This window comes from Bombina bombina, chromosome 5 (assembly GCF_027579735.1).
Source record: "Bombina bombina isolate aBomBom1 chromosome 5, aBomBom1.pri, whole genome shotgun sequence".
NCBI lineage: Eukaryota > Metazoa > Chordata > Amphibia > Anura > Bombinatoridae > Bombina > Bombina bombina.
In genome coordinates this window covers 727,745,869-727,817,957 of record NC_069503.1, presented here as the reverse complement: position 1 = coordinate 727,817,957, position 72,089 = coordinate 727,745,869, and the positions used below count along the sequence as shown (strand labels likewise).

General features: G+C 37.2%; 1 protein-coding gene and 1 long non-coding RNA gene across 2 annotated transcripts; both read right to left on the bottom strand.

Annotated features, from left to right (window-relative positions):
• Positions 1–2,962: 2,962 nt before the first annotated feature.
• On the bottom strand, positions 2,963–10,614 carry LOC128659493 (uncharacterized). The gene is made up of 2 exons (XR_008402406.1): positions 10,384–10,614; positions 2,963–3,355 (listed from the first exon to the last, which is right to left on the bottom strand). It is a non-coding gene; the product is annotated as an uncharacterized LOC128659493 (long non-coding RNA).
• Positions 10,615–43,006: 32,392 nt separating this feature from the next.
• Positions 43,007–59,598, bottom strand: STMND1 (stathmin domain containing 1; the record flags this gene model as incomplete). The annotated part of the gene is made up of 5 exons (XM_053715837.1): positions 43,007–44,539; positions 46,051–46,185; positions 51,240–51,379; positions 57,744–57,921; positions 59,464–59,598. Coding segments are annotated over 5 exons (873 nt in total), but the record flags the coding sequence as incomplete, so codon positions are not given.
• Positions 59,599–72,089: the final 12,491 nt, after the last annotated feature.

The following is a 72,089-nucleotide window of genomic DNA, read 5'->3' as shown; positions in this document are numbered from 1 at the left end:
CAGCCAATCGGATTGAACTTGATTCTGATTGGCTGATTCCATCAGCCAATCAGAATATTCCTACCTTAATTCCGATTGGCTGATAGAATCCTATCAGCCAATCGGAATTCGAGGGACGCCATCTTGGATGACGTCATTTAAAGGAACCGTCATTCGTCGTCTAGTCGTCGGAGAAGAAGGATGGATCCGCGATGGAGGTCTTCAAGATGGAGCCGGTCCTCATCGGATGAAGATAGAAGATGCCGCTTTGAAGAAGATGGTTGCCGGTCCGGATCTACTCTTCTTCCTGGATAGGATGAAGACTTTGGACCCTCTTCTGGACTTCTTCAGCCGTTGAATGATGGATGTCTAGCCCCCGCTTGGGCTTGGATGAAGATTTTGGAGCCAGGACGGATCGGTGATACCTGGTTAGGTGAAGATAAGGTAGGAAGATCTTCAGGGGCTTAGTGTTAGGTTTATTTAAGGGGGGTTTGGGTTAGATTAGGGGTATGTGGGTGGTGGGTTGTAATGTTGGGGGGGGGTATTGTATGTGTTTTTTTACAGGCAAAAGAGCTGAATTTCTTGGGGCATGCCCCGCAAAGGGCCCTGTTCAGGGCTGGTAAGGTAAAAGAGCTTTGAACTTTTGTAATTTAGAATAGGGTAGGGCATTTTTTTATTTTGAGGAGCTTTGTTATTTTATTAGGGGGGTTAGAGTAGGTGTAATTAGTTTAAAATTGTTTTAATATTTTTCTAATGTTTGTAGATATTTTTTTATTTTTTGTAACTTAGTTCTTTTTTATTTTTTGTACTTTAGTTAGTTTATTTAATTGTATTTATTTGTAGATATTGTATTTAATTCATTTATTGATAGTGTAGTGTTAGGTTTAATTGTAGGTAATTGTAGGTATTTTATTTAATTTATTTATTGATAGTGTAGTGTTAGGTTTAATTAGGATTTATTTTACAGGTAAGTATTTAGCTTTAAATAGGAATAATTTATTTAATAAGAGTTAATTAATTTCGTTAGATTAAAATTATATTTAACTTAGGGGGGGTGTTAGTGTTAGGGTTAGACTTAGCTTTAGGGGTTAATACATTTATTAGAATAGCGGTGAGCTCCAGTCGGCAGATTAGGGTTTAATGTTTGAAGTTAGGTGTCGGCGATGTTAGGGAGGGCAGATTAGGGGTTAATACTATTTATTATAGGGTTAGTGAGGCGGATTAGGGGTTAATAACTTTATTATAATAGCGGTGCGGTCCGCTCGGCAGATTAGGGGTTAATAAGTGTAGGCAGGTGGAGGCGACGTTGTGGGGGGCAGATTAGAGGTTAATAAATACAATATAGGGGTTGGCGGTGTTAGGGGCAGCAGATTAGGGGTACATAGGGATAATGTAAGTAGCGGCGGTTTACGGAGCGCCAGATTAGGGGTTATAAATAATATGCAGGGGTCAGCGATAGTGGGGGCGGCAGAATAGGGGTTAATAAGTGTAAGGTTAGGGGTGTTTAGACTCAGGGTACATGTTAGGGTGTTAGGTGCAGACGTAGGAAGTGTTTCCCCATAGACAACAATGGGGCTGCGTTAGGAGCTGAACGCGGCTTTTTTGCAGGTGTTAGGTTTTTTTCCAGCTCAAACAGCCCCATTGTTTTCTATGGGGGAATCGTGCACAAGCACGTTTTTGAGGCTGGCCGCGTCCGTAAGCAACTCTGGTATCGAGAGTTGAAGTTGCGTTAAATATGCTATACGCTCCTTTTTTGGAACCTAACGCAGCCATTCTGTGGACTCTCAATACCAGAGTTATTTTAAAGGTGCGGCCAGAAAAAAGCCAGCGTTAGATACGCGGGTCGTTACCGACAAAACTCTAAATCTAGCCGTCAGAAAATTGATAATAGGAGTAAATTTGAAAGTTGTTGAAAATTGCATGCTCTGTTTGAATCATGAAAGAAAAAAAATTGGTTTTAGTGTCCCTTTAAGTAAATGAGAAAAACATGTATGGAGATATGGAGCATTAAATGATATTTAATGCTCCATATCATGTAATACATTATCAATGACAGTTCTGATAGCATCACATGGGTATCACATGAATTTATTTGAATCACCATTGTTGTTAGGTGAAAAGGGTCTGGGCAAACCTGTATACTTGTACTTCTGTTTGCTAACATATAGGGTTGCCAATCAGCCTCCACAAAAATGATAGATGACAATCAGTATGTGGGGTTGTGCTCAGCTCTAAGAACAAGTCCCCTAAACCGGAAGCTCCTTCCAGCCTAAAGTCCATATTTACATGTCTCCAACTGGGATATGTGTTAGGGTTTGACTGCTTTCAATGAGCAAATGAATGGATGCGGGAGTGAGTATGATATCAACTTGATGCATACGGTATATACTTTTTTCTTTAATGGTGCAGTCTCTGTGCATTGCAAAAGAACAGCTGCGTTTAACTGTCTATCAAGTCAACAATGGTTTTGGGTATGTGTGATGCACACAGTAGCCATATTTAAAGGGTCAGAAAGCTCCTTATAATTACAAGACATTCCTGTTGTCTTGCCACAGAATAACATATTCGCTAATTCTAAACAATTTAAAAACAAATCAATATATTGTTTTCTGCAATTTCGAGAAAACAATCCAGGTTTAAGTCTGCAGAAAATGAAGCAGTTCACATTATTATGTTAGAATAATTGTTTTGCAGCTGTTATCTGCTAAATTAGAAATTAGAAACGTATATGTTGCATGGTTAGCCTTGAGACATCAGCAGTGTACATTTCCAATTCAGAGAGTTAGAAAATCCACAATTTTCAGAGCTAAATTACATTAAAAGCTAAATAATGAATAAAAGCATTTAACAAAGTTGTTTTACTATACATTACTAAATGTTATATATGTTTACTGCCCCTTTAATGGGGAAAAATGTCAATAGATACTGGTACTTTTATCCTATTTTATATTATCACACAAACAAAGAACACTCAGTGGCCATGTAGATAGCAGAACTTTAATTCCAACTCAGAACAGTACAACAATATTCGGAAGTGTCCATGGCACGTGTAGGTGCATTGCATAGCAAGACATTACAGCGCTCTTTTGGCAGGGATTCATGAACCTGACCTGGCAACAGAATGACTTCTCTAGGTCTTTAAAAATCTACATCTTTATTTAAACCACAATCTGAAACCTTTTCATCACAGTGGTGCCAGGTGGTGGCGTTAGTTCAGTTGTTTGTAGCAACCATTCATCCAAGTTATGCTGGCATTTCAACTGAAACCTGAGCAAGCAAGTGGCCAGATCTTAAAATCCCCAAACAGCTGCAAGAGCTTTTAGATTTGCTGGTAATCATCAGGGTAGCTGCTGGGCGGCACGAATTTCATCTTCTTCTAAACAATAAATAGATTAATGCAGTAAGTGTGGAGTAAATCATGTGGATAAATGGAAAGGTCAAAGTAACAGAAAGAAATGTATATTAATAGCAGAAAGTGTTATTATATAGATAGTAACCAGCATAAAGATTAGGCTGGAGCAAAACCATATAAGTATTAGCAATTACTGGATACATGCTGCCTAGTTTGTAATTACTATAAAGACATGTAAAGGTATCTCCGCTAACAATATGGCTTCACACTTAGCTCTACTAAATATAAAAAATGCTATGAACAACATGGTGATGCTAAATTCATTGGAACAATAAATTAAAAAGATGATAATGATTCTAAATATAATATGTGACAGGTATAAAATCTGTCATCTACAATGGTCTATATGTCATTTATTATAGTTTTAGCAATTGTTTAATGCTTTTATTAAAAATATATGTAATTCAAAGTTTTCATTTCAAATTCCAAGATCAGAAGTAAGGTTGAAGAGGTCTAAGGTTGTGGCTAAAAGGCCTCTGGTTTCACTCATAAAAACAGTGGTCATTCAATGTCCACTTTATAACCTCTTCCCCACCTCAGAGGTAGAGTCAAACCACTTTGAACTAATGATTGACAGGCATTGCTCTTACATGAGAGCAAGGGGTGGCACTGAATTAGCATTTCCTTGTGCAATGATAAATACGCGTAGCGGATGAACAGCGTACACTGCCCACTTACTGCATTGCTGCAAACATGGACAGACAGGTCCCCTTGTTGGGAACCTTGTTCATCTGTGCCTTATTAAATGTTGGCTATAATTAAGAAGCTTGTGCACAGGCACATTGCAGAGCTTGTTCTGAGGACACAGTTCTCATCTAGTATAGCCCGAAGTCACCAGCATTGTGCTTCTCAACACCGTTCCTGGTGCACAAGGTCAAAGAAACAGTAAACAATTTAATTATGTGTAGTATAGAAATTGTACAACATTATTGTTTATTTTCCCCCATTTTCTTGTAATTTGTCAAAAGCTTAACACTGCTACATATCTGTCACTAAATGGCCTCAGCAGAGATAATATGTTAAGGAACTTTTGCTAGCAAAATGTCAGTGGCTAGATATGATTATTCCAGTAAGAAGCTGAACTGTCTCCTTAAAGGGACACTGAACCCAATTTTTTTATTTTGTGATTCAGATAGAACATGCAATTTTAATCAACTTTCTAATTGACTCGTATTATCAAATTTTCTTCATTCACTTGGTATCTTTATTTGAAAAGCAAGAATGTAAGTTTAGATGCCGGCCCATTTTTGGTGAACAACCTGAATGTTGGTGGATAAATTGATCCACCAATAAACAAGTGCTGTCCAGTGTCTGAACCAAAAATTGGCTGGCTCCTTAGCTTAAACGCCTTCTTTTTCAAATACAGATAGCAAGAGAACGAAGAAAAATTGATAATAGGAGTAAATTAGAAAGTTGTTTAAAATTGCATGCTCTATCTGAATCACAAAAGAAAAAAAAAATTGGGTTCAGTGTCCCTTTAAGTGAAGTTAATGCATTACAAACATGTTCAACCCAATATTTTCACTTAATGCAAGGCTGGATAAATATCTAGTAATTACAAGGTACTTACTGTCCCTTAAACTATATGTTGGTGTGTGTTAAATACATAGCTACCATTATAAAATGTTGTAAGAATCGTCCCTTTAAATTATCCCTTTAACTAAATTGATTATATGTCTGTCTTCCATTCTTTAACATGAAAACATATTCTGTTGTTTTAACCCTTCTGAAACATGAATTGGTAGATTAATGGACGCTCACTTGGTCCACCTGTATTAATGTGACACACCCCCCCCAAAATATATGCATCACCATATAGTCACTGCATTGCACAATATTTTTTAGAATATATACATGTTTTAAAGTTATTCAAAAGAGTAAGGGCTAGATTTAGAGTGAAGTGCAATGTTGAGGTTACGCGAGCACCATATTTGTGCTACACTAAGTAATACCAGCACACGTAAATGTGCGCTGGTATTACAAGTGCGGCACAATGCGAATGCAAACTCACAAATGCATTGCCCGGAAGCCTTGCGCTCACAAGAGCTTCAATGGGAGCCTTGTTCTGCTGCCAATAGACACGGCAAATCACCTAGTGTTGGGCAGTAATAAATAATTATATAAGTATATGAATATATACATGTATGTGTTTATATGTGTATATACACATATTAACACATAAATCTATATGTATATAAGCATATACACATATTAACACATAAATCTATATGTATATAAGCATATACACATATTAACACATAAATCTATATGTATATAAGCATATACACATATTAACACATAAATATATATGTATATAAGCATATACACATATTAACACATAACTATATATGTATATAAGCATATACACATATTAACACATAAATATATATGTATATAAGCATATACACATATTAACACATAACTATATATGTATATAAGTATATACACATATTAACACATAAATATATATGTATATAAGCATATATACATATTAACACATAACTATATATGTATATAAGCATATACACATATTAACACATAACTATATATGTATATAAGCATATACACATATTAACACATAACTATATATGTATATAAGCATATACACATATTAACACATAACTAAATATGTATATAAGCATATACACATATTAACACATAAATATATATGTATATAAGCATATTTATTTATTTATTTATTTATAAAATATTTTACCAGGAAGGATACATTGAGATTTCTCTCGTTTTCAAGTATGTCCTGGGATCACAAAACATTGCATTGATACAATAGGGTACAATAAAATACAAAAACAATAATAAAAATACACATTATATGCAAACATTTAACATAGAGCAGGTATGAAATATTTATCCATGACAGGAGCATTCTGTTTTGAGATATGTATAGAGGGATCTCTTAAAGGATTTTAGGCTTGGGGAAGTTTTTAAAGTGTGAGGGAGGTCATTCCATAATTGTGGCGCTCTGTAGGAAAAGGAGGATCGAGCTGCTTTTTTTTTGTATTGAGGCAAGCTAAATAATGTGCTGTTATTGGATCGGAGGTTATAGGAGGTGGGAATAGCAGGGGAGAGCATTCTGCTCAGGTAGGGTGGGAGCTTCCCAGAAAGGCTCTTAAAGACAAGGCAGGAAAGATGGAGGGTGCGTCTGGATTCTAGCGACAGCCAGTTTAGTTCTTTTAGCATGTCACAATGGTGGGTCCTGTAGTTACATTGTAGCACAAAGTGGCAGAGCGAGTTATATAACGTATTTAGTTTATTAAGGTGAGTTTGCGGAGCAGGTGCATATACTATGTCCCCATAATCCAAGATAGGCATCAGCATTTGCTGTACAATCTTTTCCTTTACTGTAGGGCTGAGGCAAGATTTGTTTCTGTACAGGGCACCTAGTTTTGGATAAAGTTTAGAGGCAATTTTTTCTATGTGGAGTCCAAAAGATAGATTGGGGTCTAACAACATACCTAAGTATTTAAAAGAGTGGACTGCGGTCAGCGTGCAATTGGATTTTGTTTTGATGCGAAGATGGGAATTTTGTAATTTATGTATTTTAGGTCCCATTCCAAAGATCATTGTGACCGTTTTGTCAGTGTTTAGGAAGAGTTTGTTTTTCGAGATCCACTTTTCTACCTCTGTGAACTGGTCTTGGAGCACTGTTTCAAGCTGCAGCAGATCAGATTTGTTTGCATAGATTACCGTGTCGTCTGCGTACATGTGTACAGTTGAGGATTTGCAGACATTAGGCAAATCATTTATAAATAATGTGAATAGTAGGGGGCCGAGAATGGAACCTTGGGGAACACCACACGTGACTGGGAGAGGGAGGGAGTCAATGTTAGAGACAGAGACATATTGTGATCGATCCGATACATATGATTTAAACCAGGTTAACGGGTGATCAGCAATACCAGAGTTTTTTAGTTTGAGAAGTAGTAGGTCATGGTCCACTGTGTCAAAAGCCTTTGCAAAATCAAGGAAAATAGCTCCAGTTAGGTCTCCTTGTTCCATGGCAGTTTGGATGTCGTTGCAAACTTTTAGGAGGGCAGTTGTAGTGGAGTGATTCGGTCTGAAACCTGATTGATCAGGGGTCAGATAGTTAGAAAGTTGGTAATACTCGCATAATTGCGTATGGACGCATTTTTCTAGGATTTTTGACAATACAGGGAGCAGTGATATAGGACGATAGTTAGAAACCAAGGTTAACTCCCCACTTTTATGAATAGGCACTACTCTTGCAGTTTTCCAGAGTTTGGGTATGTATCCAGACACCAAGGATTCGTTAATTAGGGTTGCAACAGGCTTAGCAATTGCCGGCGCACTGAGCTTCAACAGCATTGCTGGGATTTGATCAGGTCCTGACTGGTTTTTCATTTTTAGATTATCGAGGTGTTTCTTAATGACATTGAAGGGTACAGGTCTAAAATTGAACTTTTCTATATTGGGTCTTTGCTGTTTTAGTGGGGCCTGATCCACATTTGTAGCTTCAGGATGCGTGCCATTTATTAGTTTGTCAATCAGGGTGGTGGAGCATCCTACAAAATAATTGTTAAAGGCATTTGCTACTTCTAAGGGGAGTTGCAGGTTTTGGTTATCCACATTGACAGTAGAGGGTTGGGAGTGGATTGGTGGATTTTGTAAGTTATTTATGAGTTTCCAAAACTTTCTAGGGTTACATATATTATTGTTCAGATTTTCACAGAAATATTGCGCCTTAGCCAATTTTGTTTGTTTAGTACATATATTTCGCCATTTTCTATATACACAGTGATCATTCATAGAGCCAGTATGCTTGAACTTTGACCACAATGAATCCCGAAATTGGTACATTTGAATGAGGTCAGCTGTGATCCAATTCAAGTGTGCTCCTTTTACTCTCACCTTACGCAGCGGTGCATGTAAATTCCAAACTTGTAGGAGTTCAGACTGAAAGAATTCAACTGCAGAGTCTAGATCTGGGATTAGGTTTAATCTGTGCCAGGGGAGGTTCTTGATGTCATTTAGAAATGATTGAAGATTAAATTTTTTGAAGGACCTGGTGATTGTAACCTTGGGAGAGGATTTAGTTGCCTTTATTTTGCGCACGCAGTACACTAAGCAGTGGTCACTGAAATTGTTAGGGAGAACACCTGCCTCCTGGATTCGGTCGGGAGAAGTGGAGAGAATCCAGTCGAGCAGGGTATGATTATGGCTTTTGATGTTTATGCGAGTTGGGGAGGAGATTAATTGCGTTAGATGCAAAGATTTAAACAGCGAGCGACAACTGTTATTTTTTGGATTCAGCCAATCGATGTTAAAATCTCCAAAAACCAAAATTTCACTTTTTGGGTTTTGAGTTATGGATTCACTAAGGAGCTGTGCTATGTCCGAAATGGAATGCACAGGGGAGCTTGGTGGGCGGTAGATTCCTGCAACAATGATTGATTTACTGCACGGGATCTCAATTTTGCCAGAAAGGAAATCAAAGGTGGCAGGAGAGCTAGATTTTTGTAAGGGGGTGAACTTTGTGGAATTGTCAACATAAATTACAATGCCACCTCCTCTCTTTGCTCTATCATTTCTATGGCATGAATATCCATGTATTGCAATGGCAGAGTCAGGTATTTTGCGGGTTAGCCACGATTCAGAGATCACAATGATATACACATATTAACACATAACTATATATGTATATAAGCATATACACATATTAACACATAAATATATATGTATATAAGCATATACACATATTAACACATAACTATATATGTATATAAGCATATACACATATTAACACATAAATATGTATGTATATAAGCATATACACATATTAACACATAACTATATATGTATATAAGCATATACACATATTAACACATAACTATATATGTATACTGTATAAGCATATACACATATTAACACATAACTATATATGTATATAAGTATATACATATATATTTATAATGAAAACACAGTCCCCCATTGACCTCCATGTATAGCCTACATCCACTCGCTTTAACTCCTTATAACTGCTTTGTGCAGTTTAAAACACAAAAAATAAAGATAAAGATGCTCATGTTTATTTGATGATACTGTACTGTCCTCTTTATTTTGGGGGCAATTGGGGCAACTTTTTTTCATTAACCAGAGATCTGGTTAATGATTTCTAGAGAAAAGTGAAACCGGGAGCTCGCAGTAGCATTAACCAGCCTCTTGTAATGGCTGGTTAAGTAATGTGCGCCAGTAAACGGGCAAATTTGCGCCACTCATAATCTGCCCCTAATTTTGCTAACAATGTTTTCGTTGTTTTTCAGTCAAGTGAGCTATCCTTGAAAAGATACTGTTTATCTTATCTCAATTGCTAGGGTTAATTAAAGTTAGATATTAAGGAGCTCATTCGTATATCAAGCAATACCTGTGTAGTATGATCAGGGGCAGTGGATAAAATACAATTTTTAGTTTTAAAGGAACAGTTAACTCCAAAAATGTTATTGTTTAAAATTATAGATAATCCCTTTATTACCCATTCCCCAGTTTTGCATAAGCAACACTGTTATATTAATATACGTTTTACCTCTGTGATTACCTTGTATCTAAGCATCTTCTGGCAGCCTCCTTATCACATGACTATTATCTATTGACTTGCATTTCAGCCAATTAGTGCAGTGTCCTGCACAACTCCGGGAGTGAGCACAATGTTATCTATATGGCCCACATGAATTAGCAGTCATGAAAAGCAAATAAAAAAGCATGTGATAAGAGAGTCTCTAGTGGCTTAGAAACAGGCAGAAAATTTAGAGGTTTAAATGTTATAAAATATATTAATATAACAATGTTGGTTGTGCAAAGCTGGGGAATGGGTAGTAAAGGTATTATCTATCTTTTTTAAACATAACAATTTTGATGTTGACTGTCCCTTTACACTGCTGGAAAAAAACTGGCAAAATAAGGTTTTTTTTGTCACTATGCAGTTTACTGGGTATTCAGTTTTGAGTTGAATGTACCTCATATTTCCAGAGAGGAAAAAAGAAAGAAAACAAAATCAGCAAAATCCTCTGTCAATGGCTGTTGCTTTAGTTATTTGCAGGATGGGATGGTCAGCATTCAATAGCTGGCATTAACGCTTTCTTTGACATAATTCCTTATTTAGATCCGAACAATGCAATGCGTTTTCCTTAGAGTTCTAGCACATGTAAAAAGCTTTGCAGTAAGCCCATATATTGTGTGCTTGATGAATGACAGGCACGTGTGCAACAGGGGAAACACTCACTGTTACACTGTACTGCCATCTAGTGTTCAGTTTAATGAAGTATGCTGTTAAAGGGACAGTAAGCGCTTTGTTATGTGTAAGACAACTTTGCATTATAATTGCATTATCTAATTTGTCCCTTTTTCATGTAATTTAGCTCTGAAAATTATAGATTTTCTCATTCTCAGAGCTGGAAATGCACACTGCAGGCTAACCTTACTACATATTTTTATTATTATCATTTATTTGTAAGGTGCCAACTTCTTTCCCTAATTGGCTTTAAAGGGATAGTAAACACCAAAAATGTTATTGTTTAAAAAGATAGATAATCCCTTGATTTACCATACCCCAGTTTCGCATAACCAACCCTGTCATAGAAATATACTTTTTACCTCTGTAATTACCTTGTATCTAAGCTTCTGCTGACTGCCTCCTTATCTCAGATCTTTTGACAGACTTGCATTTCAGGCAATTAGTGCTGACTCTTAAATAACTTTATGTGCATGAGCACAATGTTATCTATATGAAACACATGAACTAACGCCCTCTAGCTGTGAAAAACTGTCAAATACAGAGGCGGCCTCCAATGGCTTAGAAATTAGCATATGAGCCTACCTAGGTTTAGCTTTAAACTAAGAATAACACGAGAACAAAGCGAAATTTGATTATAAAAGTAAATTAGAAAGTTGTTTAAAATCACATGCCCTATCTGAATCATGAACATTTAATTTGGACTTTACTATCCCTTTAACAGATAAAAACGGGAAAACAAAGCATCCTGTACTAACATAATGACTGTGGATAGTCTTGTCAGCTGTAGAGTCAATCAGACTGGTTCCTTCAAATGAGGCAACCAATGCAGAGAGTTTTGCTATTAAAAACAATTGCAGTAAACAAAATGGTCATTTGTTTTAACAATGTTTAGACCTGGTTGATATGCTATTCTATAGCGTGTCTTGTAATTACAAGGTGCTTAGTAGACTTGTGCAGTAAATAAATTTTTGGGTTCGTCCAAATGTTTGTATCGAAAATTCGGGGATATTCATTTTCCCAAATATTTGTTGGTCACACTAAAACGGATGTAAATGTTTAACTAGAATTCAGTATTTGTTTAATTTAAAAATAAACAAATACTGAATTTTATTTAAACATTTACATTACTTTCCGTTAAAAATAAAATAATTTATTCATTGCTTTATCTCAAAGTTGATATTTTAAAATATATTATAGCTTTTTTATGTTTTTGAAAAAAAATACCTTGTTTTTTTTTTGCTGCTAGGGATTTGTCCTAACCCACGATTACATTTGGGGGAGAATGGGATTAGTTGTGAACAAACATAAATTTCCTGCTAGTTTTGATCTTAGTTAACAAATGCTTAAAGGATATACAAATTAGATATTCAAAACCATGAGATATTAATTATATCTAATTTGCATATCTTACCCAGAATGTCCTGGTGCATTAGAAACAGTGTATTATATAGTGTAACAAGTATCCACACTCGCTGGTATTTCAAATCAAAATTGGGTAGAAAAATCCAATCCTGACACCCTGGAAGAAGTCAACAGTTGATGAGATTCTCTTTTAAATGACTCATATATTTTTCATCCTGTATTTTCCTATTAAGAAAGAAGTTGGAGATGGGAAATGTAGCACTAGTGGATTTTTATGCGCACTATGATTTAGGAAACAAATGTAAACAAATTCAGCATTTAACAGCAGTTTATTATTCTTCATCTTGCACAGAGAAATGTTTAATAAAGCTGCACTCTGTGTACCAAATCTACTTGACATGCCAACTGGAATCTTCTTGTTACTGAATTAATAAAGACACTTCCCTTTTTACAACAAATCTGTTTTTCTAGATTGAGCCACCCTATTCAGGCTAAAATAGCACAAGATTGAGCAGATGGAAGCAATGATAATGAATGTTTCAACAGTGTGGTGATGTTTGACAGTCCAACAAAAGGATGCTTTATTTAAAGCAGTGGAGATAAAAAAAAGTCCTGGTGTGAACTCAAACAGTGTTACTCTTTCATACTGGAATATCCTCCTGTTTGATTCACACTAGAACTTCCTATTGGGTTCACCTAAAACACAGGGCTAGATTACATTCCAGTTGTAAACTTCATGTACTTGTAGAAACAACAAATATATCCTATGGAGATTCGTGATGTTTCTACCAAATCACAAAGCTTACAATCAGAATGTAAAGTAGACCAATGTCGTCATCACCATTTACTTTCTACAGAAAGAAAATACTTTTATACATTTGTGATGACATTTGTTTTAATAATGAAAACTTTTACAAAGCACAGACATGGGGAGCATATTTAGATATGATCAGGGCACCAGCATTTTAAACAGCATGCTCTGAAAGACAGCAGTGCCTTGTATGAAATTGGTGACAACTGAATTTTCATGATACAAAGCATTTTTGTAAATAATATTGTAATGCAAAATGTTTCCATTCAATTTTGGCTGCGATATCCCTTTATTTATTAAAGACATGTTTTAAACAGAACAAAATTACATTTTAATTTTCACTTTTCATTTATATATATATATATGTGTGTGTGTGTGTGTGTGTGGAAAAATATAACAATATTTATAGTCAAAGATAGGAAGAAGCCAAATTGTATACTCGTCTGCTGCAATTTCATACTCATCTGGGACTAGTGGACTAGCACTATATATATGTGTGTATGTATACTTATTCATATGCTTATATTTATATAATAAATTGATATTCTGATAGGCTCACAGCCCATAGGTGCTAAAAAGCAGCATTTATTTCTGTCTCATAATAATATCTACACAAAGTATTTTTTCTGTTTCTTTAAAAAATGATTTTGCTAGTCATGAGCAGCAAGATTCATAATCACATTCTCAGCTATGCTTTCTGAGTTATTCATTGGTTGGACAAACTGATGTGTAGAGGCATATGGGGCAAAAAGTAAAGTTGTTATTTAGATTATTTTATTTCTCAAGCCTTTTTTCAATATTTAGAACATGCTTAGAAACATATGGAGTGTTTATTTATTAATATAAATTACTAAACCAAGAATAAATGTATGCTATGTATGAGTACATCCCTAAATCATATCCTGCTCTATATCACAAAAAGATAAAAAGGTGCAAGTAGATAGTTCAGTTTATGGTTTGAAGTCTCTAGCATCTAGGATATAACAAGATAAAGCTACACCAATAGTTATATTGTTTAAAAAATATAGATAATCCCTTTATTACCCATTTCCCAGTTTTGCATAACCAACACATTTATATTAATATACTTTTTACCTCTGTAATTACCTTGTATCTAAGCCTCTGCAGACTGCCCCCTTATTTCAGTTCTCGTGATAGACTTGCATTTTAGCCAATCAGTATTGACTCATACATAACTGCACAACTTTAAAAAAAGCAAATGGACAACATTATTGATGTATTTTGCAGCCCCCTCTTGTAAAGTTTTCACATGATGATTACAAATATTACCTGTTATGAGTTGACAGAGGTGAGGGTACTCAGTACCATAGGTTTAGCTTTCAACAAATAATACCAAGAGAACAAAGCAAATTTGATGATAAAGTTTAGTAGATTCAGGAGTAATTTGAGGAAGCACTTCTTTACAGAAAGAGTGATTGATTTATGGAATAAACTTCCTCAAGAAGTAGTAGCGACAAACACTGTGGGGGACTTTAAAAATGCATGGGACAAGCATAAGGCTATACTACAAACTAGATAAGTTTATACTGTTAGGCAATATTGGGCAGATTTGCTGGGCCTATGGCTCTTATCTGCCGTCAATATCTATGTTTCTATCTATGTTTCTATAAAAGTAAACTGGAAAATTATTTAAAATCGAATGCCCTTTCTGAATCATGAAGGTTTAATTTTGACTAGACTGTCCTTTTAACATATGAAACAAGCATTTTTTAGGGGAAATTACTGGCTACTAGATGTGTAGCAAACCTAGTATAAATGTGGTAACTCCAAATACAGATACTAAAATTAAACCCTTTATATAGCAACATCATTAAGTAGGATTAGATAACTAGTAATAAAGTGCTACCGCTAACCCCAGACATGCAGTTAAGAATTTGACTGATTTTACATAAAAACTAGACATGCATTTGTTTTCAGACAATTTCCATATGTGTTGCATTCATTTGAAACCAGTAAACTAGCAGCCCTTTAATGAAACATGAAATGAACAAATGCATGTAACAAAAAATGTAGTTCATTAATTCGTAAAAAGGTTTTCTGCAGATGGGAAACAATTTAGAAGTTCAAATTTACATTATTCAATGATGATTTAGTCCTTGTCAGTTCATTGATTCCTGTGTCATTTACACTTCACTTTAAAAAAATAAATCTTTGTGATGTTACTGGCTTGTGACAGTAGTACTAGCTACTTCTTTAACTTTAAGGTACTGTCCAGCTGCCCATCTGCTGCCCTTTTAATGTTCCCCAAATGAAAATGGATTTTTTTGTTAACAAAAAAAATCTGAATGACCCTTTAACAAATATTGGACAAAACAAATTGATGAACGATTCGTCTATACTAGTTTTTTTGTCTTTGCACAGGTCTAATGAAAAAACACTTATTGAAAAAGGTTTAGTTGGTGAGAGTTTGTACAATATTGTTCTGAACTTCTAATGATACAACTATATATCGGCTAGATTACGAGTTTTGCGTTAGAGGCTATGCGGTGCTAATGAGCAGTTTTGTCTCACCGCTCACTTACCTACATCGCTGGTATTACGTGTTTTTACAAACCCGTCATTAAAAGACAAGAAGTGAGCGTTGAGCAAAATTTTGCTCATTACCGCACTCCAATACCAGCGCTGCTTAAGTCAGCGGTGAGCTGGTCGTACGTGCTCGTACACGATTTCCCCATAGGAATCAACGGTGAGAGCCGGCTGAGAAAAAGTCTAACACCTGCAAAAAAGAAGCGTAAAACTCACCAACGCAGCCCCATTGATTCCTATTGGGAAATAAAATTTATGTCTACACCTAACACCCTAACATGAACCCCGAGTCTAAACACCCCTAATCTTACACTTATTAACCCCTAATATGCCGTCCCCGACATCGCCGACACCTGCATTATATTTATTAACCCCTAATATGCCGCTCCGGACACCGCCGCCACCTACATTATATTTATTAACCCCTAATCTGCCGCCCCCAATGTCGCCGCTACCTACCTACATTTATTAACCCCTAATCTGCCGCCCCAATGTCGCCGCCACTATACTAAATGTATTAACCCCTAAACCTAAGTCTAACCCTAACACCCGCTAACTTAAATATAATTTAAATAAATCTAAATAAAATTACTATAATTAACTACATTATTCCTATTTAAAACTAAATACTTACCTATAAAATAAACCCTAAGCTTGCTACAATATAACTAATAGTGATGTCCCGAACTGTTCGCCCGTGAACGGTTCCCTGCGAACATAGCTTGTTCGCGTTCGCCGCTGCGGGCGAACATATGCGATGTTCGATCCGCCCCCTATGTGTCATCATTGAGGAAACTTTGACCCTGTATGTCACAGCCTTCTGACACATTAGAGCCAATCAGCAGCAGACACTCCCTCACAGACCCTCCCAGCTCCTTGGCAGCAGCCATTTTAGACTCATTACAATCTTGCTTTCTTAGTGAGAGGAGCTTTAGGGCTAGATTTATTATAGCTGAGGCGTACAGGGGCGCGTATACGCGCCCCTGTACGCCTCAGCTCGTCTGTGGCTTGGCGAAATTACCCACAGGTATTTGGCATTACACACGAGCGCAATTTTGCGCTTGCGTGCAATCCCGCTCCCTGCCCGCGCACAGCCAATCACGGACTCGACCGAGGAGATTGAATTTCGCCAGTTTAGATGTGGCGAAGAGCGTTATCAGAGCGTTATCTGGTGACCGCTGCTTGATAAATCACGGCGAGCAAGTTCTTGTGAGAACTTGCTGCTGTAGGGCTGCCGTAGGGGCTTCATAAATCTAGCCCATAGTGTTGCTGCTGCTGACATAATAGGGAAATAGATAGCTAGGATAGTGTATTTAGTGTCCACTACAGTCCTGAAGGACTCATCTCATCTCTGCTGCAAGGACAGCACCCCAAAAAGCCCTTTTTAGGGCTATAACTTCAGTCATTTTTTTTTTTTCTTTGTATTTTTATTTGCATTTGCCTGGCTTTCAGCCTGTGTGTGAGGCTCACAGCATATACTGTGATTAGTGCCACCACTGATATCTGCTTAACATTAGTTTAAATTTAACCAACAAAAATGTGAAATTATTTTGCTAGTGTAATTTATTTTCATTTTCTATCAGGCCTGTGTGTTTCTGACTTACAGAGCATACTGTGGTTAATTGCTGCCCTACCTAGGCTAGCAGCCACGACTTATATGTGCTTAACCTTTTTTTAAATTAAAAAACAAAAAACTTTGAATCATTTTGCTAGTGTAATCTAATTTTATTTTCTATCAGGCCTGTGTGTTTCTGACTTACAGAGCATACTGTGGTTAATTGCTGCCCTACCTAGGCTAGCAGCCACGACTCATATGTGCTTAACCTTTTTTTAAATTAAAAAAAAAAATCTTTAAATCATTTTGCTAGTGTAATCTAATTTTATTTTCTATCAGGCCTGTGTGTTTCTGATTTACAGAGCATACTGTGGTTAGGGGGAGTAACAGGTTGTAGTAAACTGCTAAGAATAGTACTACTTAACACACCACGGGTCCCAGACTGCATGTCTTATTGTTATACTCTGTCAGGGAAATTATATATCTTTCAAATCTATCTATTTATCTATCAAATCGATCTAACTATCAAACCTATCTATCAAATGTATATTGCATCTATTGATCGATGTAATTCGTATCTATAGAATGTATATTACAACTTTTGATTGATGTAATTCATATCTATCAAATGTATATTGCATCTTTGGATCGATAACATTCGTATCTATCAAATGGATATTGCATCTATTGATCGATGTAATTCGTATCTATCAAATGTATATTGCATCTATTGATCTATGTAATTTGTATCGATCATATGTATATTGCATCGATTGAGCTATGTAATCTATGTATCTATCTATCAAATCTATCTATCTCGTGGTTGTGCAAATGGACTGTTTGCGGTTGTTTGCGGTGCGTTACACTTGGAGTTTGGTCTGTCACTGTGAAGCGGGCGTAACCCTTACACTACCTGATCGATACTACATCATAACTGATGTTTTAAAGCACGTTATTGCAAACAATTTAGGAATGTTAGGTAATTTAGGCCCTTTATGGGTTAAAAGCAGACTCTGCATCAACTATGTAATTTTCCATGGGAGTTTTTACATGGATCCCCCTCCAGCATGCCACAGTCCAGGTGTTAGTCCCCTTGAAACAACTTTTCGATCACTATTGTGGCCAGAAAGAGTCCTTGTAGGTTTTAAAGTTCGCCTGCCTATTGAAGTCAATGGCGGTTCGCCGGTTCGCGAACAATAGCGGAAGTTCGAGTCCGCCGTTCACGAACCGAAATTTTTAATTTCGCGACATCACTAATAACTAATAGTTACATTGTAGCTATCTTACGGCTAGATTTGGAGTTTTGTCGGTAACGACCCGAAAATCTAACGCCGGCTTTTTTCTGGCCGCACCATAAAAATAACTCTGGTATTGAGAGTCCACATAAAGGCTGCGTTAGGCTCCAAAAAAGGAGCGTAGAGCATATTTAACGCAGCTTCAACTCTCGATACCAGAGTTGCTTATGCAAGCGGCCAGCCTCAAAAACGTGCTCGTGCACGATTCTCCCATAGAAAACAATGGGGCTGTTTGAGCTGAAAAAAAACCTAACACCTGCAAAAAAGCCGCGTTCAGCTCCTAACGCAGCCCCATTGTTTGCTATGCGGAAACACTTCCTACGTCTGCACCAAACACTCTAACATGTACCCCGAGTCTAAACACCCCTAACCTTACACTTATTAAGCCCTAATCTGCCGCCCCCGCTATCGCTGACCCCTGCATATTATTTTTAACCCCTAATCTGCCGCTCCGTAAACCGCCGCTACTTACATTATCCCTATGTACCCCTAATCTGCTGCCCTAACATCGCCGACCCCTATATTATATTTATTAACCCCTAATCTGCCCCCCACAACGTCGCCTCCACCTGCCTACACTTATTAACCCCTAATCTGCCGAGCGGACCTGAGCGCTACTATAATAAAGTTATTAACCCCTAATCCACCTCACTAACCCTATAATAAATAGTATTAACCCCTAATCTGCCCTCCCTAACATCGCCGACACCTAACTTCAATTATTAACCCCTAATCTGCCGACTGGAGCTCACCGCTATTCTAATAAATGTATTAACCCCTAAAGCTAAGTCTAACCCTAACACTAACACCCCCCTAAGTTAAATATAATTTACATCTAACAAAATTAATTATCTCTTATTAAATAAATTATTCCTATTTAAAGCTAAATACTTACCTGTAAAATAAATCCTAATATAGCTACAATATAAATTATAATTATATTATAGCTATTTTAGGATTAATATTTATTTGACAGGCAACTTTGTAATTATTTTAACCAGGTACAATAGCTATTAAATAGTTAATAACTATTTAATAGTTACCTAGTTAAAATAATTACAAAATTACCTGTAAAATAAATCCTAACCTAAGTTACAATTAAACCTAACACTATACTATCATTAAATTAATTAAATAAAATACCTACAATTACCTACAATTAAACCTAACACTACACTATCAATAAACATCCTCTTCTCCCGACGCCTACTAGCCGAATGACGGTTCCTTTAAGGGACGTCATCCAAGATGGCGTCCCTCGAATTCCGATTGGCTGATAGGATTCTATCAGCCAATCGGAATTAAGGTAGGAATATTCTGATTGGCTGATGGAATCAGCCAATCAGAATCAAGTTCAATCCGATTGGCTGATCCAATCAGCCAATCAGATTGAGCTCGCATTCTATTGGCTGTTCCGATCAGCCATCTTGATGACGTCCCTTAAAGGAACCGTCATTCGGCTAGTAGGCGTCGGGAGAAGAGGATGTTCCGCGTCGGATGGAAGATGATGGCTCCCGAAGAAAGAAGATTGAAGATGCCGTTGATAGAAGACTTCATCCGGATCATGGACCTCTTCAGCTCCCGCTTGGATGAAGACTTCATCCGGATCATGGACCTCTTCAGCTCCCGCTTGGATGAAGACTTCAGCCGGATCATGGACCTCTTCAGCCCCCCGCTTGGGCTTGGATCAGGACATCGGAGCTCTTCAGGACGGATCGGTGAACCTGGTATGGTGAAGATAAGGTAGGAAGATCTTCAGGGGCTTCGTGTTAGGTTTATTTAAGGGGGGTTTGGGTTAGATTAGGGGTATGTGGGTGGTGGGTTGTAATGTTGGGGGGGGGGTATTGTATGTTTTTTTTTTTCAGGCAAAAGAGCTGAACTTCTTGGGGCATGCCCCGCAAAGGGCCCTGTTCAGGGCTGGTAAGGTAAAAGAGCTTTGAACTTTAGTAATTTAGAATAGGGTAGGGCATTTTTTATTTTGGGGGTCTTTGTTATTTTATTAGGGGGCTTAGAGTAGGTGTAATTAGTTTAAAATTGTTGTAATATTTTTCTTATGTTTGTAAATATTTTTTTTTTTTGTAACTTAGTTCTTTTTTATTTTTTGTACTTTAGTTAGTTTATTTCATTGTAGTTATTTGTAGGAATTGTATTTAATTTATTTATTGATAGTGTAGTGTTAGGTTTAATTGTAGGTAATTGTAGGTATTTTATTTAATTAATTTAATGATAGTATAGTGTTAGGTTTAATTGTAACTTAGGTTAGGATTTATTTTACAGGTAATTTTGTAATTATTTTAACTAGGTAACTATTAAATAGTTATTAACTATTTAATAGCTATTGTACATGGTTAAAATAATTACAAAGTTGCCTGTCAAATAAATATTAATCCTAAAATAGCTATAATATAATTATAATTTATATTGTAGCTATATTAGGATTTATTTTACAGGTAAGTATTTAGCTTTAAATAGGAATAATTTATTTAATAAGAGATAATTAATTTCGTTAGATGTAAATTATATTTAATTTAGGGGGGTGTTAGTGTTAGGGTTAGACTTAGCTTTAGGGGTTAATACATTTATTAGAATAGCGGTGAGCTCCAGTCGGCAGATTAGGGGTTAATAATTGAAGTTAGGTGTCAGCGATGTTAGGGAGGGCAGATTAGGGGTTAATACTATTTATTATAGGGTTAGTGAGGCGGATTAGGGGTTAATAACTTTATTATAGTAGCGCAGATTAGGGGTTAATAAGTGTAGGCAGGTGGAGGCGACGTTGAGGTGGGTAGATTAGGGGTTAATAAATATAATATAGGGGTCGGCGGTGTTAGGGGCAGCAGATTAGGGGTACATAAGGATAACGTAGGTGGCGGCGCTTTGCGGTCGGCAGATTAGGGGTTAATAAGTGTAGGTAGGTGGAGGCGACGTTGTTGGGGGCAGGTTAGGGGTTAATAAATATAATACAGGGGTCGGCGGTGTTAGGGGCAGCAGATTAGGGGTACATAAGTATAACGTAGGTGGTGGTCGGCAGATTAGGGGTTAAAAAATTTAATCGAGTGGCTGCGATGTGGGGGGACCTCGGTTTAGGGGTACATAGGTAGTTTATGGGTGTTAGTGTACTTTAGAGCACAGTAGTTAAGAGCTTTATAAACCGGCGTTAGCCCAGAAAGCTCTTAACTACTGACTTTTTTCCTGCGGCTGGAGTTTTGTCGTTAGATGTCTAACACTCACTTCAGAAACGACACTAAATACCGGAGTTAGAAAGATCCCATTGAAAAGATAGGATATGCAATTGACGTAAGGGGATCTGCGGTATGGAAAAGTCGCGGCTGAAAAGTGAGCGTTTTGAGTGACTCCAAATACCGGAGTTAGCCTAAAACCAGCGTTAGGAGCCTCTAACGCTGGTTTTCACGGCTAACGCCAAACTCCAAATCTAGGCCTTAGGGTTTAATTTTATTTTACAGGCAAGTTTGTATTTATTTTAACTAGGTACAATAGTTATTAAATAGTTATTAACTATTTAATAACTACCTAGCTAAAATAATACGAAAGTACCTGTAAAATAAAACCTGACCTATGTTACAATAACACCTAACACTACACTAAAATACAATAAATTTACTAAATTAAATACAATTACCTAAGTTAAATTAAATTAGCTAAAGTACAAAGAAAACCAAACACTAAATTACAGAAAGTAATAAACAAATTACAGATATTTAAATGAATTACACCTAATCTAATAGCCCTATCAAAATAAAATAAAGCCCCCTAAAAATAAAAAATAAACCCTAGCCTAAACTAAACTACCAATAGCCCTTAATAGGGCCTTTTGCGGGGCATTGCCCCAAAGTAATCAGCTCTTTTACCTGTAAAAAAAAATACAAACAACCCCCCCAACAGTAAAACCCACCACCCACACAACCAACACCCCAAATAAAATACTATCTAAAAAAACCTAAGCTCCCCATTGCCCTGAAAAGGGCATTTGGATGGGCATTGCCCTTAAAAGGGGAGTTAGCTTTTTTGCAGGCCCAAACCCTAACCTAAAAATAAAACCCACCCAATACACCTTTAAAAAAATCTAACACTAACCCCATGAAGATCGACTTACAGTTCTGAAGACCGGACATCCATCCTCAAGGAAGCGGCAGAAGTCTTCATCCAACTGGGCCGAAGTCCTCAACGAAGCTGGGAGAAGTCTTCATCCAAGCCGGGCAAAGTGGTCCTCCAGACGGGCAGAAGTCTTCATCCAGACGGCATCTTCTATCTTCATCCATCCGACGAGGAGCGGGTCCATCATCAAGACATCCGAGCGGAGCATCCTCTTCATCCGACCACTACCCGATGAATGAAGGTTCCTTTAAGTGACGTCATCCAAGATGGCGTCCCTTAGATTCCGATTGGCTGATAGAATGCATGCCCATCCAAATGCCCTTTTCAGGACAATGGGGAGCTTAGGTTTTTTTAAATAGTATTTTATTTGGGGGGTTGTTTGTGTGGGTGGTGGGTTTTACTGTTGGGGGGGTTGTTTGTAATTTTTTTTACAGGTAAAGAGCGGATTACTTTGGGGCAATGCCCCGCAAAAGGCCCTTTTAAGGGCTATTGGTAATTTAGTTTAGGATAGGGTTTTTTTTTATTTTGGGGGGGCTTTTTTTATTTTGATAGGGCTATTAGATTAGGTGTAATTAGTTTAAATATCTGTAATTTGTTTATTATTTTCTGTAATTTAGTGGGGTTTTTTTTTGTACTTTAGCTAATTTAATTTAGGTAATTGTATTTAATTTAGTAAATTTATTTAATTGTCGTGTAGTGTTAGGTGTTATTGTAACTTAGGTTAGGTTTTATTTTACAGATAAATTTGTATTTATTTTAGCTGGGTAGTTAGTAAATAGTTAATAACTATTTAGTAACTATTCTACCCAGTTAAAATAAATACAAACTTGCCTGTAAAATAAAAATAAACCCTAAGCTAGCTACAATGTAACTATTAGTTATATTGTAGCTAGCTTAGGGTTTATTTATAGCTAAGTATTTAGTTTTAAATAGGAATAATGTAGTTAATTATAGTAATTTTATTTAGATTTATTGTAATTATATTTAAGTTAGGGGGTGTTAGGGTTAGACTTAGGTTTAGGGGTTAATACATTTAGTATAGTGGCGGCGACGTTGGGGGCGGCAGATTAGGGGTTAATAAGTGTAGGTAGGTCGCGACGACATTGGGGGCGGCAGATTAGGGGTTAATAAATATAATGTAGGTGTCAGCGATGTTGGGGGCAGAAGATTAGGGGTTCATAAATATAATGTAGGTGGCGGTGGTGTCCGGAGCGGCAGATTAGGGGTTAAAAATTTTAGTTTAGTGTTTGCGATGCGGGAGGGCCTCGGTTTAGGGGTTAATAGGTAGTTTATGGGTGTTAGTGTACTTTTTAGCACTTTAGTTATGAGTTTTATGTTACAGCGTTGTACCATAAAACTCTTAACTACTGACTTTTAAATGCGTTAGGACTCTTGACAGGGTAGAGTGTACCACTCACTTTTTGGCCTCCCAGGACAGACTCGTAATACCGGCGCTATGGAAGTCCCATAGAAAAAAGACTTTACAAAGTTTACGTAAGTCTTTTTGCGGTAAGCCCAAAGAAGTGTGAAGTGCCCCTAAACCTTCAAGACTCGTAATAGCAGCGGTAGTGAAAAAGCAGCGTTAGGACCTGTTAACGCTGCTTTTTCAGCCTAACGCACAACTCGTAATCTAGTCGTAAATTACTTATGCTGCATTTGCAAAAATAATTTGCTTAAAGTTCTGCAAATGAGGGAGGGGGTCTTTTGGTAGATGCAGAAATCTATATAAGACACACAGAATATAATTTATTTTGGTATTTATGAAACAATGACATCTGCGTAGTGGTGCAATGGATTCTGTTCTCTCTTTTCAATCTATTCCATTATAATTAGATATAATTTTTTGGTTGTGACTGATTATTATAGATAACTTGCTGGATGTGAGTGAATATAGCATTATGTGCCATCCGTGCTAGTTATAAATTAAATTACAAATTGTAAACTGACTATAACAGGTTCTGCTAAACAATTTCTTTGTAAATAGTAAACTTAACTTACGGCTAGATTACGAGTTGTGCGTTAAGGTAAAAAAGCAGCGTTAACAGGTCCTAACGCTGCTTTTTTACGCCCACTGCTATTACGAGTCTTGCAGGTATAGGTGTACCGCACACATTTTTGGCCTTAACGCAAACCAATTTACATAAATTTCGTAAAGGCTTTTTTCTATGGGACTTCCATAGCGCCGGTATTACGAGTCTGCCTGGAAGGCCAAAAAGTGAGCGGTACAGCCTCTACCACCAAGATTCCTAACGCATTCTAAAGTCAGTAGTTATGAGTTTTACGCTACAAAGCTGTACCATAAAACTCATAACTACAGTGCTAAAAAGTACACTAACACCCATAAACTACCTATTAACCCCTAAACCAAGGCCCTCCCTCATCGCAAGCACTATAATAAAAATTTTAACCCCTAATCTGCCCCTCCGGACATCGCCGCCACTAGAATAAACATATTAACCCCTAAACCGCCACACTCCCGCCTCGCAAACACTAGTTAAATATTATTAACCCCTAATATGCCGTCCCTAACATGGCCGCCACCTACCTACATTTATTAACCCCTAATCTGCCGCACCCAACGTCGCCGCCACTATATTATATTTATTAACCCCTAAATCTAAGTATAACACTAACACCCCCTAACTTAAATACACTTAAAATAAATATAAAGAAAAATTCCTATCCTTAACTAAATAATTCCTATTTAAAACTAAATACTTACCTATAAAATAAACCCTAGGCTAGCTAAAATATAACTAATAGTTACATTGTATCTACCTTAGGGTTTATTTTTATTTTACAGACAAGCTTGTATTTATTTTAACTAGGTAGAATAGTTACTAAATAGTTATTAACTATTTAATAACTGCCTAGCTAAAATAAACACAAATTTACCTGTAAAATAAAACCTAACCTATGTTACAATAACACCTAACACTACACTACAGTTAAATAAATTCCCTACATTAAATACAATTAAATAAATTAAATATAATTAGCTAAATTACAAAAAAATCAAACACTAAATTACAGAAAATAAAAAACAAATTACAAGATCTTAAACTAATTACACCTAATCTAATAGCCCTATCAAAATAAAAAAGCCCCCCCCAAAATAATAAAAAACCCTAGCCTAAACTAAACTACCAATAGCCCTTAAAAGGGCCTTTTGCGGGGCATTGTCCCAAAGAAATCAGCTCTTTTACCTGAAAAAGAAATACAAACAACACCCCCCAACAGTAAAACCCACCACCCACACAACCAACCCCCCATATAAAAACCTAACTAAAAAACCTAAGCTCCCCATTGCCCTGAAAAGGGCATTTGGATGGGCATTGCCCTTAAAAGGGCATTTAGCTCTTTTGCTGCCCAAAGCCCTAACCTAAAAATAAAACCCACCCAATACACCCTTAAAAAATCCTAACACTAACCCCCAAAGATTCACTTACCGGGAGAAGTCCTCAACGAAGCCGGCAGAAGTGGTCCTCCAGACGGGCAGAAGTGGTCCTCCAGACGGGCAGAAGTGGTCCTCCAGATGGGCAGAAGTCTTCATCCAGACGGCATCTTCTATCTTCATCCATCCGGCGAGGAGCGGGTCCATCTTCAAGACATCCGGCACAGAGCATCCTCTTCCAACGGCGTCTTCTTGATGAATGAAGGTACCTTTAAGTAACGACATCCAAGATGACGTCCCTTAGATTCCAATTGGCTGATAGAATTCTATCAGCCAATCGGAATTAAGGTTGAAAAAATCCTATTGTATTAAACTTCAATCCTATTGGCTGATCCAATCACGGATCGGTGATACCCGGCTGGTTGAATACAAGGTAGGGAGATCTTCAGGAGCTTAGTGTTAGGTTTTTTAAGGGGGGTTTGGGTGGGTTAGATTAGGGGTATGTGGGTGGTGGGTTGTAATGTTGGGGGGGGTATTGTATGTTTTTTTTTACAGGCAAAAGAGCTGATTTCTTTGGGGCATGCCCCGTAAAAAGCCCTTTTAAGGGCTGGTAAGGTAATAGAGCTGTTAACTTTTTATTTTATAATAGGGTAGGGCATTTTTTTTATTTTGGGGGGCTTTGTTATTTTTTTAGGGGGCTTAGAGTAGGTGTAATTAGTTTAAAATTCTTGTAATCTTATTTTTTTTTGGAATTTAGTGTTTGTTTGTTTTTGTAATTTAGTGGGTTTTTTTTTTGTAATTTAGGGTTAGGGTTAGACTTAGCTTTAGGGGTTAATACATTTATTATAGTAGCGGTGAGGTCCGGTCGGCAGATTAGGGGTTAATACTTGAAGTTAGGTGTCACCAATGTTAGGGAGGGCAGATTAGGGGTTAATAAAATTTATTATAGGGTTTGCGGGGCGGGAGTGAGGCGGTTTAGGGGTTAATACATTTATTATAGTGGTGGCGAGATCCGGTCGGAAGATTAGGGGTTAATAAGTGTAGGTAAGGTAGCAGCGACGTTGGGGGGGGGCAGATTAGGGGTTAATAAATATAATGTAGGTGTCGGCGACATTGGGGGCAGCAGATTAGGGGTTCATAGGGATAACGTAGGTTGCGGCGGTGTCCGGAGCGACAGATTAGGGGTTAATAATATAATGCAGGTGTCAGCGATAGCGGGGGCGGCAGATTAGGCGTTAATAAGTGTAAGGTTAGGGGTGTTTAGACTCGGGGTTCATGTTAGGGTGTTAGGTGTAGACTTAGAAAGTGTTTTCCCATAGGAAACAATGGGGCTGCGTTAGGAGCTGAACGCTGCTTTTTTGCAGGTGTTAGGTTTTTTTTCAGCTCAAACTGCCCCATTGTTTCCTATGGGGGAATCGTGCACGAGCACGTTTTTCAAGGTGGCCGCTACCGTAAGCAACGCTGGTATTGAGAGTTGAAGTGGCGGTAAATTATGCTCTACGCTCCCTTTTTGGAGCCTAACGCAGCCCTTCAGAGAACTCTAAATACCAGCGTTATTTAAAAGGTGTGGGGGGAAAAAAACACGCCTAGCTAACGCACCCCTTTGGCCGCAAAACTCTAAATCTAGCCGTAAATTACAGAAAATTAAAAAAAATTACAAGAAATTTAAACTAATTACACCTAATCTAAGCCCCCTAATAAAATAAAAAAGCCGCCCAAAATAATAAAATTCCCTACCCTATATTAAATTACAAATAGCCCTTAAAAGGGCTTTTTGCAGGGCATTGCCCCAAAGTAATCAGCTCTTTTACCTGTAAAAAAAGAAATACAACCCCCCCAACATTAAAACCCACCACCCACACACCCAACCTTACTCTAAAACCCACCCAATCTCCCCTTAAAAAACCCTAACACTAACCCCTTGAAGATCACCCTACCTTGAGCCGTCTTCAACCAGCCGGGCAGAAGTCTTCATCCGATCCGGGCAGAAGAGGTCCTCCAGCCGGGCAGAAGTCTTCATCCAAGCGGCATCTTCTATCTTCTTCCATCCGACGAGGAGCGGCTCCATCTTGAAGACATCCGACGCGGAGCATCCTTCCTGGCCGACGACTAACCGACGAATGAAGGTTCCTTTAAATGACGTCATCCAAGATGGTGTCCCTTCAATTCCGATTGGCTGATAGAATTCTATCAGCCAATCGGAATTAAAGGGACACTCAGGTTAAATTAAATTTTCATGATTCAGATACAGCATGTAATTTTAAACAACTTTCCAATTTACTTCTATTAAAAAAAATGTGCACAGTCTTTTATATTTACAATTTTTGAATCACCAGATCCTTCTGAGCATGTGCAAGAATTCACAAACTATACGTATATGCATTTGTGATTGGCTGATTGCTATCACATGGTACAAGGGGAGTGGAAATATACATAACTTTGAAATTTGTTATAAAAAAATCTACTACTCATTTGAAGTTCAGACTAAGTGCTATTGCATTGTCTTGTTATCTTGCATTTGTTGATTATGCAAATCTAATGTGTTGACTGGTCCTTTAAGGTAGGAAAAATCATATTGGCTGATGCAATCAGCCAATAGGATTGAGCTTGCATTCTATTGGCTGATTGGAACAGCCAATAGAATGCGAGGTCAATCCTATTGGCTGATTGGATCAGCCAATCGGATTGAACTTCAATCCAATTGGCTGATTGCATCAGCCAATAGGATTTTTCCTACCTTAATTCCGATTGGCTGATAGAATTCTATCAGCCAATCGGAATTGAAGGGACGCCATCTTGGATGACGTCATTTAAAGGAACCTTCATTCGTCAGTTAGTCGTTGGCCAGGAAGGATGCTCCGCGTCGGATGTCTTCAAGATGGAGCCGCTCCTCGTCGGATGGAAGAAGATAGAAGATGCCGCTTGGATGAAGACTTTTGCCCGGCTGGAGGACCTCTTCTGCCCAGATCGGATGAAGACTTCTGCCCGGCTGGGTGAAGACGGCTCAGGTAGGTTGATCTTCAAGGGGTTAGTGTTAGTTTTTTTTAAGGGGGGATTGGGTGGGTTTTAGAGTAAGGTTGGGTGTGTGGGGGGTGGATTTTAATGTTGGGGGGTTGTATTTCTTTTTTTACCGGTAAAAGAGCTGATTACTTTGGGGCAATGCCCCGCAAAAAGCCCTTTTAAGGGCTATTTGTAATTTAGTATAGGGTAGGGAATTTTATTATTTTGGGCGGCTTTTTTATTTTATTAGGGGGCTGAGATTAGGTGTAATTAGTTTAAACTTCTAGTAATTTTTTTTAATTTTCTGTAATTTAGTGTTTGGGTTTTTTTGTACTTTAGTTTATGTTATTTAATTGTATTTAATTTTAGGTAATTGTAGTTAATTAATTTCATTTATTTAATGACAGTGTAGTGTTAGATGTAATTGTAACTTAGGTTAAGATTTATTTTACAGGTAAATTTGTATTTATTTTAACTAGGTAGCTATTAAATAGTTATTAACTATTTAATAACTATTATACCTAGTTAAAATAAATACAAAGTTGCCTGTAAAATAAAAATAAATCCTAAAATAGCTACAATGTAATTATTAATTATATTGTAGCTATCTTAGGGTTTATTTTATAGGTAAGTATTTAGTTTTAAATAGGAATAATTTAGTTAATAATAGTACATTTATTTAGATTTATTTAAATAATATTTAAGTTAGGGGGGTGTTAAGGTTAGACTTAGGTTTAGGGGTTAATAACTTTATTATAGTGGCGGCGACGTTGGCGGTGGCAGATTAGGGGTTAATACATTTAATAGGCTATGTGGGCTATGGCGGTTTAGGAGTTAATACTTGATTAGGTTAATTTTGTTGTGGGCTATGGCGGTTTAGGGGTTAATAATTTAGTTATTACTTGCGGTGTGGCGGATATAGGGGTTAATAGTTTAATTAGGCTTATTGCGTTGTGGGGGGTTGTGGATCTAGGGGTTAATACATTTATTATTAGTAATAAGTCCTCAACGAAGCCGGCAGAAGTGGTCCTCCAGACGGGCAGAAGTGGTCCTCCAGATCGACAGAAGTCTTCATCCAGACGGCATCTTCTATCTTCATCCATCCGGCGAGGAGCGGGTCCATCTTCAAGACATCCGGCGCAGAGCATCCTCTTCCAACGGCGTCTTCTTGATGAATGAAGGTACCTTTAAGTGACGACATCCAAGATGGCGTCCCTTAGATTCCAATTGGCTGATAGAATTCTATCAGCCAATCGGAATTAAGGTTGAAAAAATCCTATTGGATTAAACTTCAATCCTATTGGCTGATCCAATCACGGATCGGTGACACCCGGCTGGTTGAATACAAGGTAGGGAGATCTTCAGGAGCTTAGTGTTAGGTTTTTTAAGGGGGGTTTGGGTGGGTTAGATTAGGGGTATGTGGGTGGTGGGTTGTAATGTTGGGGGGGTATTGTATGTTTTTTTTTACAGGCAAAAGAGCTGATTTCTTTGGGGCATGCCCCGCAAAAAGCCCTTTTAAGGGCTGGTAAGGTAATAGAGCTGTTAACTTTTTATTTTATAATAGGGTAGGGCATTTTTTTTATTTTGGGGGCTTTGTTATTTTTTTAGGGGGCTTAGAGTAGGTGTAATTAGTTTAAAATTCTTGTAATCTTATTTTTTTTTGGAATTTAGTGTTTGTTTTTTTTGGTAATTTAGTGGGTTTTTTTTTTGTAATTTAGGGTTAGGGTTAGACTTAGCTTTAGGGGTTAATACATTTATTATAGTAGCGGTGAGGTCCGGTCGGCAGATTAGGGGTTAATACTTGAAGTTAGGTGTCACCAATGTTAGGGAGGGCAGATTAGGGGTTAATAAAATTTATTATAGGGTTTGCGGGGCGGGAGTGAGGCGGTTTAGGGGTTAATACATTTATTATAGTGGCGGCGAGGTCTGGTCAGAAGATTAGGGGTTAATAAGTGTAGGTAAGGTAGCAGCGACATTGGGGGGGCAGATTAGGGGTTAATAAATATAATGTAGGTGTCGGCGACATTGGGGGCAGCAGATTAGGGGTTCATAGGGATAACGTAGGTTGCGGCGGTGTCCGGAGCGACAGATTAGGGGTTAATAATATAATGCAGGTGTCAGCGATAGCGGGAGCGGCAGATTAGGGGTTAATAAGTGTAAGGTTAGGGGTGTTTAGACTCGGGGTTCATGTTAGGGTGTTAGGTGTAGACTTAGAAAGTTTTTTTCCATAGGAAACAATGGGGCTGCGTTAGGAGCTGAACGCTGCTTTTTTGCAGGTGTTAGGTTTTTTTTCAGCTCAAACTGCCCCATTGTTTCCTATGGGGGAATCGTGCATGAGCACGTTTTTCAAGGTGGCCGCTACCGTAAGCAACGCTGGTATTGAGAGTTGAAGTGGCGGTAAATTATGCTCTACGCTCCCTTTTTGGAGCCTAACGCAGCCCTTCAGAGAACTCTAAATACCAGCGTTATTTAAAAGGTGTGGGGGGAAAAAAACACGCCTAGCTAACGCACCCCTTTGGCCGCAAAACTCTAAATCTAGCCGTAAATTACAGAAAATAAAAAAAAAATTACAAGAAGTTTAAACTAATTACACCTAATCTAAGCCCCCTAATAAAATAAAAAAACCGCCCAAAATAATAAAATTCCCTACCCTATACTAAATTACAATTAGCCCTTAAAAGGGCTTTTTGCGGGGCATTGCCCCAAAGTAATCAGCTCTTTTACCTGTTAAAAAAGAAATACAACCCCCCCAACATTAAAACCCACCAGCCACACACCCAACCTTACTCTAAAACCCACCCAATCTCCCCTTAAAAAAACCTAACACTAACCCCTTGAAGATCAACCTACCTGAGCCGTCTTCACCCAGCCGGGCAGAAGTCTTCATCCGATCTGGGCAGAAGAGGTCCTCCAGCCGGGCAGAAGTCTTCATCCAAGAGGCATCTTCTATCTTCTTCCATCCGACGAGGAGCGGCTCCATCTTGAAGACATCCGACGCGGAGCATCCTTCCTGGCCGACGACTAACCGACGAATGAAGGTTCCTTTAAATGACGTCATCCAAGATGGCGTCCCTTCAATTCCGATTGGCTGATAGAATTCTATCAGCCAATCGGAATTAAGGTAGGAAAAATCATATTGGCTGATGCAATCAGCCAATAGGATTGAGCTTGCATTCTATTGGCTGATTGGAAGGTTAATTTTGTTGTGGGCTATGGCGGTTTAGGGGTTAATAATTTAGTTATTACTTGCAGTGTGGGTTTGATGGCGGATATAGGGGTTAATAGTTTAATTAGGCTTATTGCGTTGTGGGGGGTTGTGGGTCTAGGGGTTAATACATTTATTATTAGTAATAAGTCCTCAACGAAGCCGGCAGAAGTGGTCCTCCAGACGGGCAGAAGTGGTCCTCCAGATGGGCAGAAGTCTTCATCCAGACGGCATCTTCTATCTTCATCCATCCGGCGAGGAGCGGGTCCATCTTCAAGACATCCGGCGCAGAGCATCCTCTTCCAACGGCGTCTTCTTGATGAATGAAGGTACCTTTAAGTGACGACATCCAAGATGGCGTCCCTTAGATTCCAATTGGCTGATAGAATTCTATCAGCCAATCGGAATTAAGGTTGAAAAAATCCTATTGGATTAAACTTCAATCCTATTGGCTGATCCAATCACGGATCGGTGATACCCGGCTGGTTGAATACAAGGTAGGGAGATCTTCAGGAGCTTAGTGTTAGGTTTTTTAAGGGGGGTTTGGGTGGGTTAGATTAGGGGTATGTGGGTGGTGGGTTGTAATGTTGGGGGGGTATTGTATGTTTTTTTTTACAGGCAAAAGAGCTGATTTCTTTGGGGCATGCCCCGCAAAAAGCCCTTTTAAGGGCTGGTAAGGTAATAGAGCTGTTAACTTTTTATTTTATAATAGGGTAGGGCATTTTTTTATTTTGGGGGGCTTTGTTATTTTTTTAGGGGGCTTAGAGTAGGTGTAATTAGTTTAAAATTCTTGTAATCTTATTTTTTTTTGGAATTTAGTGTTTGTTTTTTTTGGTAATTTAGTGGTTTTTTTTTTTGTAATTTAGGGTTAGGGTTAGACTTAGCTTTAGGGGTTAATACATTTATTATAGTAGCGGTGAGGTCCGGTCGGCAGATTAGGGGTTAATACTTGAAGTTAGGTGTCACCAATGTTAGGGAGGGCAGATTAGGGGTTAATAAAATTTATTATAGGGTTTGCGGGGCGGGAGTGAGGCGGTTTAGGGGTTAATACATTTATTATAGTGGCGGCGAGGTCTGGTCAGAAGATTAGGGGTTAATAAGTGTAGGTAAGGTAGCAGCGACATTGGGGGGGCAGATTAGGGGTTAATAAATATAATGTAGGTGTCGGCGACATTGGGAGCAGCAGATTAGGGGTTCATAGGGATAACGTAGGTTGCGGCGGTGTCCGGAGCGACAGATTAGGGGTTAATAATATAATGCAGGTGTCAGCGATAGCGGGGGCGGCAGATTAGGGGTTAATAAGTGTAAGGTTAGGGGTGTTTAGACTCGGGGTTCATGTTAGGGTGTTAGGTGTAGACTTAGAAAGTTTTTTTCCATAGGAAACAATGGGGCTGCGTTAGGAGCTGAACGCTGCTTTTTTGCAGGTGTTAGGTTTTTTTTCAGCTCAAACTGCCCCATTGTTTCCTATGGGGGAATCGTGCATGAGCACGTTTTTCAAGGTGGCCGCTACCGTAAGCAACGCTGGTATTGAGAGTTGAAGTGGCGGTAAATTATGCTCTACGCTCCCTTTTTGGAGCCTAACGCAGCCCTTCAGAGAACTCTAAATACCAGCGTTATTTAAAAGGTGTGGGGGGAAAAAAACACGCCTAGCTAATGCACCCCTTTGGCCGCAAAACTCTAAATCTAGCCGTAAATTACAGAAAATAAAAAAAAATTACAAGAAGTTTAAACTAATTACACCTAATCTAAGCCCCCTAATAAAATAAAAAAGCCGCCCAAAATAATAAAATTCCCTACCCTATACTAAATTACAAATAGCCCTTAAAAGGGCTTTTTGCGGGGCATTGCCCCAAAGTAATCAGCTCTTTTACCTGTAAAAAAAGAAATACAACCCCCCCAACATTAAAACCCACCACCCACACACCCAACCTTACTCTAAAACCCACCCAATCTCCCCTTAAAAAAACCTAACACTAACCCCTTGAAGATCAACCTACCTGAGCCGTCTTCACCCAGCCGGGCAGAAGTCTTCATCCGATCTGGGCAGAAGAGGTCCTCCAGCCGGGCAGAAGTCTTCATCCAAGCGGCATCTTCTATCTTCTTCCATCCGACGAGGAGCGGCTCCATCTTGAAGACATCCGACGCGGAGCATCCTTCCTGGCCGACGACTAACCGACGAATGAAGGTTCCTTTAAATGACGTCATCCAAGATGGCGTCCCTTCAATTCCGATTGGCTGATAGAATTCTATCAGCCAATCGGAATTAAGGTAGGAAAAATCATATTGGCTGATGCAATCAGCCAATAGGATTGAGCTTGCATTCTATTGGCTGATTGGAACAGCCAATAGAATGCGAGGTCAATCCTATTGGCTGATTGGATCAGCCAATCGGATTGAACTTCAATCCGATTGGCTGATTGCATCAGCCAATAGGATTTTTCCTACCTTAATTCCGATTGGCTGATAGATCAGCCAATCGGAATTGAAGGGACGCCATCTTGGATGACGTCATTTAAAGGAACCTTCATTCGTCAGTTAGTCGTCGGCCAGGAAGGATGCTCCGCGTCGGATGTCTTCAAGATGGAGCCGCTCCTCGTCGGATGGAAGAAGATAGAAGATGCCGCTTGGATGAAGACTTCTGCCCGGCTGGAGGACCTCTTCTGCCCAGATCGGATGAAGACTTCTGCCCGGCTGGGTGAAGACGGCTCAGGTAGGTTGATCTTCAAGGGGTTAGTGTTAGGTTTTTTTAAGGGGGGATTGGGTGGGTTTTAGAGTAAGGTTGGATGTGTGGGGGGTGGATTTTAATGTTGGGGGGTTGTATTTCTTTTTTTACAGGTAAAAGAGCTGATTACTTTGGGGCAATGCCCCGCAAAAAGCCCTTTTAAGGGCTATTTGTAATTTAGTATAGGGTAGGGAATTTTATTATTTTGGGCGGCTTTTTTATTTTATTAGGGGGCTGAGATTAGGTGTAATTAGTTTAAACTTCTAGTAAATTTTTTTTATTTTCTGTAATTTAGTGTTTGGGTTTTTTTGTACTTTAGTTTATGTTATTTAATTGTATTTAATTTTAGGTAATTGTAGTTAATTAATTTCATTTATTTAATGACAGTGTAGTGTTAGGTGTAATTGTAAATTAGGTTAAGATTTATTTTACAGGTAAATTTGTATTTGCGGATATAGGGGTTTTACCTGTCAGGCTTATTTTTGGGAGGCGTGTTAGACTTTTACGGGAGATTTGTTATTTTATTTACTTTTCTTAGGCGCCGGCACTTTCTAAAGTGCCGTAAGTCACTAGCGACTCCAGAAATTTGTATTTACGCTCATTTCTGGACATCGCTAGTTTATCCGACTTACGGCACTTTATGAACTGCCGGCGGGGTTTATGTAATACCCCGATGTGCAAGGTGAAATTACGGGCGGCGCAGGTTCCCACGCTTGCACCGAAACGTGCGTTGTATATTTGATCGCGCCCCTAGTGTTCTACCTTCCTTCTTGAAAAGCCTCCAGCATATGTTTATCTTCTTTGCTAAGCTCCTGCCCAGATAAAGCAATGACTGGGGGTTAGAGATCTGGATCCTGCAGAGAGTACTTCAGCCTCTGCGGGCGGGGACAGTGGAAAAGATATAAATAAAGGAAAAACATGCAAAATAAATATGAAGACATATTGCAAAGTATGTTGTGGTTTTGTTTCTTTAATATTCATAATACAATGTTTTATAGGAAATTCAGTTTTGAGTTTGGCAAGGACTCATGTCCCTTATGATGTTTAACAGATACAGAGATACAACACAGATCTCCTGCTTCAGTTATGTTAGAAAAAACATTTTCTAAAAAACTGTTTCTATTTAAAGCTATCATTGGCATTCCACCCACCATGCCCTCTCAATTATTTATTAGATCATCTTAAAATGAGGCATACAAAAAGTGTAGGAGGGTATACAATAACCCTATGCATACGTGTGTCGTGTGGCTCCCCATACTTGATTACAGTATACTGAGTCACTGCTAAACCCCACCTCTTCTTAAAGGGTTACTAACTTTTACCATTTCTATCAAAAACCAAACCCACATTTCAAGACCTCTAGATAAACTATATTAAACTGAACTCCTTTGATCCAGAAACAAAGCTGCATAACTGCATATAATAAACTTTTATTATTTGCCGATGACGTAACGTAATCCAGCCCTCCAATATGGGCAGTACTTGTGCCTAACCACTCACCTATCAGATTTTACTTTTTTGGATAAAATTAAATTGCGATTGAGTAGAACTGCGCATGCGCACTTTAATGCTTTCAATTGCGCATGCGTGAACTCTTCCTATCAACCCGAAATTACACATAAAGCAATAACATTCACGCTTGCGTATTTGTCCCCAAAAATCCATCAGATCGGTTATCCAGGATTTTTATATGGAATAGAAACCATATAATGTTTCAATGCCTTATCGCTACTGCTCTTTCTAACATTGTTTACGGTGCAGATACGATGATCATGAATTACCCAATAAAATATTTTTTAATTCTACTTGTCATAAGTTTAATATTGTTAGACCTGGCATTTTATGAATTTATTTTTTTATTTTTATTATCGACTTTATATAGAATGCAAATCGTTTTAGATAGTACAAATATAGTGTATTTTGGATATTATTTAAATAATTTTTAAATGTATAGTCTTGTAATAACCGATTAGAATTTCTTAATATTTATGTTAAATAATTAAATTTATTTTTATATTATAGACCTATATTTATCTATTTTATAATCAACTAAAATGTTTTTTAAGTTGCTTGTTAATTCTAGGGAGATTCTATGGCCTAGATTTGGAGTTCGGCGGTAAAAGGGCTGTTAACGCTCCGCGGGCTTTTTTCTGGCCGCACCATAAATTTAACTCTGGTATCGAGAGTTCAAACAAATACTGCGTTAGGCTCTAAAAAAGGAGCGTAGAGCATTTTTACCGCAAATGCAACTCTCGATACCAGAGTTGCTTACGGACGCGGCCGGCATCAAAAACGTGCTCGTGCACGATTCCCCCATAGGAAACAATGGGGCTGTTTGAGCTGAAAAAAAACCTAACACCTGCAAAAAAGCAGCGTTCAGCTCCTAACGCAGCCCCATTGTTTACTATGGGGAAACACTTCCTACGTCTGCACCTAACACTCTAACATGTACCCCGAGTCTAAACACCCCTAGCCTTACACTTATTAACCCCTAATCTGCCGCCCCCGCTATCGCTGACCCCTGCATTACACTTTTAACCCCTAATCTGCCGCTCCGTAAACCGCCGCAACCTACGTTATCCCTATGTACCCCTAATCTGCTGCCCTAACATCGCCGACCCCTATGTTATATTTATTAACCCCTAATCTGCCCCCCACAACTTCGCCGACACCTACCTACACTTATTAACCCCTAATCTGCCGAGCGGACCTGAGCGCTACTATAATAAAGTTATTAACCCCTAATCCGCCTCACTAACCCTATCATAAATAGTATTAACCCCTAATCTGCCCTCCCTAACATCGCCGACACCTACCTTCAATTATTAACCCCTAATCTTCCGATCGGAGCTCACCGCTATTCTAATAAATGTATTAACCCCTAAAGCTAAGTCTAACCCTAACACTAACACCCCCCTAACTTAAATATAATTTACATCTAACGAAATAAATTAACTCTTATTAAATAAATTAATCCTATTTAAAGCTAAATACTTACCTGTAAAATAAACCCTAATATAGCTACAATATAAATTATAATTATATTATAGCTATTTTAGGATTAATATTTATTTTACAGGCAACTTGGTATTTATTTTAACTAGGTACAATAGCTATTAAATAGTTAAGAACTATTTAATAGTTACCTAGTTAAATTAATAACAAATTTACCTGTAAAATAAATCCTAACCTAAGATATAATTAAACCTAACACTACCCTATCAATAAAATAATTAAATAAACTACCTACAATTACCTACAATTAACCTAACACTACACTATCAATAAATTAATTAAACACAATTGCTACAAATAAATACAATTAAATAAACTAGCTAAAGTACAAAAAATAAAAAAGAACTAAGTTACAGAAAATAAAAAAATATTTACAAACATAAGAAAAATATTACAACAATTTTAAACTAATTACACCTACTCTAAGCCCCCTAATAAAATAACAAAGACCCCCAAAATAAAAAATTCCCTACCCTATTCTAAATTTAAAAAGTTACAAGCTCTTTTACCTTACCAGCCCTGAACAGGGCCCTTTGCGGGGCATGCCCCAAGAAGTTCAGCTCTTTTGCCTGTAAAAAAAAACATACAATACCCCCCCCCCCCAACATTACAACCCACCACCCACATACCCCTAATCTAACCCAAACCCCCCTTAAATAAACCTAACACTAATCCCCTGAAGATCTTCCTACCTTGTCTTCACCATCCAGGTATCACCGATCCGTCCTGGCTCCAAGATCTTCATCCAACCCAAGCGGGGGTTGGCGATCCATAATCCGGTCCAGAAGAGGCTCCAAAGTCTTCCTCCTATCCGGCAAGAAGAGGACATCCGGACCGGCAAACATCTTCTCCAAGCGGCATCTTCGATCTTCTTCCATCCGGAGCGAAGCGGCAGGATCCTGAAGACCCCCAGCGCGGAACATCCATCCGGACCGACGACTGAACGACGAATGACGGTTCCTTTAAATGACGTCATCCAAGAAGGCGTCCCTCGAATTCCGATTGGCTGATAGGATTCTATCAGCCAATCGGAATTAAGGTATGAATTTTCTGATTGGCTGATGGAATCAGCCAATCAGAATCAAGTTCAATCCGATTGGCTGATCCAATCAGCCAATCAGATTGAGCTCGCATTCTATTGGCTGTTCCGATCAGCCAATAGAATGCGAGCTCAATCTGATTGGCTGATTGGATCAGCCAATCGGATTGAACTAGATTCTGATTGGCTGATTCCATCAGCCAATCAGAAAATTCATACCTTAATTCCGATTGGCTGATAGAATCCTATCAGCCAATCGGAATTCGAGGGACGCCATCTTGGATGACGTCCCTTAAAGGAACAGTCATTCGTCGTTCAGTCGTCGGTACGGATGGATGTTCCGCGCTGAGGGTCTTCAGGATCCTGCCGCTTCGCTCCGGATGGAAGAAGATCGAAGATGCCGCTTGGAGAAGATGTTTGCCGGTCCGGATGTCCTCTTCTTGCCGGATAGGAGGAAGACTTTGGACCCTCTTCTGGACTTCTTCAGTGGATGTCTAGCCCCCGCTTGGGTTGGATGAAGATATCGGAGCCAGGACCGATCGGTGATACCTGGATGGTGAAGACAAGGTAGGAAGATCTTCAGGGGATTAGTGTTAGGTTTATTTAAGGGGGGTTTGGGTTAGATTAGGGGTATGTGGGTGGTGGGTTGTAATGTTGGGGGGGGGGTATTGTATGTTTTTTTTTACAGGCAAAAGAGCTGAACTTCTTGGGGCATGCCCCGCAAAGGGCCCTGTTCAGGGCTGGTAAGGTAAAAGAGCTTGTAACTTTTTTAATTTAGAATAGGGTAGGGAATTTTTTATTTTGGGGGTCTTTGTTATTTTATTAGGGGGCTTAGAGTAGGTGTAATTAGTTTAAAATTGTTGTAATATTTTTCTTATGTTTGTAAATATTTTTTTATTTTCTGTAACTTAGTTCTTTTTTATTTTTTGTACTTTAGCTAGTTTATTTAATTGTATTTCTTTGTAGCAATTGTGTTTATTTAATTTATTGATAGTGTAGTGTTAGGTTAATTGTAGGTAATTGTAGGTAGTTTATTTAATTATTTTATTGATAGGGTAGTGTTAGGTTTAATTATATCTTAGGTTAGGATTTATTTTACAGGTAATTTTGTAATTATTTTAACTAGGTAACTATTAAATAGTTCTTAACTATTTAATAGCTATTGTACCTGGTTAAAATAATTACAAAGTTGCCTGTAAAATAAATATTAATCCTAAAATAGCTATAATATAATTATAATTTATATTGTAGCTATATTAGGGTTTATTTTACAGGTAAGTATTTATCTTTAAATAGGATTAATTTATTTAATAAGAGTTAATTTATTTCGTTAGATGTAAATTATATTTAAGTTAGGGGGGTGTTAGTGTTAGGGTTAGACTTAGCTTTAGGGGTTAATACATTTATTAGAATAGCGGTGATCTCCGATCGGAAGATTAGGGGTTAATAATTGAAGTTAGGTGTCGGCGATGTTAGGGAGGGCAGATTAGGGGTTAATACTATTTATGATAGGGTTAGTGAGGCGGATTAGGGGCTAATAACTTTATTATAGTAGCGCTCAGGTCCGCTCGGCAGATTAGGAGTTAATAAGTGTAGGTAGGTGTCGGCGACGTTGAGGGGGGCAGATTAGGGGTTAATAAATATAATATAGGGGTCGGCGGTGTTAGGGGCAGCAGATTAGGGGTACATAAGTATAACGTAGGTGGCGGTCGGCAGATTAGGGGTTAAAATTTTTAATCGAGTGGCGGCGATGTGGGGGGACCTCGGTTTAGGGGTACATAGGTAGTTTATGGGTGTTAGTGTACTTTAGGGTACAGTAGTTAAGAGCTTTATAAACCGGCGTTAGCCAGAAAGCTCTTAACTCCTGCTATTTTCAGGCGGCTGGAATCTTGTCGTTAGAGCTCTAACGCTCACTGCAGAAACGACTCTAAATACCGGCGTTAGAAAGATCCCATTGAAAAGATAGGCTACGCAAATGGCGTAGGGGGATCTGCGGTATGGAAAAGTCGCGGCTGTAAAGTGAGCGTTAGACCCTTTAATCACTGACTCCAAATACCAGCGGGCGGCCAAAACCAGCGTTAGGAGCCTCTAACGCTGGTTTTGACGGCTACCGCCGAACTCTAAATCTAGGCCTAAATGCGCCCGGACGCAAGCAACTTACGTATTCAGCGCAGCACAGTCTTCTGATCCGCGACCGATAGAGCGGGTCTACTACATCCAGAACCAACATGAAGACAGTGACGTATTCAGTGACATCGCGCTAGCTTGCGCATGCGCAGCTCGGAAAACAGTCGCCATCTTTCAACCTGGGTTGTCAGCCCGGATTGAACAACGCTACCAGATACCGAGTGAGTGGGTTTGAAAAGGGTTAAAAATTGGGCGATAATTTTCTTCTAAACGGTACGTTTTAGAAACATGAAGGGCATTGTAAATGTGTTTATTTGAGTACTTTTTTTAATCTATGCTTAGTTATTTTGTGACTACAGTGTCCCTTTAAATTAAAAATACAGTCAGAAAGAGATACAATGGCTATTTTTGCTAGAGAGTAAATACACTAAATTAATATGGAAACAAAGTTAAGTTGTTTATTTAAATTAATTAATCAACTTTTTTTTTTTATAAAACTGTTTAACAAAATGAGTGTGTCACAAGATTTGTATAGATATTTGTTGTCAGTGAATTGTTATAACATTGTGTCATGAAGGAGTTAATTGTTTTAATTCAGCAGTTGTTTGTAATACACAGTATATATAGGTGGGGTATAGCAGTTACTCTGTATGCAGTGATCAAGTGTGGAGAGCCACATGAAACGTGTTTGCTTGAGGTTATTGTATGTGCGCTTTCATTTCACTTTTTGTATGCCTGCTTTTAAGAGGATCTAATAGATGATTTTTTAAAATAAATTATAGTGCTGCGCTTATATTTCTTTAAGAGAACACGGTAAGCCTGATATTCAAAACCTCTTTGCTCAGGCGAGATATTCTAAAAAGTCTCGTCAGTACAGAGAGGCCCTTAAACACAAATCTTAGAGACATGAAACAATTTTTTTCTTTCGTTATTTAGATAGAGCATGCAATTTTAAACATCTTTCTAATTTACTTCTATTATCTAATTTGCTTAATTCTCTTGATATCCTTTGCTGAAAGGCATATCTAGATAGGCTCAGTAGCGGCTGATTGGTGGCTGCACATAGATGCATCGTGTGATTGGCTCAATCATGTGCATTGCAAATTAGATAATAGAAATAAATTGGGATGTTGTTTAAAATTGGATTCTGAATCATGAAAGAAACTTTTTGGGTTTAATGTCTCTTTAACTTGAGACAGGTTTATGTTGCAATGTAGTGTTCTTTATGTGAAACTGAGACTCCTTCATTACAATACAAGGTATAAAAAAAATCTAAAAGATTGTGGATTTCTCTCCATGCTGGCAAGGTTTTAAATATCAGGCCCAGTGGGAGAGCAGGGATACAGATGATTTTTGGTGGATACAATTGATGACATCACTGGAGGAGGTCTTCTGCACCCTTAGGTTTCATGGTTCTGGCAACCCTATTGTGCCAATGCTGTACACACGCTGGGGCACTGCAGGAGAAACAGCTGAGCGCTGCAGTTTTGTTGTTTTCTATTTAAAGCTACTCTCACTAAGCTATGCAAACATTTTGTCACTACAGTGCGGAAAACACTTAATTTGCAAATCAAAATCACAAGTGCTATTGGGCTCCTAAAACTAACTGGAGTATCATCACTGCTTTTTAAAGTTGTTATTTTTGCATTGACTCTAAATGTTTGCTTGATCTAAACTTAAAGGGATATTTCAGCCAAAACTAAAATGCACATCAGTTCATTTCAGTTCTGAATAAAAGCATTTTTCCAAAATATGTCTTAATAAAAATGCTTCTGGTAAAAGCTATAACTGTTTTTACTGAGATCTTTTGCTGGCATCTGAAACATATCTAGATATGCTCCATGATCCTGCATTTTAAACAGCATGTCTGCCCGGAGAGCGAGTTGTGTCTTAAATCATGTAAATTGATTAATCAACAACATGCACACTATTTTGAATGTTGGTGTATCTAGATATGCTTCAAGTGCACTTGCACAGTAAAAGCTCTCACTGAAAACAATTGCCACTTTTATTAGAAGCATGTTTAGTAATTCATATGTATTGCAGAAATGTTTCTATTCAATACTCAAAAATGCATTCACGTGTACCCCCCCCCCCCCCTTCCCAATGATTGTTTTGGAGTTTCAAATAAAATGTAAAAATGTAATCCATCAAAATGAATATGAAAAAAACAACAACTTTTATTAGAATATTTCAATAAAACATCTGAAATAAACTTTGCGCTCAGAACAATGATTTGTGCATTTAAAAGGTAGTTTACATAGTAGTATTGATCCATTATTGTTCTTAGGCATAATTTTTACTTTCAACATATATGCTAATTGTTCAATGCACTGTTTGTTATGCTACATATATATGTATTTTTCTCACTCATTTAGTATTTTTGGCAACAGTTATATATCTTCACAGTAAGCTGGTAATCAGTAGCAGATACCAATCCAATGTGTATTACCTGAAGCTGGCACACAACCAACAAACTGCAGCTATACTACAGATAGATTTAACATTGAATATATATTTTTCATATACATAGTAAATAGCCAATATAAAATAAATATTTTAAAAGCATTTTAAAACTGTTGTTTTGTTAGCAGACTGCTTTTTACAGTCCAGTGACATACCCCTTGAAAAGAATCTGAAGCATATTTATATGATTTCCTTAATTAAAGTGAAGATCCATTTTGATGAATTAGTGCCCGGTTTTTAATAAACCTATTAAAAACAAGGGCACTTTAATTCATCATTCAGGATAAAAAGGTAAGTTTTTGAAGAAAACAGTGAAATGTCAATTTTGATGAATTAAAGTGCCCTTGTTTTTAATAGGTTTATTAAAAACCGGGCACTAATTCATCAAAATAGACCTTCACTTTAAAGACAGATAAACTCATGCAATGACTGTGTAGAATGCTGCAGGGCTGTGGTTCATAATCCTGTAGGATGGTCTCCAATCTCTTTGGAGGCAGTGGACAAACCACAATGATCAGATTTAAATTATAGGAAAGTTGGCAAATTAGAGTACTGCTTACTATGCATAATTAAATTATGGGGAATTACATTTTGGGCTTAACGTCCCTTTAAAGTAGTTTTTTATTTGATGATTAATATATATTAATTTGCATAAGAACTATGTTAAATTAATGCAGATTTGTCACTATGGCAATATACTACATACGGTCTGGATACAATGCTAATTATATTCAGGCTATGCCTCTACAAAAAAAGGAATTGAAGCTGCAGGATGTGCAAATTGTTGCATACGTATAAAGTTGTAAGATGGCAGCAACTTTTTTTTGTTTGTTTGCTGTCTCTTTAAAATGAAACCCCTTGGTTGCCAGACAGGGTTACAATAGATTGCTTCTAAATGTATTCTCTCTATGGTAGTCAATGGGTCAAATGAGTTTGAGGATATCAGAAGATATAATTTGCAGATTCCTTTTCTCCATGACCTGGATCGTTATAGGTGATGTCAGATTCTACAGCATTTATTTCATCAGCTTCCTCATCCTCCCATTGTGCTGGTTTGGTCATTAAATTTTCCGTTGTACCAAACTCTAAGGTTTCATGAAGAACAGTGGCAGCCTCCTGTCCTTCATCAGGAGTAAAAGAGCCTTCTCTGCTATGGTCTGCTGTGCTTTGTAGAGCAGTCACTGGTCTGTCACGTCTCAGCCTTTCCTTTAGTTCTTCTTCCTTTGTCTGCAATATTAAGGTATTAGTAATCATGACAATGCTATAATTAGTTGAGTATAATCCCGGCAACAATATCCTTTTCTTTCTATTCTTTCAGTTTCAAAAATGCCTATGCCTGGGAAGCCGCACTGCAGGGGATGATATTTCAGAACTCTAAATTGAGGGGTCCATCACCATATTTTAAAAAGGTTTATCTATTAATTTTTATACAAAAATCTGCATATACTTCAATTGCGAATTTGGTAGAAAAAATCTTAGGTGAACGTTTCTGAAGGTTTGTGACTAACTTTATAGTCATTTAAAACCCTTGCTAGAAGCACTTTTGATCAGAAAGAAAGTAAAATGATCCAGGTATATAATAAAGCTTATAAAAAGGTAACTAATTTACAGTGAAACTTTTCTACAAACAGCACATACTGCATATTTTCATGGTATGTGTGCTAGTGGGTCTATTGAAGTAGCAAAACATATTTGTTTATAATACCTAATAAATTAGATTTTGTAGCGAGTATAACAAAAACTACTTAAAGGGATATGAAACCCCATTTTTTTCTGTCATGATTCAGATAGAGCATGCAATTTAAAACAACTTTCTAATTTACTTTTTTTACCAATTTTTCTTTGAGTTTATTACAAAATCATTTTAAATCATTTTACTGCAAATTAATAATATCTATAGTAGTTTCACCAAGATTGATGTGATGCGCTCGATCAAAACATTTCTATTTCTTACGATGACCCGTCACAGAAGGCAGAGTTTCCCATGCTTAGTTTAGAAAGATGTCTTGGAATATGAAACTAACACATTTTAACAAAATTGTTCTGCAAAAATCCTATTTTATGTAAGCAATAAAAATCTATTGAAATTACGCATGAAAAAAATATTTAGGGCGCACAGTAGAAGTTGTAATAAAACTACACTGCACATGCACTGTGATATTTTCACTTATAACATAATTTAAAGCGTGTTTTACTTATTGTAAAATTTGATTATTTAGTGGGCTGAACATGGGTGTTCCGCGGGAGTAGCGGAAATTTCTCCACCATGTTTGGCATATTCTCTAAACATTTTCCATCTGCAAATCTCGCTGTGGAAAAGTGGTGAGATTTGTCAAAAAGCGCAGAACACTCATTATCCTAATAGAAAAATGCATGTATACAAAAAAGAGGCATTTGTAAGATACTTTACTCTGAAAGAAGAGTAATCTGGTTTGTTTAGACTGCAGTATTTTATCTTTAAAGTGTGCCCCTGCTAAGTTCGCTCTCCCCAGAAAAGTTTCCCTTTCCAGCAGTGTCCATTACTTTCTATGGGAGACATCTCTCAACTCGCAGGGACAGCCCGATTTTTTTTAGATATCTTCCTGAGAGCAACACCAGCAAGTGTTGACAAAGTTTTTGATTATCTGGCCTTAATGAAATAGAACAATTACATTCCTTAGAAATTGTTTTGTTAATATTTGAACTAAACTAACTATTTTAATTAAAATATGAACAAATAAACTTGTGCCAAATATCACCTTTCTTCTCTCTTCTGCAGCTTTCATTTTGGATTCAATCTCCTCTATTGTTAGGCTAACATTCTTCCTCCTTATGGTTTTTAGTTTTTCGAGTTTTGCGGGAGGCCTCCTTAACGGTTTTTCTTCTGTTTCCACCTTAAGTAAAGAAATGCATTACTATGTAAGTAACAGTATTAAATGATCAATTAGCAAGGAAAACATGTTTCACATGCATGAAACCATCACAGAATCAAGTTTATACAAATTATAAATAACGTAATTGCCCCTTAACCCCTTAAAGGGACATGAAACTCACATTTTTTCTTTTATGATTTAGATTAGAAAGAACATTTAATTTTAAACAACTTTCTAATTTACTTCTATTATCTAATTTGTTTAATTTTCTTGATAACCTTTGCTGAAAAGCATATCTTGATAGGCTCAGTAGCTGCTGATTGGTGGTTGCACATAGCTGCCTTGTGTGATTGGCTCACCATGTTCATTGCTATTTCTTCAACAAAGGATATCTAAAGAACAAAGCAAATTATACAATAGTAGTAAATTGGGAAGTTGTAATTCTCTACCTGAATCATGAAAGAAATATTTTGGATCTAAAACTTGCCTAAAAGACCAGATAATTTTTAGCATTTTCCCATGACTCCATTTAAACAGAAATAGAGCCTTGTTTTTTTTTTTAAATGTATCTATCAAAACTATATATATATATATATATATATATTTTTTTAGTAGACAACCCAAGGTATTCATCTAGTCCCATTTTGGTATATTTCATGCCACCATTTCGCTACAAAATGCAATCATATTAAAAAAACTTTTTTACAAACTTTGGGGTTCTCACTGAAATTATTTACATACCGCTTGTACAGTCATAACACAAATGGATGTAAAACCTTCTCTGGGATCCCCTTTGTTCAGAAATAGCAGACATACATGGCTTTGCCATTGCTTTTTGGCAATTAGAAGGCCGCTAATTGCAGCTGCGCACCACACTCCTGAAACTCCTTGCAGTTAAGGTGTTAATCAGGTAGCTTGTAAGATTAAGTTTAGCTGTATTATAGAGATTACCCTCCCACCTGATCTATTCCACCCCCTGATCCCTACCCAATCTTTCCTAAACAACTATTTTCCATCCCCCACCCCCCACTGGTCACCACCATTTTAGGTACTGGCAGACAGTCTGCCAATGTGAAATTTGTCTTTTTTTTTCTTTTATATATTTTTTTTATTATTATTTTCTAAAGTCTAGGTTTACCCCCTTACCTTACCACCTCCCTGATCCCTCCCTGTCTGCCATCTTAGGTATTTACATAAAAAAACAACACATTTTTCTGTAGTGTAGCTGCTCCCCCCTAATTTACCCCACCTCCCCCTCCAATTCATCTTTTTGTTTACCTCCAATTCCCCCTCTCCCTACCTTCTTCTCCCCCCCCCTCCTACTCTCAGTGTGGAATTGTTTTGAATATTTTTCTGCAGTTTAGTTTAGTCTTACCCGTTCGTGCCCCCACCCCCCAGAGTACAGCACTGGACCTTAAGGGGTTAAGAGGTATGAAAATGTAATATTATTAAATATTAACTTTAATGATATAGCTGTTAATACTGACATCAATTTCTTAAAAAAACTCAAAATAATTTGTACCTGAACTTTACAATTTTAAGACTATTAGAAGATTATACAGTTCTGTTAAATTGGCACACACATATTTCTAAACAAACCCAAAGCAGTTCAGAGTTTTTTTACATGCCAATAAATTCTTCAATTTTCACATATTCCTGGAGAGTGAAAGAATATTATATATCCATTTTTTAAAATGGAAATCTAAATTCCCCAAAAGGCCATGGTATATTTTAAAAATGTACTATTGCTATCCCATTGTGTCCCATTAATCCTTGTGACAGAAGATTTCTGATTAGTGCTGTCAAGGTATATGTGAACATTAATATATATATTATTATATATCTGGCTATCAGCACCAAATGATTCATTCATTTATAAGGCATTAAATGCTTTGGCTGAACAAGATTCAATCCTCCCCATTCAGTATGCAAAATTACAATGCGTCCAAATGTGGACAATAAAACATTTGGTCTACTTAACTTAAAACAGTCACTTAAAAAGAAATGTTGTCAAAATTATCTTGAGGTCAACCAAGTCAGCACACAGCATGGAATGTATAAAGACGACATTCTGGGCATAAAGTCAAATAAGTAAGTAAATTCTGACTGCATAGTGATTAGCATAGACTTGTTAATTACCCCTGCCTGCGTATAGAAGCAATGAAAGTGTGACCAGCAAAAACACATGTTTACAACGTAACTTTGAAATTCACTGAAAATATAACTGGTATAATTATGTTTCTTATAGAACAATGTTTTATCTGCTGTATTTTGTATATATATATATATATATATATATATATATATATATATATACATATATTCAGACACATATTAAACATGGAGACCTGATAGCTAAAATTTCAAAATGTTTTAGAATGTTTTAGGATTTAAAATGAGCATTCTAACAATTATTTCTTTAGTTGCAGACAACAATTGGACATGGGCATCAATTTATATATTCAGGAAGAAGTACACTGAATGTGAAACATGCTGTATTTGTATGAATATATATATATCAGGATTTTAAATGCTATTAATTTTGGAATAGTTAGCAGTATAAATTACTTTGATGTAATATGATATTAGAAATAATACTGATGTTTCATATTAAAATAATCAGAATAAATAATGTGACATAATACAGTACATTTGAGCATGTAATTCAGTAATATAAAAAAAATTATAAAATTTTAAGATACACATTTTAAAGAAATGTTTTTACTGTCTAGGAATGGTTAAATGAATCTGTTTGTTTGTCATGCTGCCCCCCGATGGCCAAAATCCAGTATTACAGCCAAAAGATTTGACTGTTAAAAGATGCGTCTCCATAGTAACCATCCATTGCTTAGGGCCAATCAGAGAGATGGTTCCCAGGTGACCAATGGGGTGATCAGTTTCCACAAGGGCCTCCCACATGGTTTCATCAATGATTAAAACATATATAAGCTAAATGCAAGAAAGGAAAAGACACATGCTGCTGACCTTGACTGATAACTGACGGCTGGGCGTTTTGAAATACAGTTAAGCAAAGCTGGGCTACCTTTTCTCATTGATTGCAAAGTATACTTATTTGTCTTCTGAGATGAAACAAGAAGGTTTTGGAAACTGACTTATCGATTTGGTCATTATTTTGGTAAAGTATATGAGGTTGTTAAACATAGGTAAATATTTAAAACAAACATCCATTGTTGCTGTAGGTAGCAGACTTAAAGGAGTAAATTGTATTTTAAAACTTGTATTTCATAGCCTGTGTATTGTTAAAAAAATCCTAAATGTTAAGTTGTTTATCTGGCAAAAATAAATAAATAAATATATATATATATATATATATATATATATATATATATATATATATATGTCTTAGAAATTGTCTTAACTGTAGATAACTAAGAATTTAATTCAGCTTAGATAAATTGGCATAGAGTTTGGTTATTGGCACAAATAATATATATAATTTCTGATGTTTTAAATTGGAATTATATAGGATAAATTGTAGCTAAATAGCTGATTGTATTGCTGAATGTTTAGTGGCTTATATCTTAGTCTCATTGTGATATTTTAAATGCAACTCTGATTTGGGAGGCTATTGTGAATAAAGGTAAATTTTATGAGATTTGCATAGCATATTTTAATAGTTTTAAATGTGTATAGTATTGATTCATATTCTTGTCCCTACAAATATATTTCAATGTGTCTATAGATATTAACTAATAAAAATAATTCAGGAATTTATATTCATTTTATTGTCTTGGTATATGCATATTTTATTGGGGTTCAGTTTAAAGGATAATTATTAAATATATTGTGTTATAACCCAGCCATATACTGACAGTGCACATCTCATCAAAACATATGTTGACTCACTGGTAAAATATATACCGGGTGTAGGAGAGGGATCGTAATATGAGAGCACTGGTCTAGCTACCTGAGGGTAAGAGAGTGACCATAACATGAAAGCACTTCCAAATACCTGAGTGTAAGAGCAGGATTATAATACGAAAGCACTGGTTTGCCCCCTAGCTACCCAAGTGTAGGAGCAGGATCATAATATGAGAGCACTGGTCTAGCTACCTGAGTGTAAGAGAGTGATCATAATGGGAGAGCACTGGTTTACCCCCTAGCTACCTTGAGTGTTCAAGGATCATAATATAAGAGCACTGGTCTAGTTACCTGAGTGTAGGAGAGGGATCATAATATGAGAGCACTGGTCTAGTTACCTGAGTGTAGGAGAGGGATCATAATATGAGAGCACTGGCCTAGTTACTTGAGTGTAGGAGAGGGATCATAATATGAGAGCACTGGTCTAGTTACCTGAGTGTAGGAGAGGGATTATAATATGAGAGCACTGGCCTAGTTACCCGAGTGTAGGAGAGGGACCATAATATGAGAGCACTGGTCTAGTTACCTGAGTGTAGGAGAGGGACCATAATATTAGAGCACTGGTCTAGTTACCTGAGTGTAGGAGAGGGACCATAATATTAGAGCACTGGTCTAGTTACCTGAGTGTAGGAGAGGGATTATAATATGAGAGCACTGGACTAGTTACCTGAGTGTAGGAGAGGGATCATAATATGAGAATACTGGTCTAGTTACCTGAGTGTAGGAGAGGGATTATAATATGAGAGCACTGGTCTAGTTACCTGAGTGTAGGAGAGGGACCATAATATGAGAGCACTGGCCTAGTTACCTGAGTGTAGGAGAGGGACCATAATATGAGAGCACTGGTCTAGTTACCTGAGTGTAGGAGAGGGATCATAATATGAGAGCACTGGCCTAGTTACCTGGGTGTAGGAGAGGGATCATAATATGAGAGCACTGGTCTAGTTACCTGAGTGTAGGAGAGGGATCATAATATGAGAGCACTGACCAAGCTACACAAGTGTATTTTGGCACATTGTATTTTGTGTATAGGATCCATAGAATAAAACTGACCTGGAATATTTTTCTCAAGGTATAAACCTCAAGCAGCTTGCTAAAGGCACGTATCTCTGCACTTTGTTGAATTTGGAATATAATGGACAATTCTATCTTCCCAAATGTATACGCTAGCCAAAATATCTTAGTCAACTCACCATGACATCATATGCTTCTCCATTTTTAACAATTTTAGGCTGGCTTTGTATTATCCCCTGTGTAATAAGCTCTTCTAGGATGTCTGAAGACTTCTGTCTCTCTCGAATGCTTCCACTTCGGGTGCTTAGCAATGGTGGGTCTACAATACAAATGAGACATCAAACGAGCAATTGTAGATAACATTGTGGATACGTTTTCTATGTTTTGTACCAATCAGTACATATGAACACCGCTAAAATACAGGCACAAGATACAGAGGTGATTTGTCTTAGGGAAAAATTATTTATAAGTTATAAATATAATTTATAATGTATAAATATTATATAACATTAGGTACTCCAGTGAATGTATACACATTAATATGAATGTTTATAAAATTAGATATGAGAATTCCTGAGATAAACATAACTCTTTTCTGAGATTTAAAATGCAAAGAGAATTGTTGGTCCTAAGCAGGAAACAGCTGGTGAGCCAATGGCAAGGGCCCTCACACAACTCTGGCAATCACCAACAGTCATTAGCTTGGGAGCTGCAGTGCTTGCATTTCATTGAGGGACTTTAACTATGCGTTAACCCCATTAAACACAGAGTTCCAGAGTAAGTAGTGAAAAGGTTACTGCAATGAATTAAGGCATGTACGGGGCTTATGTTTCTTATTAGCCATCAAACTCTAATAAAAGATATTTCTTTTTCCACAAAGGATACCAAGAGAACGAAGCACATTTGAAAATAGAAGTGAATTTAAAAGTGTATTAAAATAACATGCTCTATCTGACTCATGCAAGTTTAATTTTGACTTTCCTTTCCCTTAAATTTGTTCATACAAGCCACTGTTGACTCTCTGAGAACATGTGGCATTTAAATACTAGTGCACAGGCCCTCACAGCATATGGGTGTATGCCACTTAAAAACAGTAATAACTTTTACTAGAAACAATTTTGCTAATAGAAGTATATTGGAAAAATTATTCCATTTAAAACTGAAATGAACCCATGGACATTTCAATTTTGACCTTTATTTATGGCTTACATTTTAGCCGGGTGGTCAGTAAAATCAGCTGGGTGGTGTGCCCATTATATAGGTCCTGGGGAGAACACTGCTTTGTAATAGGTTACTTTCTCACTTACCCCATGCCCTATTTTGATTGTCACTTACACTGTAAAACTGCACTACTTGTAGTAGTTTGTAGTTTAGGTATCAACAATGTCAGCTAAGTGCCCATACTGACATTTTAAAGAGAACATTGGAACACGTGACAGAATATTATATAAATAAAAACATGAGGATGGCAGACTACTATTTGATTTTAATTAACTCTCAACAGCCCTCTTTATCTCTGCACCAAAGAAAGTGATATGGATATTGTGTACCACTCGAGCCAAAGCTTGGAAAATCTTACTAATTCCATACAAAACAGCAAAGACTTGCCGTCCCTGATACACAAAGGGTTACCTGTATATATTACTGCATCAAAATATATTCATGAAAGCGATATACATTGTTCTAAAGAAGAACCACAAATTATTACCTATGTAATTATATATATATATAGCCTACAAATAAAACAGATCAATTTTTTATTACATTATGATAAACTGTGAGTTATTTGGTACCTTAAAACTGCAGCACACACTTAGGGCTCGATGATTAAAAGCTCTCTGGGCTGGCGAGATTATTAAAGAATGCTCGCCAGTCCTTCTATTTCCCTGGTGGAATGATCTAAATCCACTGTTTACCCTGAAAACAGGGTGTTTTGCTAAGGGGCGTATACTGCATTTTTCATTTGAAAAATGCACAATAAAATTCATATTTTAAACATCATGCAAAACAAATATTTGAACCAATCACATAAAAATATGCAGGGAAAAATTGTATTGTTAAGGTGCATAAAAAATAGTAACAAAATTATTCACCAAAAATCGTATGTTAACAAAAATGTAAAATTTGTATGCAATTTACACAGGAATAAATCGTATTAAATATGAACTGCGTAAATTGTAATTGTAGTACACTAGATGTGCAAAAATCACACAGAAATTTGTACTTATAAATACAAAATGCAAAGTGTAATTGTTGTTTTTTCGTAATATAGGCTGAACATGAGCGTTCCATGGGCGTATATGAAAATGTCTCTCTTATCCCAGTGTATTTCTATAAAGATTTTCGCATTGCAGATGTCACATTTTCAAAAAAATACGAATACTTATAACCCTAATAGAAAAACACACGCATAAGAAAATATAGGTGAATGTAAGATCCTCTATGCAGAAAGCAGCATAATGTGAGTTATATTGGCTGCAGGATTTAATTTTTAAAGTACTCCCCCTACTGCCGGCTAACTTCGCTTTAAGGAGGGAAGGGTCCCTATCCAGCGAAATCCATTACTTTCAATAGGCATCTCACCACTCGCAGGGACTGCCCCCTTTTTACGATCATTCCACCAGGGCAACCCTGCGAGAGTCGGCGAGAAAAACTAGGTTTGAGCTGGCGAAGCTTATATCATTGAGCCTTTAGAGTAACTTCTGAACATGAAACACTTTCACAAAGACATTATTTAAAGGGACAGTCTACACCAGAATTTTTATTGTTTTAAAAGATAGATAATCCCATTATTACCCATTTCCCAGTGTTGCATAATTAACACAGTTATAATAATATACTTTTAACCTCTGTGATTATCTTGTATCTAAGCCTCTGCAAACTGCCCCTTTTTTCAGTTCTTTTGACAGACTTGCAGTTTAGCCAATCAGTGCCTGCTCCCAGATTACTTCACGTGCACGAGCACAGTGTTATCTATATGAAATATGTGAACTAACACCCTCTAGTGGTGGAAAAACTGTTAAAATGCAATCTGAAAGAGGTGGGCTTCAAGGTCTAAGAAATTAGCATATGAACCTCCTAGATTAAGCTTTCAACTAAGAATACCAAGAGAACAAAGCAAAATTGGTAATAAAAGTAAATTGGAAAATTGTTTAAAAGTACATGCTCTATCTGAATCATGAAAGTTTATTTTGGCCTAGACTGTCCCTTTAATTCATAATGTGTAATTGATTTGGCCTAAATTATGTAACTTTGTCAAAAAAAAACCACAAAAACAAATATCTGATTTTCAGTCTGGTTTGTTTTATATAATACAATACATTACCCAGAATGAAGCAATGCATGTGACTATAATCCCAATTAGAAGTAAAATATTGGGGCAGAGAATTCTAAAAATTTCTATCACGCATTTTAAAGATCACTGTTTATACATGTTACTAATATGTTTTTGAAAGAAAATAGTTTAAGTTAAAGGCCCTAAGGCCTGATATCTAATTGGTTGTTAAGCAGATCTTTCACTGCTTTATTTGTGGATAGTAATGAACATCAAAAGCATAAGCAGAAAAAGGTTGTTTGTTTTTTTCTCAGTGCATAAATTACAAAAAAAAAACAAAAAACATTTAGTATGTCCACTTTTAGTGTGACACATTAAAATTAAATGATTTGTGTGTGTTTTTAATAATACGGAATAATAGAACTGAAATATTAAATGGAGATTACACCAATTTGACATCAGCAGGTAAACATCTCCTCTAACTAGCAACCAATAATCACCAATAGACAATTAAATCCCCTGAGAGGTCTTATATCAATATTGTGTGTTTGTTTGTAGCTAGGATACCTGTTTGTATATTCTAATTTACCTATAGCACTGGCTGTTTCTTATTGTATAGGGGTAACAATAACTAACCTGTCACCTGGCTGAGATGAATGAACCTTTAGTCAAAGTAGAAAACAATTCAGATCTTCAACTGTGATTGGTACGAAATGCACCCTGTAATTACTGAAGTTATCATTAACTGAAAACAATGTTAAAGCTCTACTGTAGATCCACATTACCATTTGACAATGACATTTTACAGTGATTGTTCCGAAATAGCACGGTTACATGAATATGGGGGCAAAATTCAATAAAAATCATGTGCCTTTTCCAGCATTTTATATTTTTGAGAGGATACACAAGTTAGGTTATTGAAAATTAGATATATCTATATATATATTTATTATTATTTGTATTATTATTATTATTGATATTCATATTGCTAACTTTCCAACTTGTACAATGTTTATTACTATTTAGAATAAAGGCTTCAGACGTAGCTCTGTTGTTCTTTTAGGAACAAGACATAATACTACCAAAAATGTCAGTAAAAATAAAATGGAAACAATTTTGTATGCTTCAGAAAGAGACATTAACAGTGACACAAAGTTTAAATAAAACTTTCATGATTCAGACAGAGCGAGCAATTATACGAGATTTTTAAATTTACTTCTATTATCAAATTTACTTAGTTCACTTTGTATCCTTTGTTGAAAAGCATACCTTGGTGACTACATATACCTCTTCTCATTGGTTCACCAGATGTTGTCAGCTAGCTCCCAGTAGTGTATTGCTGCTCTGAAACTAATTTTAAAACTATTTGTTTAACCCTTTTGCTAGGGTCAAATTAATTTAATCAATAATAAAATGCCTTTTAACTGCATTCTTTTCAACATAATAGCAATCTGGTGTCCAATTGAGGCTTACATTCAATAAAATTCTACATTGAGTTAAACACTGGGTTTTGAGTAGGGCTCTATAATATATATATTACTTAAAAGGACTTGAAACCCATGATTCAGATAGAACATACAATTATAAACAACTTTGCAATTTACTTCTATTTTCACAGTTGCTTCATTCTTTCAGTATGCTTTGGTGTTGTTTGATGTTGTGCAGCAATGCACTACTGGGAGCTAGCTGACCATATTGGGTGAGCCATTTACAAAAGTCACATGTGTGCAGCTACCAATCAGCAGCTAGCTCCCAGTAGAGTAGTGCTGCTTATAAATCTACCTAAGTATGCTTTTCAACTAGAGAACAAAGCAAATTAGATAATAACAAAAAATTGAAAAGTTATTTAAAATTGTATGTTCTATCTGAATAACTAACATTTAGTTTTGACGTTACTGTTCCTTTAAAAAAAAAAAAACATAAAATGATTTATTAGGAGGTTTATATGTGCTTTAATATTTAACATTAAAGGGACATAAAACCCAAAAATTTTCTTTCATGATTCAGTTAGAGAATACCATTTTAAACAACTTTCAAATGTACTTCTATTATTTAAATTTCTTCTTTCTCTTGTTATCCTTTGCTGAAATGTTTATCTAGGTAAGCTAAGGAGCAGCAAAGAACCTAGGTTCTAGCTGCTGATTGGTGGCTGCATAATTATACCGCTTGTCATTGGCTCACCCATGTGCTCAGTTAGAAGCCAGTAGGGCATTGCTACTCCTTCAACAAAGCATATCAAGAAAATGAAACAAATTAAATAATAGAAGTAAATTAGAAAGTGGTTGAAAATTGTATTCTCTATCAGAATCATGAAAGAAAAAGTTTGGGTTTCATGTCCCTTTAAAACAGCTTTCAAAATTTTTTTTAGAGAATCCTTAATCAAGGGATGTTTTAATAATTTTTTCATAATATTTTACCTTTTGTATTTTAATGTTTGTTTCTCTCCTGAATAAACAAGTTTTCTAGTCAGGCTTGAAGAGCAATGTCTATCTCCACTAATAAAACTGGGGGAGTAGCTCTGCTAAGGTTCTATTCATTTTGATTGAAATTGCTTTTACTTTACATATCTCAATCAAGAAAATATTTTAACGCGTTTAAATGCTGCACTTTGTAGATATGAAAGTCATTGTTAGTAATATGTACCTTTAAAGGAACATTATATTGAAAAATAAATCTACTACAAACATATACATACATAAATATCTTATTCACAGTACTGCATACTACTGGAAAGTTATGTCCCTTTAAATTTAGAATGAAACAAGAAAGAATCAGGTGATAAATGTATTTAATTTGATTGGGTGACAGGACCAACCCCAAACTTCTGTTGGTTAACAACAAACAACCACAAGTCCAATAAGAAAGTCCAGATTATTTCAACTCAGGAGCAGACTTAAAAAAAAACCCAAACAAACACACAGCTTTAACAAATTTAAAAAGCTCTCTTTCAAATAAAGCAAATTATATATATATATATATATATATATATATATATATAATTCAGTGTAATATCTATGCTTTAAAATTAAACTAGTATTGATATGTATCCATCTCTCTCTCTCTACACATATATTTATATATATTTATATATATTTATGTCACCTCTGAACATATATAACATACACAAATAACAAACAGTCTTGACAAAGGTCCCTATAAGGACTGAAAAGTTGACTGAACGACTACAGTAAGTGTTTGGAACCCAGAACTATATACTGTATATATATATATATATATATATATATGACTCAATTCAATATAATTTTTATGCTATCAAATTAAACTAGTGCTGATATTTTTTCTTACTTTTTTTAATCTTTTGCGACAGACATATTATGGCTCTGAGATGATTTAACTAAATGGAAGTGTCCAGCATAGTCTGATGAAAAATGAAGGTTGACATAATTACCTTTATTTAATTGGCTTGAACTGTCTCTGGGTGAAGGTAACTTCTCTGTAATTGCCCCAGGAAGAACTCCTCCAGCAGCTTCATCTTCCGCGCCAAGGCCACTATCCACGGTACCTTTTGATACAGCGGAGCCATCCCTGACACTGGAATCATTGTTTCTAGGTGACTTGTTGTCATCCTGAAAGGAAAAAAAGAAAATAGCACTACTTAAATAAAGAATGAGAAATGTACTAGGCATTAAATACACAGATCATTTATATCATATTTGCAAATTTGTTATATTACATTTGGCCAAATACTGCATTGCCTGAGTTATTTGCAAAACACATGATTTTTAAACTTAAATATCAGATAAAACTAAGAAATTTTAATTATTGAGCAATGTGGATATTTGGGCTGTACATTTGTTATAAACAAAACAGGAATAAAATAAACCACTATTATTTCTGAATGTTCCACGTAATAGACTTAAACAGGCATAAAATTCCCCCCAAAAATATGTTTGAGATAGAGCATGCAAATTGAAACACCTAATCTATTGTGTAATTTGCCTTGTTCACTTAGTATCCTTTGTTCAAAAGCATATGTAGGTAGGCTTAGGTACAGCAATGCACTACTGGGAACTAGGCTACCTGCTGATTGGTGGCTGCAAATATAATCCTCTTGTCATTGGCTCACTAGATGTGTTCAGCTACCTCCCAGCAGTGCATTGATGCTCCTTCAACAAAGGATACCAAAAGAATAAAGCAAATTTGATAATATAAGAACATTGAAAAGTTGTTTAAAATTGTATGCTCTTTCTGAAACCTGAAAGAAAATGTAAGTTATATGTCCGCTTAATAGATTTCAAATTAAAGGCATAACTTTATTAGACAAAAAAATGGAATTTGTTCATAACTAAAAAAAAAAAAAGAAAAATAATACATATAGTAGGACAAACATTGCGATTCTAAGCAGACTGTGGCTTATTTTTACCATTCAATTAAATATTCTTCATATCTCATCAGAGATAAAAACAAAATGATCACAAAGTGTAACTACAACATACTTATATCTGTCATATTTTTAGGGCTATTGTCTTACATTAATACTAACATTAACATTAATACTAATACAGGACTTTTATTTAATTTGCAGATCATAACATGCTACAGTTTGGCAGATTTCACAAGTTTATTTTAGCTTGTAAATAAATATGGGCTGCTGTAAATTACTTTTATTTTTAATTTACAAACAAAATAATTGGAGTACATGTACATCATTTATGTATCAATAAAATAATATTTTATTAAATACAATTAAATAATTAATGTTGTATTAATAAAGTTTACCAGTGTACTACTATTCTTAGTACTAAACTATTTCCTAATTACAACAAATTTTGAATTAGTCAAAATAGTCTATATTTTGTATTTGCAACCAGAGATAGAAAAATATTTGAGAAGACAAAATATTTCCAAATCAAGCACACAATTGCAAAACATAATACTTCTCAAAAACAGATAAATAAATGTGATATATTACAGGTAAATGCCAGAAACTATTGCGCAGGGAATTGGGGACCTATAGAAATGACAATGTACTTATTTAGAACTATCACACTACATGCAGCGTGTTACAGTCAGATATGATCCTATACTCGGATAAAAACACTCGTATTCATAAGGCTACATAATCATATCCTGCAATTTGTGTGTTTTTGAGGTGTTACACGTCTGACCTTCTGTGTCCCCTCCTTGGCTTTGCCTTTCGCCCCCCAGCCGCTCTTTCTCCCGTCAGTAGGTTGCACGACCAACACCCTGGAATGCCCGCAACCCATGGCGACCACACAGTGTGTATAGGAACGTTCTGTCCCCGTAGTTCGTCACATTCTTATAGTGGCCAGCAGCCGGGAACTAAGGACTCAGTTGTTGCCATGGGCGGTTGCTACAATAGATTACGTCATGCACCTCGTGGCTCACTCGGTGTTTAGCTCTGGATGTGTACGTGAGGTTTCGGGCTGTCTTGGTGGGTGCTGTCTTACTACTGGTGTTGTTCCCCTGTTAGTACATAGAGCGGCTGGAAGAGGATTTTATTGACATCTAAAAATTGTATATTGTCAGAAAAATCTATCTATTTAATCTATCATCTATCTAATCTATCCAATCTATCATCTAGTATCTACCCAATCTATCGTCTATTTTATCTATCATATATATATCTATCTATCATCTATCTCTCTCTATCTAATCCATCTATCTAATCAACCTATCATCTATCTAAGATATCTTAAATAACCACCAGGATGTCAGGAACATGATTAATTGGAAAGTAACAAGAAGGAACTACGTTTTTCACACGTTTAATGTAGTAAACTGAGGAAGAGGAACAGGGTCTGAAATCAGAACTATATTCAATTTGTAATATAACGTAAAAATATATATAATTTTTATATAGACACAAAGATATTAAAATAAAGCCCCACCCTCAAATGGCTCAATATATATATAGCGAAACTTTTCATGTAGAGAAGAGGCACACACAGGTCTTAGTAAACATAAATTTTATTAGTTCATAAATTCAGTCAACGTTTCGGTCCTCACAGGGACCTTTGTTAAGACTGTTCTATATACAGAATTAGGGAAAAGAAAAAATTACAATGAATACCACAAAGGAGAAGAGACACATCACAGGACAAGACTAATAGGCAACGCCCAATTATGTAGGCAAGAGAGAAAATGTAAGAACATACGATAAAGTACAAAAAAACTAATATTACAGGAAAACTTTAAAAAACAAAATTTTAGACAACAAAAGACCAAAACAACACACTGTAGGCATGAATCCTTAAACAACGTAAACCCATAGTAGAAAGACATGTAAAGAGCAGTGTCTCAAATTTCACAAACTGTATAGCTAAGACTATAGATAAAGTGCTTTTAGGACAAGAAGCATTCAGAAAAGAGAGATAAACTCCATGTAGCTAGAGGTGATACTTACTATCTCACTGATGTGGCAGGGAGAGGAAAAGAACATAGTCAAATAAGTCAACGTAGTGTTCATATACTGCTCTCTAGGAATATATAGATAGATGTTTTAACAAGCACAATGCTAGGGCAGCATAAAGCAGAGCCATGGCGTTTACAGGAATACAAGGGAACAGATGTGTATAGGAATCATGGGGACAAACAAGATAAGAAGTAATTTTCCAGCCTCCAGTAAGACCTTTATTATTCTCTTGCAGGGTCCATCATATGTTTATATGATGGACCCTTCAAGAGAATAATAAAGGTCTTTTAAATCTTACTGGAGGCTGGAAAATTACTTCTTTGAATTTTAAATTGGGGTTTGGCTAACCCATTCCTGTGCCCCAGACAGAAAAAAGGTGCTGTCTTTTACTACTATTCTGACAAACAAGGTAAGGCATGATAAAAATGGTGTAAAAAATGGTAAAAACAGATTCCCTCCTCACTAAGGGTCATCCACACATGTAGCTAAGAAATAACTGTAATGGTTATATTGCAGAGCATGATATCAAAGAACAGCCTTGTACAAAACAAATGAAAAAACATTTAAAAAAACTTAGCATATGTGGCCCTCCTAGACACCGGAAGTTAAAAGCCGGTATGCAAACAACTTGCTCAGGTACCCCCATAGGTTACATGTGTGATGCTATAAACCGTAAACAGAAATCGTGACCCAACTGATAATATGCCTGGTGTAGGAGGGCTAATCTAGCACAAACTGATGGCTGCAAATATTTAAAGCGAAATCATATCGCTAATCTTAGTGTGATGGGTCTTGGAGAGAGTACAAGCCTAGGTCAGGCATCAGATGGACTCACCTCCGTGTAAGACTGGACTAAGCAGTCAGCGGCGAACAGAAAGTATTCTGTGTCGCCCTTAAGTACCCAGCAAGTATCGGCGTCGGGTGACGTCACGTGGGAGGCGCGTGTCTTTCTACTATGGGTTTACGTTGTTTTAGGATTCATGCCTACAGTGTGTTGTTTTGGTCTTTTGTTGTCTAAATTTTTGTTTTGTTTTTTTAAAGTTTTCCTGTAATATTTGTTTTTTTGTACTTTATCGTATGTTCTTACATTTTCTCTCTTGCCTACATAATTGGGCGTTACCTATTAGTCTTGTCCTGTGATGCGTCTCTTCTCCTTTGTGGTATTCATTGCAATTTTTTCTTTTCCCTAATTCTGTATATAGAACAGTCTTGACAAAGGTCCCTGTGAGGAACGAAACGTTGACTGGATTTATGAACTAATACAATTTATGTTTACTAAGACCTGTGTGTGCCTCTTCTCTACATGAAAAGTTTCTACCTATCTACCATAGAGTGCACCCAGGCATTTCAACAAACAGTGAGTGCTTGGATCCCAAAACCAGATAGTATTTGAAAACTTTCTTTAAAGTACCCTGCAACGCCACACTGTGGCATAAAGTATCTACGTTCAACCCAAAGGTGAACACACACACTACACATGGAGCACGCAGCAAGCACAAACATCCTGGACTCTGAACAGGATGATTGCAGCGATACCTTTGCCTACACAGATGAGGACGCCGACAGAATCCTGCAGGAGTGTGAACAAGGTGAACTAGGAGAAATACCTATCAACCTCTTTTACAAACTACTCAACTTGAAGCGCAGGGAAATAGACTACAAACTACATGCCAACTATATAGCAGATTACTATAAGAGGAAAATGATACCAAGAGGTCTAAGGATGAAGAGCATTCCAACCATCGGAAGAAACAACACTGAATTCTGCAAGAAATGGTGTAGTATTCTCAATAAATATTCGTTTGACCTGATGCTACTTATACTGGAGGAAGTTAACAGACTGAAGAAATAGATTGGAGGAGACATAGGAGCCCTTGAACAGAATAAGTTGGACACGCTACGTAATGACCCAAAGGAAGACTGGTTAACGAAACTCCAAGAAAAAGTGACCAAGTATCAACAAGACCTAGTCAATTTCAAAAACAAGAAACAACTGGCAGTTGAGGGTGACTACAGGGAGAATAATGTCTATGCATGGCTTACAGGAAAAACACCCAATAGGAGATTCAACAGAAATAGAACCACGAGCAAACCAATCAACACCATTGACAGTAGTGGAGCTGATACTAGTGACCAAGACACAGAAAGCACCCGACCCATCAGAGACAACAAGAACCGAATCACATCTAAACCACCTACTCAGGTTCAAAAAAAGGGAGGAAGAAAAGAACAAGAACCCACACCAGACGCTGCAGACAAACAAATAATTACTCGGTCAGGCATGGCCCAGAAGACGTAGTGGTTAACTTAAGCTCGAGGACCATCACAGATCTGGAGAAAGAGGTCCTCAACAAGGGTCTAAGCTTCGTACCTACTCCAAAGACTGACATGTTCACCAACCATGTTGAATTAAACAGACTACAGAGACAACTCAAACTTAAAGAATTTTTTAGGACTGAACAACAGACAAAAGACCATCCTTTCTATATAAAAAGCAAGTTTGAACCTATCAATACCCATCCGGCCATTAAAACTTACATCAAGGTGTGCACACAAGAGATTGAAAAAGCCAGCAATAAGTTTAAAAATAGAAGACAAAATCTCACCGTCGCACAAAAGAAAGCATTGAAAGACCTGTCTGAAGACACATCGATTGTCATACGCCCTGCTGACAAGGGCGGGGTCATTGTCTTAATGGACTATACCTATCAAAGAAACAAACTCCTAACCCAATTACAAGATGCTACAGTGTACAAAGTACTAACATCTAATCCCACCACCTTATACAAGAAGGTGGCTGATGACATCATCACCATGGCAATTCAGAATAGGTACATTGATGACAAACTTGGAGAATTTCTCACCACATCTCATCCAAAGTGCCCTATAATCTATACGGTCCCCAAGATTCACAAATCCATGACTAGCCCACCAGGGAGACCGACTAGCCCACCAGGGAGGCCATTAAAACTTACATCAAGGTGTGCAAACAAGAGATTGAAAAAGCCAGCAATAAATTTAAAAATAGAAGACAAAATCTCACCGTCGCACAAAGGAAAGCATTGAAAGACCTGTCTGAAGACACATCGATTGTCATACGCCCTGCTGACAAGGGCGGGGCCATTGTCTTAATGGACTATACCTATCATAGAAACAAACTCCTAACCCAATTACAAGATGCTACAGTGTACAAAGTACTAACATCTAATCCCACCACCTTATACAAGAAGGTGGCTGATGACATCATCACCATGGCAATTCAGAATAGGTACATTGATGACAAATTTGGAGAATTTCTCACCACATCTCAGTCAAAGTGCCCTATAATCTATACGGTCCCCAAGATTCACAAATCCATGACTAGCCCACCAGGGAGACCGATAGTGTCTGCAAGGGGGGTCTCTATTTCAACCAATTGCCCTGGACATTGACCACTTCCTACAACAGACAGTTAAACAAACCACATCCTTTCTATTAGACTCTAAGTCTCTGATCACAACATTGAATACTATTCCAAGCATCAAACAGGACAGCTTCTTTGTGACCCTGGACGTCAGCAGCCTATACACCATCATTCCTCATGATGTAGGCATCGAGGCTACAAAATAATTTCTTATCAAGGATACATGTACTGTGGCCCCTCTATTGAATTCCTCTTGGATCTCATTCACTTATGCTTGACCCACAACTACTTTAAATTTGAGAATAAATTTTACCTGCAACAAATGGGCACCGCAATGGGCAACATCAGTACCTACCGCAGGTATATTGATGATATCTTCCTGATCTGGAATGGTAGTGAAGAGGAACTTTTACAGTGGTATAACAACATTGACAATGCACTACCATACGTGAAATTTAAGATGGAACACAACAAGCACTCCATCCATTTCCTAGACATTGAGATCTACAAGGATATGACCAACCCTGAAATCAAGATTGGCACTACCCTCTACTCCAAGCCTACAGATCGAAACTCACTACTTACGGCGAACTCATTTCACCCACCAGCGCTCAAGAAAGGAATCATCAGGTCTCAAATGATGAGAGTGATTCGCAACAATAGCAACAAAAAAATCAAAGAAACACAACTCGAGGCTATGAGCCAAAAATTCATACAGAGAGGATACAAACGCACAGAAGTTGAAGAAGTCATGAAAGCAACCTGGGATATGACACTGAGTGATCTTCTCTACAGGGCCACTGGAGAAAAGGTAAAAGAAGAACGCATGAACATGATGGTTATGTTCAACCCTACTAGCAAATCTGTTCGCCAACAATAATAAAGAATTGGTTTATCTTACACCAGGACCCTACACTTCCCTTCTATAATCAGCCACCACCAAGAATGGTGTACCATAGAACTAACAACCTTTGTGATGTGCTAGTAAAAACAACCTTTGAACCGGATCAGATACATAAAGGATGGCTACCAACGCCTAAGAAAGGATGTTTCAGTTGTGGGAACTGTGTCACTTGTAATTCCTTCATTACAGGTGAAAAGTTTCACCATCCTCACAATGGAAGGTCCATACAGATTCAATACAGATTGACCTGCACAACTGAATTTGTAGTCTATGTGATCATCTGCCCGTGTGGCCTTTATTATGTCGGGAATGGCTAGCAAACCATCGCAGTGCCATAAGGAAGGCCATCAAAGAAAATAAGAGTGATCAGCCTGTGGCACGACATTTCATACAACAGGGACACTCTGTTGCTATGCTAAGGACAATCCTTATTGACTGGGTACCACCCCTGAAAAGAGGGGGTGACAGGAACAATGAACTTCTCAAAAAAAAGGCCAGGTGGATACACCGACTAGAAACATGGATACCCAAGGGGCTGAATACCAGCATTGATTATGCCTTATTCTATTAGGACAATAAGCCTGATCCTCCTACAATGTGTATAACAGTATTTTCCTGGCTCTGTATCATGTTTCCTGGGGTGGACACAACTTTTCCAAACCCCCATAGTTAAGGTCTTCCCTCCCTGAGGTCCCCTATATCGCCTGTTCTTCCGCTCCCATACTGGCATAGTATTTAGCTCTCATCCTGTGCTCTGTTTCTAAGGTGGGCCCCTGGAACTGTGCATGCACCCACTATATTATGCTTGCTTCCTGCACATTGTACATATACATGCATACACCATACACACAGTACACTGTCCTCACTAATATCCTGCTCACACATGTCCTCTTGTTTGTTTTTCCCCCCTTTTTTCTTTGACAAATTCAGTTGCCATTTTTTGTATAATATATGAGCTTGTCTCTCCCTTTGTGTGAAGCCACTTCACCCTTCATGCGGTAACTTTGTTCTCCTATAATATTATTGACATCCATTTGTCTTTTGTTTACATTTATATAATGCAGCCCACTCTTGTATGTGATTGACGTTGTTCACTGGCGCTACCAATAGCTTTTGTTCACCCCCTCCCAACTTAATTCCAACCGGCTTTCGTATTGCTCTGATGCCATGGCAACCTCACCCTGGTATACACACGCCTCCCGCGTGACATCACCCGACAGCGACACTTGCTGGGTACTTAAGGGCGACACAGAATACTTTCTGTTCGCCGCTGACTGCTTAGTCCAGTCTTACACGGAGGTGAGTCCATCTGATGCCTGACCTAGGCTTGTACTCTCTCCAAGACCCATCACACTAAGATTAGCAATATGATTTCGCTTTAAATATTTGCAGCCATCAGTTTGTGCTAGATTAGCCCTCCTACACCAGGCATATTATTAGTTAGGTCACGATTTCTGTTTACGGTTTATAGCATCACACATGTAACCTATGGGGGTACCTGAGCAAGTTGTTTGCATACCGGCTTTTAACTTCCGGTGTCTAGGAGGGCCACATATGCTAAGTTTTTTCAAATGTTTTGTACAAGGCTGTTCTTTGATATCATGCTCTGCAATATAACCATTACAGTTATTTCTTAGCTACATGTGTGGATGACCCTTAGTGAGGAAGGAATCTGTTTTTACCATTTTTTACACCATTTTTATCATGCCTTATCTTGTTTGTCCCCCTGATTCCTATACACATCTGTTCCCTTGTATTCCTTTAAACGCCATGGCTCTGCTTTATGCTGCCCTAGCATTGTGCTTGTTAAAACATCTATCTATATATTCCTAGAGAGCTGTCTCCCATTTAGGTTCCAACATTGATCACAGTATATGAACACTACGTTGACTTATTTGACTATGTTCTTTGCCTCTCCCTGCCACATCAGTGAGATAGTATCACCTCTAGCTACATGGAGTTTATCTCTCTTTTCTGAATGCTTCTTGTCCTAAAAGCACTTTATCTATAGTCTTAGCTATACAGTTTGTGAAATTTGAGACACCGCTCTTTACATGTCTTTCTACTATGGGTTTACGTTGTTTTAGGATTCAGGCCTACAGTGTGTTGTTTTGGTCTTTTGTTGTCTAAAATGTTGTTGGTTTTTTTTAAAGTTTTCCTGTAATATTTGTTTTTTTGTACTTTATCGTATGTTCTTACATTTTCTCTCTTGCCTACATAATTGGGCGTTACCTATTAGTCTTGTCCTGTGATGTGTCTCTTCTCCTTTGTGGTATTCATTGTAATTTTTTCTTTTCCCTAATTCTGTATATAGAACAGTCTTAACAAAGGTCCCTGTGAGGACCGAAACGTTGACTGAATTTATGAACTAATAAAATTTATGTTTACTAAGTAAGACCTGTGTGTGCCTCTTCTCTACATGAAAAGTTTCTACCTAACTACCATAGAGTGCACCCAGGCATTTCAACAAACAGTGAGTGCTTGGATCCCAAAACCAGATTATATATATATATATATATATATATATATATATATATATATATTGTTTTTTAAAAAAAAAAAATGAGAAAATGGTCACCCAAAACCTAAATATGCAAAATATTAGGGAATGTTCTTTTTAGACACAAGCATCTACACACACACACATATACATACATACAAACACATACAGTCATGAGAAAACGAAAGTATACCCTCTGAATTCTATGGTTTTACATATCAGGGCATAATAAGAATCATCTGTTTCTTAGCAGGTCTTAAAATTAGGTAAATACAACCTCAGATGAAGAACAACACATGACATATTACACCGTGTCATAATTTATTTAACAAAAATAAAGCCAAAATGGAGAAGCCATGTGTGAAAAACACATTATGATTTAATAGCTTGTTGAACCACCTTTAGCAGCAATAACTTGAAGTAATAGTTTTCTGTATGATTTTATCAGTCTCTCACATCGTTGTGGAGGAATTTTGTCCCACTCTTCTTTACAACGTTGCTTCAAGTCATTGAGGTTTGTGGGTGTTTGTTTATGCACAGCTCTCTTAAGGCCCTGCCACAGCATTTCAATTGGGTTGAGGTCTGGACTTTGACTGGGCCATTGCAATACCTTAATTCTTTTCTTTTTCAGCCATTCTGTTGTAGATTTGCTGGTGTGCTTGGGATCATTGTCCTGTTGCATGATCCAATTTCGGCCAAGCTTTAGCTGTCGGACAGATGGCCTCACATTTGATTCTAGAACAGTTTTGTATACAGGGGAGTTTATGGTCGACTCAATGACTGCAAGGTGCCCAGGTCCTGTGGCTGCAAAACGAGCCCAAATCATCACCCCTCCACCACCATGCTTGACAGTTGGTATGAGATGTTTGTGCTGATATGCTGTGTTTGGTTTTCTCCAAATGTGGCACTGTGCATTATGGCCAAACATCTCCACTTTGGTGTCGCCTGTCCAAAGTATATTGTTCAAGAAGTCTTGTGGTTTGTTCAGATGCAACTTTGCACACCGAAGCCGTGCTGCCATGTTATTTTTAGAGAGAAGAGGCTTTCTCCTGGCAACCCTGCCAAAGAAATTTGTTCAGTCTTTTTCTAATTGTACAGTCATGAACTTTAACAGTTAACTTGCTAACTGAGGCCTGTAAAGTCTAAGAAGTAACTCTTGGATTTTTTGCAATTGCTCTGAGCATTGCACTATCTGACTTTGGGGTACATTTGCTGGGACGTCCACTCCTGGGAAGATTGGCATCTGTCTTCAATATTTTCCACTTGTGAATAATCTCTCTCACTGTGGAATGATGGATTTATAACCTTTCCCAGATTGATGGGCAGTAACAATTGCTTCTCTAAGATCATTGTTGATTTCTTTCCTCCTTGGCATTGTGTTAACACACACCTAAATGCTCCAGACCAGCAAACTACAAAAACTTTGGCTTTTATAGAGGTGGTCACACTTGCTGATTATCAATTAATTAAAGGGACATAATACTCATATGCTAAATCACTTGAAACTGATGCAGTATAACTGTAAAAAGCTGACAGGAAAATATCACCTGAGCATCTCTATGTAAAAAAGGAAGATATTTTACCTCACAATTTCCTCAGCTCAGCAGAGTAAGTTCTGTGTAAAAAGTTATACTCAGCTGCTCCCAGCTGCAGGTAAAAAAATTTAAAAAAATGAAGAAATGAACAGCAGCCAATCAGCATCAGCAGTGCTGAGGTCATGAACTCTTACTGTGATCTCATGAGATTTGACTTAACTCTCATGAGATTTCATAGTAAGCTTCCTTTACCTGATTGGTGAAATAATATGAGAGTGCACGATGCTAGTCCCTTCAGATGTCCCAGGACAAACACACTAAAATGCTGCTTAGAAATCCTTTACAATGGGAGGTGGCTACTGAGGAACTTTTGAGGTAAAATATCTTTCTTTTTTACATAGAGATGTTCAGGTGATATTTTCTAATCAGCTTTTTACAGCTATGCTGCATCACTTTCAAGTGTTTAAACATTTGGGTATTATGGCCCTTTAAGGACATTTGATTAGCAGCACCTGGCTGCCTTAGCCTTATAATTCCTATTTAAGCAGTCATTTCTTACACATGGCTTCTCCTTTTTGAAATTATTTTTGTAAACTAAATCATGACACAGTGTAATATGTCATGTGTTGTTTTTCATCTGATCCGGCTTCCTCCAATTGTTGCATGCCTTACGAGCTGGGCGCCAAAGGGGGCACACAATGATTGGAGAAAGCAGGATTCATCATCAATCTGCTAAAGAAAGCAGGAGCTGTGGGCGGAGGATCGGCGTTATGTTTACCATTATGCAAAGGTATTTTAAAAAGCATCATTGTAAAGTTGTTTAATCTGTTTTTAAGATTACTTTTAGTTACCAGCCACTTATTCATTAAACTTTACAATCATTTTTAACTGAATAGGAAAATAACATGACTAGGCCTGCACATGCTAGATGCACACTCCCTTGGAAGTCCTGGGGCTAAAGTGTATTTACAGTGTAGTGTGAATACTTAGAAAATGTTTTGGTAAATATCTTCCTTTTTTACATAGAGATGTTCAGGTGATATTTTCTAGTCAGCTTTTTTACAGCTATGCTGCATCACTTTCAAGTTCTTCAACATATGGGTATCATCTCTTTAAGATGGTACTAATGGCCAAACAAACCAACCAGTCCGGAAGGTAGCTTATAAAATCTTTATTTAAATACACACACATATACATACATACATGCACACCAACATACACACACACATATATACACTCATACATACATATACACACCCTTCACATATACACTCATACATACACACACATATACATACAGGGAGTGCAGAATTATTAGGCAAGTTGTATTTTTGAGGATTAATTTTATTATTGAACAACAACCATGTTCTCAATGAACCCAAAAAACTCATTAATATCCAAGCTGAATAGTTTTGGAAATAGTTTTTAGTTTGTTTTTAGTTATAGCTATTTTAGGGGGATATCTGTGTGTGCAGGTGACTATTACTGTGCATAATTATTAGGCAACTTAACAAAAAACAAATATATACCCATTTCAATTATTTATTTTTACCAGTGAAACCAATATAACATCTCAACATTCACAAATATACATTTCTGACATTCAAAAACAAAACAAAAACAAATCAGTGACCAATATAGCCACCTTTCTTTGCAAGGACACTCAAAAGCCTGCCATCCATGGATTCTGTCAGTGTTTTGATCTGTTCACCATCAACATTGCGTGCAGCAGCAACCACAGCCTCCCAGACACTGTTCAGAGAGGTGTACTGTTTTCCCTCCTTGTAAATCTCACATTTGATGATGGACCACAGGTTCTCAATGGGGTTCAGATCAGGTGAACAAGGAGGCCATGTCATTAGATTTTCTTCTTTTATACCCTTTCTTGCCAGCCACGCTGTGGAGTACTTGGACGCGTGTGATGGAGCATTGTCCTGCATGAAAATCATGTTTTTCTTGAAGGATGCAGACTTCTTCCTGTACCACTGCTTGAAGAAGGTGTCTTCCAGAAACTGGCAGTAGGACTGGGAGTTGAGCTTGACTCCATCCTCAACCCGAAAAGGCCCCACAAGCTCATCTTTGATGATACCAGCCCAAACCAGTACTCCACCTCCACCTTGCTGGCGTCTGAGTCGGACTGGAGCTCTCTGCCCTTTACCAATCCAGCCACGGGCCCATCCATCTGGCCCATCAAGACTCACTCTCATTTCATCAGTCCATAAAACCTTAGAAAAATCAGTCTTGAGATATTTCTTGGCCCAGTCTTGACGTTTCAGCTTGTGTGTCTTGTTCAGTGGTGGTCGTCTTTCAGCCTTTCTTACCTTGGCCATGTCTCTGAGTATTGCACACCTTGTGCTTTTGGGCACTCCAGTGATGTTGCAGCTCTGAAATATGGCCAAACTGGTGGCAAGTGGCATCTTGGCAGCTGCACGCTTGACTTTTCTCAGTTCATGGGCAGTTATTTTGCGCCTTGGTTTTTCCACACGCTTCTTGGGACCCTGTTGACTATTTTGAATGAAACGCTTGATTGTTCAATGATCACGCTTCAGAAGCTTTGCAATTTTAAGAGTGCTGCATCCCTCTGCAAGATATCTCACTATTTTTGAATTTTCTGAGCCTGTCAAGTCCTTCTTTTGACCCATTTTGCCAAAGGAAAGGAAGTTGCCTAATAATTATGCACACCTGATATATGGTGTTGATGTCATTAGACCACACCCCTTCTCATTACAGAGATGCACATCACCTAATATGCTTAATTGGTAGTATGCTTTCGAGCCTATACAGCTTGGAGTAAGACAACATGCATAAAGAGGATGATGTGGTCAAAATACTCATTTGCCTAATAATTCTGCACTCCCTGTACATACACACATATAATTACATATATACACACACATATACATAAATACACACATATAATTACATACATACACACACATATACATACATACACACATATAATTACATACATACACACACATATACATGCATACACACATATAATTACATACATACA